Source organism: Condylostylus longicornis, unplaced genomic scaffold (assembly GCF_029603195.1).
Source record: "Condylostylus longicornis isolate FDR11 unplaced genomic scaffold, ASM2960319v2 ptg000049l, whole genome shotgun sequence".
Taxonomy (NCBI): domain Eukaryota; kingdom Metazoa; phylum Arthropoda; class Insecta; order Diptera; family Dolichopodidae; genus Condylostylus; species Condylostylus longicornis.
Window position 1 is genome coordinate 8,265,972 of NW_026578018.1, and position 72,089 is coordinate 8,338,060.

Genomic DNA, 72,089 nt, shown 5'->3' on the forward strand with positions numbered 1-72,089 from the left:
TTTTAAGCATAATTTCGAATTTCGAAATATTTTTTATGAAATGAGCAAGAGATTTTGTACAATCCTTATATCAACTATTGTTATTTATTCCATAATAATCACTATTTACTCGCAAATAATTAGATTCTTCTCTTCTTAATAAATGATAAATGTTACTGTCACCAAATACTAGCTATAATGTTTATTTGTACGCCTAAGTAGTTTTCTAAAACAAATGTAATTTTCAACGAAGTATTTTACAAAAATGGTTACTGCCTGTAATAAGGACTTAATTTAAATAAGTGTATGATGATAAGTGAGTAAAAGAGTATAATAAAAGAGATAAATGCCACTGCTCTCATAAGATCAACTTATAAGATTAGAATCATAATTCACAAAAATTTCTTCCAAGTAAAAAAGAGTAATTGATATTTTGGGAGAGGAAATAATTTAAGGTAAAGCAACTGTTAATAATAATTAGTTATCGTATACAGGTAAAATTTCAGGTATATACAATAAATGTCTGCCCAAATCCCAATAGAATTATAATTATCAGTGATATGTGATAAATAGACAACATTATATTTCAAGAAAATTGAGATCATTTTGGTATATTTTAGTTGTATAATGTATGTATACGCATTTAATATGTTTATCGTTACTTATATATTATAATATCGATATATATGTAGGTTCCTGTACATATGAACACCTTTATAAAAATATATTATACTACTTTATATAACAGCTATATTATTTGTAGTTTTTATTCCTTCACTTGCCACATCTTCCCTCACCATGAACACAGATGAAATATACTGTATAGTGTTGTGAAGTTCTTATCTTTCAATCAGTTTAAAATATGAAAACAACATGTATTTAAAAATTCTTTATATTTTTATCTTAAAACACACAGCTATACTATACACAAATGTATAATATGTGTAAAACTTGTCCAAAAACAAAAAAAAAAAATTAACAAAAAAACGATAAGTAAGAATAAAAATTGAAGGAAGAATAATATTTAAGAGGAAAAGGATATCATAAATGAAGGAACGAAATATAAAACACAATATAAAATAATGTAATATGTGAGAAGAGTTGTGTGCATATAGAAAAAGAAAAAAGAAAATATTTTAGTCCTTTATTTTTTTAACTCTTTCCTTTTCCACATTTTTTCCTTTTTGTTTTGCTTTCTTTGGTCCTTTATACATTTCTATCGTCTTAAAGTGTCTATGATTTTGTTATTGTTTTTTTTTTTATTTGGTTGAAGTTTTCTTTCAGTAGATCTTCTTAAAATTATAAGTTCTTTATAACCGACATCTGGTTTTGATACTGAAATTTTCTCTATTTAAAAACTTGAAATTTCCTTAACCATATATACCATATACATGGAGTATTATCTTTCCTGTGTATTTTATACTTAATGTAGAAATGTAATTTATTTGATATTTAAACACTTAATTGGCCGATGATGTTAAGTAGGTTTTCTGAATGAAATTTTTTGAAAATTTTATCAACCCTTTTTTTTTTTAAATACAATAAATTTAAGTTGTTCGTTCAAGGCTTATAAGTAGAAATGGTTAATGTTATTATTAATTTAATTTTCTATATTACGAAAATTTCGTTAAAATTTAATTTTAAGACTTATGAGGCATGTAAAGATTGTTGTCTTACTTAAAGAATAACATAAAATTGCGGAGCGATATTATAGAAAACCTTATGGTTCTAATTTTGCCTAAGTTTTTTGTTTTGTTTTAGAGTTTGAATCAAATAAATTGATTATAAATTATAAGCTATACTGACAAAAAAATGTTGATATTTAAAGTGGTTTTTAACCATTTCGAAGATCATATTTTTGCTTTGAAAATAAAATATTTTGATAATTCGTAATAATTTTTATTTTTATTATAAAATGTGCTAAAATTATTTCAATTACATGGATAAAATAAAACTAAATGGGATATAATGTATAGCAATTTCGTGGATTATCCAATTTTAGTATATGAATGTTGTAACAAAGCTGTTCTGGTAATAGTTCTAATTAAAAAGTTCTTTTGAGTTTCTCAAAAATTTCCCATGAAGTGTGGTTGTCGTGATTTCGGATTTAGTCTGTTCTATTTAAAGAAAAATATCTAATTTACATAACATTTTTCTCAGTGTATTCTTAACTATATACTAATATTTTTAATCACACGAATTTCATTTAAACAATATAAATTTTAAATCAAGGTTGACAAAGTGTTAAAATTTAAAATGATAGTAGTTATTTAAAAAATAATACTAAAAATAAAAAAAATATCAGTAGATTTGAAAGAAAAACATGGAAAACGCAAGATATGTAATAAGAAATTGTGCATATATATACATATATATACATATATATATATATATATGAGGAATTGTGTAAGAGTATCCTTTTGTTAAAATCTTTATTTTATTTTATGTTCCTTTCATTTTTTTTTTGAATAAAATGAAAGGATAAGCTGTATAAAACATATTTTTCATGTATTGTACTCTTTATGGTATTAAACGTAATCAAAAAAAGCAAACAAACACTTCTTAACTTTGAAATGAACAAAATAAGCGCTCTATTGTGTTTGTTTTCGCTAAGGAAAAAATTATGATAGAAAAATATTTTTGTATGTGTGTATAAATATTATTTGAAATGTAAACTATTATACAATATTAATTGCTAGAGAAACTAATAAAGAAAAACTCTAAAAGTACATTCGAATTTTTTTTTCTACAAAAAAAAATTCTACTTAATACACCCACACATTTAAAATAGGGTTTATTCAAGGGTAAGATTAAATTTTTGCTTTATGTCTGCATTGCGGACAATAATTGCAGTGCTCACTTTTTGGGATTTTGTTAAGAGGGTGACCCAACATAATATAGTAAGAAAATTTATGAAATTCTTTAAATAGATTACGAGTTTTACCAATCAAGAATATTTTTTTAATATATGGACCCGCCATTAAAAATATTATTTCATATCTGAGTTACGGATCTATCAATTTTGCAGAGATACTTAAGGAATGATGTGATAAGTTATTGTTTCTTAACTATGGTCCAAATAAAATAATGCTTATAAGTCGATATAAATACTTCTAATATTCTAAATAATATTTCATATAAATTATGTTACATATGCGTAGGCTAATACATTAGGTATTTTTACGTATACAACGGTTGATTTATTAAACATTGCAGCATATTCTATCCTTTAAATTGAGTAGTCTAATTACTAGTCTGATTTGCTAATTATTATTTTTTAACAGTTTCACAAAACTGGTTCGTGGACGCTTTTACCTCACTTCTATATCTTTTGAAAAAGAAATCTCAAATTTCATGTAGCAATAGGTGTTTACTACTGGAAACTTAATTCTGTAGAAAATTTACAGAAACGAAAAAGTAGAGGCTGGTCCCGCCTCAACATAATAACATAACTCCGCCGCGGCATAACAATATAATTAAATATTAAAAAACAATTTCGGCGTCTTATGATTCCGAAACCACAAGCTTTTTCAAATTTCTATAAATACAAAAAGTGAACGGTAAATGCTATGCCATTAAAAAATATATTTAGTTTTCTTAACAATATGGTAACGCCTCTTTCAATTTTTTTTTCATCCTAAATGTATGCAATTTTTTAAAATATTTTGGTATATGAATGAAAGTTATTTAAATAAAATAGTAGATCATTTTTAGAGCAATATTTTCACTTTTCAAAGGGAAAAGCGCTTCGTTACAAACCATTGGTTTGATGCAACTTTAATGAATATGTGTCAGTTAATATTTTTAAATAAATTCCTTAATATGTTTTGAGTATTTAAAAGATATTTTAATTTTGTTCCAGGAATGCAAATGTGATTGCTATAAGTAATAATGTTACGAAGTTCGGGTATCCATAAAATTTTTACTTTCTTAGATTACATAAGTAAATTGAATTGGAATACTATTGGAAAAATAATTCTTTGTCCTAATTTTTCTTATTGTTCAATAGCATAAAATTTTTTCCGAAAAATAATTCTTGAAAATTTTTCAAATATTCTATATTTTTTTCTCTCTATATAAAACTAGTTTTATTCACAAGTGGGATCAAAAATAATGTTATTTTTTAAGTGCAATAAATATTTTATTTTTTTGCTTATCTTAGTTAAAAATTTTAAATCGCTCAAACTCTTTTTTTTGCTTTTTTTTTTTAATTTTAATACAATTTTATAGTTTTAAATCACATTTTATCACAAAAATTCATTTATAAAATCAAAAACAACAAAAAATACAACTATATTATCTATACTGTTATACATAAAGTGATGTATGTATATTGGTATATTTGGTTAATATATAATACTATACTCACATTTATATAGATATATATATATACAAATATACTATAATAAACATTAAATGACAAGCTTTACATGTAATATATTTAAAATAAGGAGAACACAACAATAATATAGAGCAATAAATAGAAAAACAACAAAGAATATTACTAAGCCCACAGGACTTTCTAGGATTTATTTTTACTGAAAACAATAAAGTAAATAACCATTCAAGAAACAAAAAAAAAATCTATATTGTAGTGTTTTTATCATCAAACTCATAAAGAGTAAAGGGTCTATTATTATGTATAATACTGTAATTATTTTAAATATTTGAAATATTATTTGAATTGGAAGGTTATTGATTCGACTATTTAGATTAGTAGATTGATGGATTCCAAGGGAACTCAGTGAGGCAAGAGGACATATCTTACAGGGCACCGTAGCCATTCGCCATTTAATTTAGCCTCTCCACGTTCTATAATATCCGCCTATAATATCCCTGTCTCTGTTAAATCAAAAATTTATTTATTTTATGAAAATTTTTATAAAAATTTTATAAATTTAAATCCAAGAATTGTATTCTATTGCTCTTAGTTTGTGGACTAACAATATTATTTTGTGATTCCACTGTAGTAAATCAAATTTAGAATAATTTAAAATCGTACTGATTCGACAGTACGTTTTTAAATTATACAAGAAATTGGTTTAACTATGAAATTTATAAGTGATTACCGTTCTGTCAGAGTAGATTAATTTAGTTATAGATTCGAAAATTTCTGATATATCTGGAATATACCACATTGAAGAATACGATATCTAGGTTATAATTCTCTCCTATAATTCCCAAGTATTACTATCGACTCCAAAGCCGACTTAAATTTTAATATTGTTTAACCCTATTTTAAAATATATTTTATACTATAAATACATATACATATATTTTTAAATAATCTATACATAAAAATTTAAAATATATTACTAGAATAAGAGGAGAAAATAAAAAGAAAAATAAAACTTAAGAGTAATATGACAACACAGAGAAAAAAAAAATAAACCAAGAATTGTGAGAAAATCTTAAGTTTTTAAGAGATTTTTTCTTTACAATAAAATAAAAAGAAAAACGAAGGACGAAACAAAAAATAAATGAAAAATAAAGAAAAAAATTTCTTGAATTCAAAGTTAGTGATGATGGCGTTTTGAGAATAAAATTAAAGTTCTTAAAATATTCGTTCCAATTTCATTGGCAATTCTGTCTGTTTTTCTTATTCTTTGCGTACTTAACAATTTCTTTGTTAGATTGGTTGTTCTGCTCTTCTGTTATTTTTCTTTTTTCTGCGTTTTAATAAAAAAGATTACATGATTTTGTTTACGAATGAGAAGCGACAAATAATAATGATCATCAGCTCTCTTAACAAGAAAAAAAAAAACAGTTTTTATTTAATTTTTTTTTTTTTTTAAAAACTCAGATATTAAAGTACCACTAGAGAGATTTAAAATGAAATATTCAATAAATTTTTTCATTTTCATTATAAACACATGCTCCATAATATACGCACTTCATTCTTCCGATGACATTTTTATGACAACAACTTTCTGGTTTACAACCTATTTAATTTGGTTAAAATTATATTGATTGTCGATATTTTCGAAAAGTGTTCCTACTGCGTTCAATAATAAATTAAAAGATAATTTAAATCTATAAAGCAAGGACAGGTTCTGTAATAAATAGGTTTTAAGTAGAATCAAACATTTTGTGAACTATGATAAAAGTCTTGAAAATTTGTTAGGAAATTTCTAGGTGAACTTGTTACTTCGATTTTGTTATAGTTTGTTTCATTAATTTTATGTGATTTGAAAATTATTTCAAGGAAGATTCGAGTAATTTTAAGGTGATTTTCATCTTTGTAGTTTATATTTACATTCAGCTTGTATTATAATCAATATTTGTAATTCTATTTTATGTAACTTAATTTTTTTTAATTTGATGCCCCTAAATTCATGCAATTTTAAGTGAAATATTTTTGGAAATGCTCACCTATTTTTCAAAAATTGGTTAGCTGTGCTTATATAACGAAACTATTGTTATGTGATATTTATATATCAAATTACTATTATTCAATTTTATTTTAATTCATTTAATAATTTTGCGACTACTAGCCCCTGAATTTATGCAATTTTTTTTTTAAATTTCCTGTAATATTAAATTTTTCATAAAATAATCTTTAAAATCACTTTCTTTTTTTTTCTAAATTCTCATTTAAAAATTACATTGTTTAACAAAATTTTCTTTTAAAATAAATGCTCAAGAAGGTAAGCGTCAACTTAAGTCAAAGTGTATCTAATGTAAATATATTATTATTATGTATTATTATAGGAATATTATTATTATGTTAACTTAAAAAGGGAGAAATGGAATAGAATATTTTGAACATCTGCGACATAATAGTCATGAGTGTATACATTATATACTCATGAATATATATACATTTATAATAATGTATATTGTATAATTTTGCATAATGTATATAAACGAATATAATGAGTTATACATTTTTTATTTTTAACATATACTATTTTGCATGCATAATAATAATAATGTGTGTGTGCGGTTGTTTTATTTTTTTTCTCGTTTCTTGCTCTTTTTTAACATCAAAATTTCAATTTCTAAGATTGATTCATTTATTAGAGTGTTTTAAAATCCTATATAAATTTTGTATGTATTTAAATAATGTAATATATATGTATATTAGTATTTCCATATGTGTTTTAAAATTATACTAAAAATAAAAATATATTTGTATAATATAATATAATATACAGAGTGAACCTGTAACGTGATATAATCTCTCAGGGGCGGAAAAGTGGGACAATTTTATGAAAAAAATTGCTTCTCTGGGAAGGGGAGGTTGAAGGACAACAAGTCTCAGAATCGAGCATCGTACCAAAAAAATTTGTAAGAGGTAATTTAAAGACCAACTCAAAATCTTTCAAATTATGCGAAAAAAAAAAATTGAATAGAATAAATTCCTATTTTTCCTGAAAACCGTCCAGTTTATAACTAAATTATCTTGGAAATTGGGAATCGCACAAAAGAAAAAAATTCTTCAGAATTAATTTGAGTGAGTCTTGAAAGTTGAAGAGCAACTCAAAAATGTTCAAATTATGAAAAAAAAAAAATAAGGTAAATTTTTTAGTAATTGGTCACTTTATGACAAATTTGATATTTTTTTTTCTTTTTTCCTCAATAACTTTTTAAGTAATGCCTGAAATAATACACTATGTTTTCCATAAATAAAGAGCTACTTTCCAGTTTTCTAATGCATAATAACTCTTCCAAATCGGTTAAAAATTGCGGAATTTATAGCCAGGTTTAAGATGGTTTATCTTTTTTGTTAAAATCATATTCATTTGCGGCTTCCCACCACAGGTACATTTTTTTTTTTGTAAAATTGTCCCGACATTCTTCTTTCGAGAGATCATACCAAGTTACAGGTTCACCCTGTCTATTACATACATAATATAAAAATTACTACATATCAATGTTTAAGTAAATAAATTCGACTTAAAAAAAATTATAATATTTGGCTTAAGAATTTTTTCATTTAAAATTTTTGAATTTATTTTTTTTGTTATTTTTTTCGCAAAATAAATGTTAGTTGATATTTTTTTGAAATGATTGAATTAGTTTAATAGTTCCCATAAGATTAAAGAAATTTTTCATTTTCTAGATTTTTTTTTTTTTTTTTGTAGAATTTGTTATATTAATATTATTATTCGTATATATGCTTTTGATATTATTATACAAAATAGGAGTATGGTTAATACTGTTCACTTGGGGTATAATGTTTTAAATGTTGTTTACATTGCTGATTAATATAAAAATCTTTGTAATTTTAGTATATAAGAGAAATATACAAAATATTAGAGAGCATTTTATTAAAAATATAATGACATTAAATTATGTTATTAAATGGTAATGAAATTTTTTGAGTTAATACAAAATTCAAAATATCATTAAAAGTTCTGAAGTGAAGATGTTCTTTTAAAATAGGAAAATATGAATTATGTTTGAAATTAAATTAGAAGAAAATGTCAGTCTGAAACAATATTGAGAATTATAATATATTGTTCGGAGTTAATCAACATAAGGGATTTGAAAGAATTTTGAAAGATTCTAATTAAGAGCAAGTTTCAGAATTTAAAATTCTATCAGCTTTTTTTGTTGGAATTGCATACAAAATTTAGGGTTATAGCTTCTCACATGACAATTTTCTTATATTTTTCTAATATTACCTAGATTTTTGAAAGCAAAAGGAATTTTATCAGGAAATACCATCTCGTCTAATTAATTGAATTGGGATTCGTTCTAATTTGAAACTGATTACTTCAAAATATTTGGAATTGTAGTATTCAAATAATTCATTTATACGTTCTCAATCAAGTTATATACTTCCTATTTTATCCTTATATAATATTTTTATACCACAGGGTTTGATATAATATAAATCGTAAAACTGAACAGTTGCCTCGTAATTCGGGATTTTTAAAAATCAAATATGATTTTTGGTAAAAATTTTATTGACAAATTTTTCAAGAGTATAAAGAAAATGATTAATAATAATTTTACTTGTTATAGATGCCGATTCCCTCGAAAAATAGCAACTTTCAGGAAAATTCGAAAAATTCTTTTTTATTATCACTTAATTGTTTTGTATTTAAGGTAACTGCAATTTAATAATGAAATTGATAAGGCTATAATTATTCAATACAAAGCATTCAATATAAAATTTTTGAATTGAAATATTTGATTTAATACAATAATCATACTTGGTCGACATCTCTAATATTTTAGTACAGAAAAAGTAATATGAGAAAATTACAAAAAACAAAATTTTTCTAAAATTTACGATTCTAAATGTGATTTCCAACATTAATATCATTTTCCTTTCTCCTTTTTACTTTAGGTAATAATTGATATCCTTGAAACTTTTTTTTATTTTTAAATCTGTATTTGATTTCTCTAAATATAAAAATCTGAGTACATAAAGGATTACATTTGTTTGTAATTCGATATCTTAAAATGAGTGTCAGTAAAAAAAAAACACTTAACTTTTAAGTCCAGACAAATATGGTGTTTGTTTTCAATTAGAGATTTGGTTGATGTTTTTTTCTTACTTGCCATTGGATATAAATTTAAAAATATAACAGTGTTTGTGTGTTTTTTTCTTTTAAATGTATAACATTAGAATTTTATATATGAAATTTGAAATATATTGTAATAAAAATTTTAAATTAAACTATTGAAATATTCTTGACGTAACTGTAGGGTGTTTAATATTATAAAACGGTGAAAATTTTGGAAAAATTTTTGAGAAACTAGCTGAAAAACGAGCTAAACTAGAAATGATTGAGGCTAGTTATGTGTAAATTTCAGAAATCTTCAATCAGCTAACTATGATATTCTGGTTTAAGAAGGAGGTCTAGAATCATTTTCTAATAGTAGTCATTTTTTAGTAGTAAGTGTCGTTTAAATAAACCTATTTCTTACTTCGATATGATAGTGGGGATATTTCCCTGTATATTCTTAAATTTTACTGTATAAATGTATAAAAAATTGTGTTGCGATTAAAATTCAACATTCATTTAATTTAAACAGAAGTAAAGGTTAATTTTCTATTCGGACCATTAATTTTGCTTGTCTTTTGCAAATCATTTCAAATTTTTATCAAAATTTTTCTTGCCTTTTATTTTTTTTTTAATTTTTACAACTAACAAAGGAGCAATCATATACGAGTAATTGCTATAGTTTTGATTTTAAAATTAATTAGGAAAAAACAAAATGTGGTCTTAAATTTAAATAATTGTATTTGCGAGTTCACAATTTTTCCTATTTTGAAACAAAAATATTTTATTTTTAAACAAATTTTTATTCAACCATAGAATAACAATGCAATTAGCTGATAAATCTAACTCTATAACCGTGAACACCTACATGATAATCATTATCATTGTAGAAAATCATTATACAAAAACTCTTCATTTTAATGATGACGAACGACGATGTCATACGATTATTTGAAATGTGTGTCAGATCAACTAAACTACTAACTTCCAATTTATATTCTGAATTTGTTTTTTAGGTTTTTTTTTTCTTTTCTTTTCTCTATGAAATTTTTCAAACACATTTAACCTATTAGTGCAGGTCAAGAGACACGTATAACAATGATTGATTTTCCACAAAAAAATAAAATATACAAAATAGAAAAAAAAAAAACAAAAAAAAAGCAATTAATAAAAGTCAGGTGAGCATACAGCGTTACAAGCTCTAACTTACGAATTCAATTAAAAAAAATTTAAAAAAAAAGGAAAAACTACAATTCTGTTTTTTTTTTTCCTTTTGTTTAACATTTTTTGATCTTGTTGTCTTTTTGTTTTTGTTTTCGCTTTTAATTTATTTTACTTTCATATTTCTCGGTCTACAAAATGATAGTATTGCAAAACTGTTTTAAATATTAAAATTTTTTGCAGAATAAGGAGGCTCTTTAAATGGGATTCAAAATGTTAAATTGAAAAAACAAAGTGGTCAGCACATAACCGACCACAATGTGCCGGTGACCGCTACGGTCTGGTTTAGGGAAAGTTTGAAATAGAAAATTATGAATATCTTTACAATTAATCAATTCAATTAATTTTTTGCAATGTAAATTTGGGTTTTAGTAGAGCTTAGTTTTGTGTCATACGAATTCCTTGAGAAATTTCCAAATTTCGGTAACAACCAGAACTCAAATATTAATTTTAATAAAATTGGTTGATTATTCCTCTTTATATGCGGAAAAATGTAAAATCGACTTAATATGATAGAGCGACAGGCCGCCAGACTGTCATCTCTCTAGAAATACTTTATTTAAGTTTCCCTTCAACGGAGAAATGCGTTCTCACCGAAAACTGGATTACATTTAATAAATTATTACCTATACTCTCTTTAAATAAGTTTTATATAGAACTTTTGAAATATTTGTAAAAATAATTTTGAGCCCTGGGGTTTGAACTGAAAATTAAAGATGATATTATGATTTTAGAGTTGTTTGGGAACGAGTAAAAAATTCGAATTGGCCAAAAATGTCAAACGACAAAGGTACTAAGTGTCTTTATTTTCAATTTTTATAAGACCTTTGTTATTAAACTAATATGTTTGCTCAAATGCTGCTCAGAAACAATTATTTTACTTGCATATTTTACAGTTTTAAAACAGTCTGTCTAAAAAATTACCCTTAATTTTATGTACAGCCACTTATTATTTTTACTGAAAAACGTGTCGAATGTAACAATTTCACATCACCTTATCTTGTCACTTGTATTATTGTTATTGTTTTTTATTTTTATTTTTTTTGTTATTTTTAACTTTACATTTTTATTAGTGATTGCATTATGTCTTTATTTTTCGGTCGATGTCGTTCACAATATATATACATGTTTTTTTTTTCGATTCTTGTTTTTCATTCTCTACTTTTATTTTTTTGGTTTTTTTTTTACTATTTTGTGTAAATTCATTGGTTCATGTTTCCGGTTTTTGTATATGGTCTGCATTAGATTTACGTCAGCAGATAACTATTGTCCATTACGTTGTACATTTTACACATTGTGATGTTGCAGTTGTAATATGTCAACTGTATAATATGTATATATATAGGTATGTACGGTTTTTTTTTGTTATTCCTGAAATTTCGTCTCTGTTATAATTTTTGTTTTTATTTTTTTTATATTTTAACAATATATCCTTTTTAGAGGTTGTTATTTTTTTTCTTCATTTACTTTGCTTTTTTGTTGAATTTTTTTGTAACAATACACTCTGCCTAAAATTTTTACATTACCGCAATATATATATATATATTTTTGTTTTTGAAATTTTCATTGTTAAGAAAATTTATGTTAAAAAATTTTATTCGTATATTTCCATTATTTTATAAATTTGAATATTTATGTATACGAGCAAAATTGTTGATGTGCCCAAAATTAAAAAACAAAAAAATAATGGAGAAAAAGGAAGCGAAAGCGAATGATTAAAGCCTGTAACATTTTTACCTTAAAAAATTATTTTTTATTGCTAGAAATTTGGAAGTAGAATATCATTGATTTTGTACTGATTTCAAACATAACCCCCTAGAAGTATGCAATTTTTTGAAAATTTATGTAAATATTGTATATTGAAGTGTGCTTGAACAAGAATCCTATTTTATACTAAATTTATGAATACTAAATCATTTGAAATAGGAAAACTGTAAAAATTTTATATATAATCCAAAGGTATATTAAACCCAAAATCTAATGAAAATGTTATAAATATTTTAAAAATTTCACTAACCAACGGCATAAATGCTTATTGGAAATTGAATATTACTAAGAAAATCCTTAAATAAACTAAGGAATAAATTCTGGACTCGAACCCGTGTTCTAGCACTTTCTATACGGACGCTCCATCAACTGAGCTACAAAGATATTTAATTTTTTTTGTCTTGACCTTTCATTCCTTTGTTTACGTCATCCATCTATTTTACAATTGCATGATGAAATTTCCATTATTTTCTTATAAATAACATTTTATTCTTATTTAACTTTTTGCCCAGATGTTTTCCAATTTTAAAATTATTTACTTACAATTTTAATTAAGTTTTTTTTTTTTGTAAAACTTAATAGAAAATATCATAGAAATTATTTTTATTCTTTATGATTATCTATAATATTAAAGTTTTTGTTATTAATTTTCATTATTCATTTATTATTATTAAATAAAAAGAAAAAAAAACAAAAAATAAAGCGCAAAATCAAATGGAAAATTAAATAATTTTTCTTTTAAAAAAACTTTCAAAGAACATATTTTTTGTACAGGGTGTTGCTTGTTTGCAAAGTAAATGAGATGCGAATACTGAGAATATTGCTACAAGATAACTTCTTGAGGAGCTTGTTTACAAAAACTTGATGTTTGAGACGGTGTAGCCTGTGATATTATAGGATATCTGGGAAAAATTTAATTTTTATTGATTTTAGATAGATTTTTCAAAATTATCTCGGAAATTTTAAATGAAATCATTGCCAATTTTTTATTTTGTAATTAAATTTTAAGACCGATATATTGTATTACAATTTTATTATTATATTTTACGATTAATTGTAATTATTCATTCAGCTTTTCTGAAATCTTCCTGAATTCAATAATAAAACAGGGATCTTTATTTTGAATGTTTAAAATGCGCCAAAATACTAAGAAAAAAAGCTCGAACTGATCGAACTCAGTATGGTTATGAAACATTCAGTAAACATAGAAATAATTTAACATTTTATGTATTTACAAATATTTCATAAATTGTGGATGACAATTTTTTCATATAAAAAATAACGTAAAGTAAAACGTAAACCTTCTAAACGTTTTGATTTTATTTTATTATTTATTTGGTTTTCTGTGGAAAACTTTTTAGATTTTTATTTTTTTTTTAGCAGATTCTCATATTAAACTGTAATTTAAACTTCTCTATAAATGTGATTGTAAATTAAATATTTTTCAAAAAAAAAATTAACTTGGAAGAAAAAAACAACTATAAAAGTTCATAATATTTTGTTATACTTTTTAATTTGTATTCTTTTTTTTAATTGTTCTTTTCTTTAACTGTAATAGCAGTACAAGTAATTTACGATCTTTCACATATCCTTCCTTTTCAGGATAAAACATTTAATAGAAATTTTATAATAATATTTTTTTTTTCGTTTGCTTTTCTATTTCAACTTTATTTTAGGTTTTTTCTTTATTTTTTGCTAATTTTATACTTTTATATTTATTTAACAGTATTTATATAAATTAGTGTGTGGAGGAATATAGAAACCAACAAAACAAAGGATTAAGTTCGTATATGAGGTGTATTTTTGCAATTTACTCAGTTATATTATTAAACAAAAGGGAATCAATAGTGTAAATTTAATTTATTTAGAAAACGTGAGTTGTTTAATATGTGGTATAGAAAATAAAATAGAAAACCAGGTACATTATTATTTATATAGAAAAAGTAAATGTTCATATAATTTATAATATAAAAAATAAATGTAATGTAGTCGAATGGTCGTATTATTGATTTTGTACTGATTTCAAGTATAGCTCCCAGAAGTATGCAATTTTCATTTTTTTTTATTTGTAAGACTTATGTTTTTGTTATATTATTGACGTTTAGATGGTGTAATATTAACATTCTATAAAATATTATTTTATTAAGAAACTGATTAATTACACGTAAATGGTTAAAAATAACCTTTGAAATTTTAGAGTTATGGGTTCAGTGTGGCTGTGCTTTAATATTATTCACGTTTGTTCAAAATTTATTCACTTTTCTGAATATTAAAGAATATCATTAAGTCATGCGGAAATTAAATGTTCTTCAGCAATAAATTAGTAAGAATATTTTATTCGACCACCCTTTTCATTATCTCTTCTTTTTATCTGTATCTTCTTAACCTGTATCTTGAATCTCATGAAAATTTTGCATATAAGATGATTTCAGATGTCGGCGTACCTCAATATAGAATTTTGAAAATTTTGTACAAGCAATTTATAATGAAAACTAGCAACAAAAAATTAACACATTTAAATCAATATCATTTATCAAAGATTTTTGGGTATAAAAACGGGCGGAAGGATATTAAACAAAATTAAAATGATTGCATAATAAACTACAAATTTTGTCATAAATAATTTTCATTTATATTTTGTTATAATATAGGATTTTTATTATAACTAATAATTTCCGTTTTTCTATATTATTTTAACTCTACATTCCAATATTTCAATTTCAATTCTTATTTTGTTTGTTTATTTCTTTGTCCCTTACAATGACAGTGTACCGTTCTAAATCATTATTTTAAAATACAATTTATTTTAATTTTTCTTTTTACTAATACAATACACTCTATTATATTCATATAATATATTATGTATATATAGGTACATAAGTTATAATCATTAAAAACTATTAGTTAAGTTCCGGGTAAACGAAAGAATCGATGTAGTACTTGTTAAGATGAAAGCAAAAAAGAAAACCGCTGAAAAATAATAAAAATTTTAGTTAAGTTGGTACGGAAATGAGATAAAAAGAGAAGAAAACATGAAACAAAAATATCCAATAAATGTAATCATATCCAATACCACACTGTCAAGAAGAAAAATTTCTTAGGATACAAATAAAAAATTTATTATTTATTCAGGCAAGGGTAGTTCCCTTTAATATTGCAGTTTTATAGTTTTTAAAAAAAAAAAGAAATCCTGTTGAATGCACTTCAAAACATTGAAAATAAAGGGGAATATGAGAAGATTAAAAATTTTCCTAAAACAAAAAATATTTATTAATAAAGTTGGGTCAAGTAAAAAAATGGCATTTTTAGGGTAACTTTTAGAGCGAGGGAGATAGATGAAAATTTTTTTCTGCGGAAATAAGTTTCTAATAAATATCTTCAAGGGTGTAGAGGAGAAGTAATCACCAAGGATGAGCGGACGTACGAATGAACAGAGTGAAACTAATAAGCACTTTTTTAAAAAATTTGACAGTTGCAGATGACAAGTGACAGTTGACTGGAGACAGATGACAGGTGACTTTTGATAGGGGATAAGTGACAGTTGACAGGTGGCAGGTGACAGTTGGCAGTTACTAGAGCTCTCAAAAATGTTTAAAGCGTTTAAATGTCAAAAACGTATTCTCATAATTTGCTGCAACCATTCCATTAAAGTGGACAATGTACATTGCGGCCGGTTATAAGCTGTCAACATCAGATTTTTTTAATTTGAATTTAATTTTTTTTTAAGTGAACGACTTAATTTATGATCATACAAGTGTATATATGATGATTATTTAAAGAAAAAAAAAATCCTTAAAAAAGAATTCATAGAAAACCAACTAGTTTAACTTAATTTGAACATTTCATATTTTTAGGCGAATATTTGATTAGTTTGTTTCAGTCCTATTGAATTCTCATTTTGATTCATTTCTACTTTTAGATAGCTAATCCATTAACAATAAATTATTATATTTGATCCCTTAAAATATGCAAATATTTTATATAAGATTTCAGATTTCGAAAAATTGAATAAAGAGATTCCATTGCAAAATACATTATTGTTTTACCTTAAGTTGTACATAGATGTATAATTTTTTCATAAGTCCATTTTGGCAGTATTCTACTACAAGATAGTGTCGTTCATTAGTCTAAGCAAAAATATCCTTATTTCAGTTTTATAAACCAAAAATTTTCTGAAATGGTAATGTGGCAAAAATTAGTTTGCAAGCTCATATTATGAGCTGAAATAATTAAAATTCAGTTTGATATTTAAGTATTTCTTAATTAAACTTGAAATAATAATTTAAATCCAAATATTTAGAAAAAAATTGAAAAAATTTTTAAATCACAAAAATTTTTAACAATAATTTTCTTTTTTTTTATACAAAAATATTATTTGCAAATTCTTTAAATTCATTTTTCAAAACAATTTAAATATATAATATTCTATATACATAATAATATTCATATAAAAATTATTATTACCATATTCACTTTAAATTACATAATGTATATTATAATATTATATAATAAAAGAGATGACTGACATACTTACAATATAGCGAGTTATTATTTCAAAAATGAGGGTGTTAAAAAGATCATTCAAGTGAAATGAAGTGTTTTGCCGGTAATAATAATTATAATGAGATATTATAATTATATATATATATGATAATATGTTATATACACCTTTATATAAGAATCATTTATATATTATACATTATTGTTGTTTTACTTGAAATATTTTAGTGTTGTATTGATATAACAATATTAATAATAAGTTTAGATATAACAGAACGTATATAATATTTTATACATAGCTATATAGTACAATATAATTATTTTGAATAATGTGTTTAATTGTTGTAAAAAAGAGGATATCTTAAGTATTATTATATTATTATTATTATATAAAATATAAGAGGCTTATTTTCACTTCAAGTACTTAATACATTAAAATTAACTTAAAATATTTTATATTATATAATTTTAATTATATATAGGATATTTATAATAAAATAATTGCATTCTCCTTAAATAAATAAGAAAGCTATAAGTTTAAGAAAAAAATTAAATTATTTTTTAGGAAATTTTTTAAAACAGGACTGCAGGTAATTATTATATATAAGTTATATATAGGAGAATACTTTAAGGTTTTGTGTACAAATAATTTCGGAGGATTTTAGAGTGCTTTTAGGTAGTTGATAATTTTATTATTAAAGAAAGGATATTTAAGAACTCACTTATGGAGACTGAGTGAAATTTAGTTTAAGTTGAAAAGTAATATGTAAATAGTTTAAAGTTTTAAAAATTTTTCCACTAAATAATTTTGTTATTAAACAATAATAGGTAAGAATATTTTAATAATTCCCTTGGTATTGTTAATTCATAAAATTTGTAAAACTCGGACAATACTAAAAATTTTCTGTTCATCATTAATGCCTATTTCTTTTTGCCAAGAAATTTTAATGAGAATAAAGGAATTTTTTTATTGTTTTTTATTTTCATTTTTTTCTTTGTACAAATTTTTGTTCCATAATTATTCCAAAATCTTTGAATTTAAACTGTAATAGCTTTCATTTTTCTCACTATTAAATGTCTTTGTTTTTTTTTTTGGATAAAAAACTTTTTGTTTTCCCATTTTTTTTTTATTTCAATCTCAGTTTTATTTCATTTTAAAAAAAAACAAAGTTTCTTGGATTATTTTCCAAATAGTTCTTAATCTTTTCAAATAAGAACTAAGAACTTATATTTTTATAGTAAAAAAGCAATAATAAGAAATAATAACAAAATAAACAAATATTTTACGGATGTGAAAATAAGATGAAACAGAAAAAAAATCAAAATTTTTAAAGAACGTTTTCACTATAATCCTTGGTAGAATTTTTATATAAAGCAAAATGTGCTGGAAGACATAGGGACATTCAAAAAAATAAACTTCTTGCTATCAGAAGAAAGCATTCAGTTTAAAGTGCTCATAAGTAAGAAGCACTTATAATGGCCAAATTCAGATTAATTTGCAGTAGCTATTAACAAATGAGTATTGCTAATTATGCTTGAATTAAATTCATGTAGAAATTTTCCAGAGTACTGTATAGGTAAAGTGCTTATGTGTATGTAACAATAAGAATATCAAACAGTTTTATGAGTCGGTTTTAGAAGTATGGTAAGTGACAGGGATCTGGCATTTTACGGTATAAAAAAATTTCTAAAAATAATACCTTTAACTAAGATTGCTCTCCCTCATTTTTTTGCATATTAGTTACTTGTAATTTTTCATATAACTTAATCTACATTTTTACAATAGAAAAAATACATTTAAAAAATTTCAGTATAGTCAGCAATGAGTGAATGAAGTGTGAATCTAGATCATTAGAACCTGATCCGGGGACATATTCTAATTATTGGTAAATTACCTGTTTACAAAATGTTGTGAAAATTTTCATATAATTGCAAAAATTTAACAAATTTTAAGAAAAACATTTCGTACAAATTCATAAGTTTTTAATACAAATAACATTTTTGTTGTGTTAAAAACTTTCTATACAAATATTCAAAAAAAATATGAAAGTATTAAAAAAAATATTTTAATACCGTAAATTTCATTTCCTATATTATGAACTTAAATATACTACCTAGACACCTCTACTTTACAAATCTAAATGGTTTTTAATCCAAAATAAATTCCAAAAAACTGTGGCTTAAATAGTTCTTATTATAGTTTATTCGTTTTGTTTTCAAGAAATTCTTTTAACACAGATTTATAAAAAAAAAAAAAAACAAAAAGTTATTTTGATATTTTTTAACTTTGAATACTATCCGCTCGTAATAGAATGTATAGGAAAATAAAAATTAAAGAAATAAAATGTCCTTTTCAAGTCTTATATTCAAAAACAAAAAAAAAAGAAAAATATTGTCAAATCTTGAAAAGTATAAAGTTTTTAAGTCCTTGTTTTTTCTCTTCTTCTTGTTCTTTTTTTTGGTTTTTAGCTTCTCTATATAGTTGTGAATTTATTAATGTTTGTTGTTCCGCAAATTTTTTTTCTTCTCCTTTCAGGGATTAAGATGGATAAACTTCGAAATAGTGGAAAAGATAAAGAAAAAAGTTTTTAATATGTTCTAATTGTACTTAGTTGTTACGAGTATACTATATTCGAAATGAACTAATAATTATTTATTTTCTGATACATGAATTTATTTAAGATAGATATAGGATAAAAAAAAAGCTGTTCCGGTAAAACTTAAATTGCAAATAAAGTTTTTAAGTTCAGGAAGGGGTTAAGATATTATATTTTTTTTTTTTGACAATTAATAAATTAATATTTTAATAAATTTGTAATAAGTAACTTTAATATCGAAAATTCAAAGAAAATAGTGAAATATCGTAAAAAAATTGCTTAATATTTTAAAAAAAATCATTTAAGCTCGCAGTCTTTTTTGTAATACTTTTAGGAGTTAGCATTTATTTCTACTATCAGTTAGTAATAAATCACATAAGAAAAATGGCAGTATTCGAATAATTTGTTGTAAAGTACACGTTTTTTATTTCAAAGACAAAAACAAGGAAGACATTTTTTAATAGCTCTAATATTGCATACTTTTAGGGAGCAGTAAAAGTAAATCATTATAATTTTGTGATAAAATGGAAATAAACGGATGTGAAAAATGTTGTAGGAGTGAGTATGTATTCGAGAAATTATTAAATAAAATAATATAGCCAAATTTTCAATATTAAATTACAGCAATCGAATTTGAAAAGCCAAACATTTCCACACAAGTGATATTAAAGGAGTTAAGGTTTTGCAGGATTAAGCCGAGGTGGAGGATGAGATCTGCCGTTTCTGCTTGGAGAAGGCCGATATGGTGGAGCACTCATTGTGTAAATATGAGGCGGTAACACGCCTGCAATTGTGAAGCTTCGGAAGGGGCTTTGTAACCCTAATAGAATTCTCGCAGGTTCAAAATGCTGCCATACTGTAATTTGTCAGGAGTCTAGGAATAATAGAATTGTAGGTTGGTCGTATAATATAATTCTATTGGTCGACGTGAAAGAATACGGGCCTCGGTCCCCAACTGGGGCAAAGAAAAAACAGAAAAAATCCAATTTCATTAAGATCTAATTTCATTACAATAGATGAAATTTATAAAATTAATTATTAAAATATTTAGAGATTTATAAAATAATACAAAAGAAATAATTCAAATGTGACGTATTTAACAGTAAATTATTATTATGAGAGAAAATGTAAGTATAACATCAACATATGACTTAAAAATCTACATATATACACATACATATTATTATATTTAACATCTAGTAATATTAATTTTAATTTTAATAATTAAAATGCAAAATTTTCTTTTATACATTTTATAATTATTCATATATTTTGATGGTATACTTTTAATTGAAAATTCAATTCAGGATGACTGAAACTTTTAAGAAATGTTTGAAAAATTAAAGAACTTTAATATTTTAATATTGAAAAATTATTTTCTTATGTATGTTATATATAGATATAAGAAAATAATATTTTTAATAAAGAAATCAAACACATATAAAATATTAAGAAGAATTTCTAACAATTTCTTGGTAATCATATTTTACTTTCGGATTAAGAGCTTCAAATAATATATTTATAATTTAATTGAATTCATTACAGAATATAGAAATATGTGAATATAAGAATTTATGAATTTTAAAAATGTATGTACATATGTATTTATATATTATTTGAGTTCCTAAAATAAGTGTGAAAGATATGTATGTGCATATGTACATGAAATATTTTAAAAACTTTCTATTATAAATGATTTTAAAATAAAATTTTTTAATAAAAGTTTTATATAAAATTTTCTTATAATGGATTTTCAGAAATTACAAGTACACATACGACGCGAATATTAAGAAATTTCAAAATTATTTCCATTAAGTTTTGGTTTTAAAATATTTTAATCTCTTGATATTAGATATTTGTAGTACATATATTATCATTCATTTTTATTATATATTTTAATAAAACACAGGAAATATTATGGCGGCAGTGTATTGATTCATTTAATTTCATTTTAAAATAGATAAAATGAATTTTCAGAAATGTTTCACTAAAATGATATTAATTTGAAATTTAAATATTTGAGTGAAATATTTGAATATTTTAGAATTATATTTTCTCGCCATAGTAAGTAACAAATCCTTCTTAATCTAAATAATTTTCTTAATCTTTATTTGATTTCCTGCTAAACCGAGTGCTGGCTGCTATAAAAATTCTGATTTTGGCGAGCTCTATCTCAAACACTATGGCTGAAATCAAATTGACTGTAAGACAGAAAGTAAAAAGCAACTAATTGTCTGTAAAGCAAGTCTCAGATGATAACTCTATGTCGCGTGTTCCCGAAATTATAATAATTTATTTATATGTTGGAAAAATGTTGTACCTTTTTTTTACCACGCGCTCTAACTGGAAAGCGAGTATATCTGCTCCTGTTCCCAAGTTTTTTTTCTATTAACAAAATTTTATTATATTAGCAAAAAATCATTTATTTTAGTAAAAATTAACCATAAATCTTTATTATTGTTTCGGTGATCAATTTTTTTTTTCAAAGATAACACTAGGACTGTAATGAGACGCATTTCAAATATTTTATTGCCAAAGAAATGTAATTTTTTTTTATAGGGATTGCTATCACAATTTTATGAGTTTTATTAATTTCGAAAAAAATATTTTTATTTTAACTAGCTTAAAATTATTGCACAACGGATACGAAATCCAACTACATTTACTAATTATTTTCAATATACAAAATGAAATATTTCAAAAATAAACCTTTTAAATCTCAATAAATTTTGAAATTTTCAACCCCTATTTGGTAACCCTAAACATATTTTCTATTTATCCTTTATTAAATAAAAAGCAATTTAAATGAGAAATAACGACAATTTTATTCCTGTAAAATTAAATTAAATTCAATTTGTTCCTTTTAATAAATTTCTTTACATTTCCTTTCGTTTGCATTAGAAGAAAAAAAAAATTGATGTGGTCAGTACATAACCGACGACAGTGCTTCTAGTTTAGTGAAAGTGTTACAGAGGATTATGCAAATGGGCTTTAAACACATATTTACAATTTTAAGGACATTAATAAGCTTTTAATTTACATTCCTCGAAAAATGCAAATATGGCTCTTAGAGTTCCGTTTTGTGCTATTCGAATTCTCTGAAAAGCTTACCAGTTTTGGAAACAAAAGTCAAATATTAAAAGTCAAATATTAGAGGCTCTCAGAGTTCCATTTTGTGCTATTCGAATTCTCTGAAAAGCTTACCAGTTTTGGAAACAGTTAAAAGTCAAATATTAAAATTTCAAGAATATTAGTGAAATGGTAAAAAATCAAAAATCAGCCATAGATTCGTTTTCTTAGGCCTGGTCTTTCCAAAAATTTTAATTATTAAATTTTAAGGAAATTGGTTGATTATTTCTCTTCGTATGCGCAAAAATGTAAGATGGGCCCGGAAAACAGTTCAGTTCCCGAAGCCTGGGATATCCTAAAAGTTTATCAATCTGTGACATAACCAAAATAAACTCACATGTAAAATTTTAACACAAGCAGACAGACCAACATCCCGGCATCTCCTTACTAGGGAGAAGTGGGTTCCCACTGAAAACTTGACATCCGAAATTCATGGTGCCATCACATAGCCTCCTCTATTGCAATATGTAATAAATAAAATAACTAGCTATATCTTTAAAATTGAAAATTTCTAAAGTAAAAATATTCAAAGCAAGAGGGTTTTGTTTTGTAAAATCTTTTATGTATATAACTTTGACGATTCACTTTGACTTTTAATATAATATTTTAAAATTTTCAAATGTTCATGTCATAGATTGTTACTTTGTATTTTATAAACAATTAAAATATTTTTAAGAAATCAAATTTTTCAATATAAATTTTAAAATTTTATTTAGTAAAAATTAAATTTAATGTATAATTTTAATACAAAAGGATAACGATGTCTTCACCGATTGTAGCTCGCTTAACAGAAGAAAGAAAATCATGGCGAAAGAATCATCCATTTGGTTTTTTTGCTCGTCCCACAAAGAATTCGGATACTACATTGAATTTAATGATATGGGAATGTGGAATTCCTGGAAAGAAAAATACTATTTGGGAAGGTGGTTTATATAAATTAAAAATGATTTTTGGAAATAATTATCCTCAATATCCGCCATTATGTAAATTTGATCCACCATTATTTCATCCGAATATTTTTTCATCAGGAGAAATATGTTTATCATTATTGGAATTTGATTGGCATCCAACAATTACAATTAAACAAATATTATTTGGTATACAAAATTTATTGAATGAACCAAATATTGAAAGTCCAGCACAACAAGAAGCTTCTTGCATGTATTCTAAAAACATAATGGAATATAATAATCGAATAAGAGAACAGGCAAAAGAGTTTGCTCTAATAGATTAAAATTATCCGTCTTTTATGTTGTTTTTTGGAAAAAATTGTTAAATTAATTGATGAATAATTGTATTTTGTAATTATAATTGAACAATGTGTAAAATTATATTACGTAAAATAAAATTTTCAAATAAAGTTAATTGGAAACAATGTATTGGATCGTCTTAGAGTGAAGAATAAAAACATGCTTTAATATTTTATTCGGAAGCGAATTTACTCATGCATCTCTCTTTTCAAAATTCATGATAAGTTCATAATTCCTGATAGGTTCATCAAATATAAATTATCAAATTTGAACCCTTTAGTAATAACCTATAAATAAATAAGAATTAATTAAATTTTCAAGATGAAATTTGATAACCTGTTATCTAGTCATAATTAAATCCTTGTTGAACGTTAGTTCTTAATATTAACTTAGGGGTAGAAGTAGCTATCAACACTGGCTATTAATATTACACAAATATATAATAATATTCTATAAAATTTAAAGGATTTCACTGATCATTTTTCTTTTATTCATAAAATAAATCAAAATATAGAGGAATTGTTTTTATAATTATTTATAATTATTTTTAATTATATTCACGAGTTTAACATGAAATTTAATATTCAATTCATAATTACTAAATGATTTCAAATAATTTTTTTTCCACTCACTCTTTAATAATAATAATTAAGGATTCTGATTTAACAATTCTACAATAATAATATCAGTGTGTTTATATTATAAAGATATTATTAAACTTAGTTACATAATAGCATACATATAGAATATAAAATTAAAATATTGAAAGTATCGACTTTGAACTATACATTTCCATTATGGAATTTAATTAACATTTAGGACTAGAAACCTCAATATTAATTTATTATTTAGTTGCAAATATTTACTCATTATGATTCTGTACATTTGTGAATTTATTAGAAATTATCAAATCCATATATTAAAATATCAAATGAAAATTTATTCTAATTAATTATTAAAATATATTTTGAATTTATATACATATGTATATGGGGTAATATGAATAATAATTAAGTACTAGTATACTTGATAGCTATATTAATTATTATAATAATAATAATAATATTTTATATTATGAATTGAAGGTGTTTTAAAATGAAAAAAAGGTATACATACAAAAACATATACAGTGTTTCACAGAAAGTGGCGGTTAATTTCAATTTACAGTAACAAATTTTGCAGCGGGAGGATGCAAATGTACTCGTTTTTGAGCTACGGTGTGTATAGAAAAAGTATTGTAGGTACCAAATTTTTTCTGCATATTAATAAATGCTCATAACTTTGAAATTGTGCGACGTAGAGTAGCTATCGGTACGTTGTTTTATAGGCGATTAATTGCTCTTTATTTTTGGTCTTACAATTAATTAGATTTGAGCCACATTTTCCGATTTAAAGCTCGTCAAAATCAGAATTTTTGGTTTTTTGTTTAATTTTTTTTCAAGAGCTCGAAAATTTGTAAACGTGTTAAATATTAAATAGTAAAACGTGTTAAATAAACCTATAAAACAAACCTCCAATTTATATGCAAGAAAAGTCTAGTACCTTTGTTTTCAACAGGTTGTAGCTGGAAAAGAATTATAACTGCAGCGATCCCCACCCATACAATTTTTTACTGGAAATTGATAAAAGAATCGTTCATAAAATTATTTGTCACTTTATGCGGGTCACTCTGTATAATTCGTGTATTTAATCAAAAATTAACATTATTTATAGTATATAAGGATTTCTTTGCTATCGACCCCATTAAAATTCGCTTAATATTAATTTTACATAGTAGGTGATAATTTGTTAACTAATAAGTGAAATCAATATTTTATATTTGTTTTAAAAACTTGTAAAATTTTAACAATAAATTGCTTAATTTATGATATAAATAAGATCGACGTTGTAGATGTAAACGCAAAGCCTTAATCAATAAAAATATCTTGCATTAGAAGTTCGCCCCTTTGTTGCTATTTGTACGCTTAGGAAACAGAATTCCAGAATATGAAAATTGATTGGGTAATCGAACTGGGACATCAGATATCTCGTAATTTATTATTATGAAATACAATTTCCATGCAATATTATAATTAGTTTATCTAGTATTATTCAAGCTTATCTTTACTAATGTTGAATATACAAGATGTTGAAGTGGAAAAAAATGAAAATTTCCTTTGATTTAGAGAACAAATTTTCTTCTACCTTTTTTTTTATTTTAAACTTTTCCCTGTATACACTAGATAAATTATGTATTTGGTATACTTAGTTTAATCAATATAGCAAAAACAAAAAATATTGTCAACTGTATTTTATAACTTTTAATAAATCACGATCTATTAAATTTCTATATTGTAATGGAATCACAATCAATCAAATTGCAAAAAAAAAAAAAAACAATATAATGATAGAGAATAGTAGAGTTTAGCATCGAAAATTATTTTCAATTTTCACACATTTATCAAAAAAAACAACATAAAATCAAAATTGAAGGAGGAAAAAAAAAACAAGAAAATGGAAACTGAAGTGTTTGTTAAAACTTGTCAAATTTGACCTAAATTTTCAGGTCATTAACTGATTGATAGTTTATATCAAAAATCATTAATATCCATTATAATCTAATGTTATTGGAACTTATCAAATTCTAAAATATTATAAAATATCAATATTAATAGTTGAATGAAACTTAAATGATACTTTTTGTTAAATGATAAAATATTACAGTTTAATTTCTATTGTATATAGTAAGAACTTTTAGATTTGGCATGGTAGGAGGGGGGGAGGGTATAAGTTTAAAGAATATAAAATGAATTCTTAATCCCCATATTAATTTTCAATCAAAAATTTTTAAGAAAATCTCTACTGGAAATACTTTCATATTTTTGTATAACACATAGATCAGTATATGGGAATTTATTACTGAACGAAATGTATGCATTCTTATATGTACATACATACATACCATATTTTTAATTTAAATATTATTTTAAATTTCTACCTTTAGTTTTTATTCAATACTAGAGACGAATAGTAGAAATTGTAAAAATTTTCCAGGGATTTTTTTTTTTTTCTGTTTGCATATTTTAAGGAGTATTTTAATATATCTCTATATGTGTTCAATAATATATAAAAATAAAGCTATGCATTAAATATGAGTTACATATGCACAATATGTTTGAATTTTAATATGTAATTGAAAAGAATATATAGATTTAAGTGTTATACTACTCATTCATATGTATTGTAAGTCGAAAATGGAATTTAACGAGAGAACATTTTTAAAGAAAAATTTTCGGCTTATTTATCATTCGTATTTCGTGATGGTGTTTAAGATTAATAAATTTCTAATTGACGAAAATTGCAAACTTCTTTTGAATTGAGAATTGGTAGCTATATGCTTTAATATTTTAGTAATTAAAGAGTACCTAATAGAATAAAGAATTTTTCAATGAAATATTCAATTTCCTGATTGATAAGTTGTGAGGAAACTATCTTTGAGAAATATGCAATGTTGACAAGATTCACGTTTCTTATAACTTAATAATGAAAAGTAAGCTGCAACTTAAGGGGAATGTACGACATTATAATTTATGAAAATTAGATATATAAAAAATTTTCGGTATTTTTTCTACAACATAATGGTTGTGTTCGATCAAATTATTATAAATCATTATCTGATTATAGATAGAACAAATCCAATATGCCAGTTTTTCTTCATATAACAGTTAAATTAAAATTTATATATATATATATATATATATAGGTGGAATGTGGAATATTTTAATGTGGAACATTTTTAATTTTTCCTGGAAACCTTCCAGTTTACAACCGAACTATCTGCGAAACGAAGTATTGCGGAAAACCAAAAATACTTATTAAGAAGTAATTTGAAGATCAATGATTAGTGTAAACGCTTTTATTTTATACACTATCATAAATAATAATATTGGAAATATGCAGAATCATCTTTTCTAGGAGCATGTCCTCATTTATTAATAGAAGTTTCCTTTTATTGGAATTTAATTTTAAATTTTCATTATTAGCTATGTCATGTTATTTTCAAAATGGTTGTAGATTTTAGATTTTTGTTGAATTTCCTATAAACATTATATTCATGTACAAATAAAATATTATTGCATATTTTTAGGGGAAATCCACATTAAAACAAACTGTCAAATATTATAGTTATATTGACCATTTTAAACTTTTATAATTTAATAAAAAAACCAAAAAAAAAAAAAATCCCCGAAAGATTTAATAGTTTGTGAAAATTTAACTTTTAAAATAAATTTAAGTCAAAATGAAATTTTAAATGAAAAAAAAAAAATTATTGGTTTTTACTGGAAAATACAAAACAAGAAATTTAATGTGGTCATCACATAACCGACTGCACAGTGTTTATTACACAAAAATTTGGAAAGTCCCTCTTTAACACTTCTTTGAAATTTTAATAACGTGAATAAGCTTTTAGTTTACTTACCGAGAAAAATATAAATTTGACTCCCAGTAGAACTCGTATTGTGGTGCTTTCCGAATTTCTTGAAAAGTTCGTCAGTTATTTTAGGTAACAAATCCGAAATATTAAATTTCAAGAAAATTTGTCGATTAGAAGTTCAGTTGCTGGCCCCAGATTTTTTCCAAAGGTGGTTTCTTATAGTTTCATGCGAAGCTTATTCCAAAAGTAACTGCTAACGTATTCCAAAAGTTGATCAAACCATCTCATTAACAAAATAGAATAAAAATCGGTTCAGTCGAATTTGAGATACTGATCTGCATAGACAAACTGCCGGACAGATCAAAAAACCGATTGAACGACAGACCGACAGATCAACATCTCTCTAAAACTAGTTTAATTACGCTTCCCTAGCATGGAGAAATGCATTTCCGCTGAAATTTCATATGTGAAATTTGGTGCCATCACATCACTTCCCTTTTTGTATGCAATGCGGTCGGTTAAAAATAAATAAATAAAATTACAATGCTATGAAAGGGTTTTACATATCCTTTTCCTCATTTTTTTGTTTTTCTTAAATTTTTCCAGGAGTTTTTTCTGTTTTTTTTTTTTGCTTCTGGTAATAATTGTAACTTTTTGCATTAAATCAAATATAATAAAAAGAATAGCAAAAAGAAGAAGATTTACGTATACAATAAAACTATAAGAAAAAAAAAAAAATAAAAAACAAAATTAAAAATAAAAGAATGTCCTTATCGATAGCGGTATGAAAATGTAAACAGAAAATTTATATTATGTGTTATTGAAACAAAAAACAAGAAAAAAAAAACAGAAAACCAAATGGGGTCAAAAGGATGTGGGTTGTATTTACAATTCACATATTTTTTCATGTGTAAAAATAAAAACATAAAAAAAAATGTAAACTTCAATTAAAAAAACTAAAAAAAAAAATAATGTCCTTTAATTTTTTTTCATGTTAGCTGTTAACAATTTTACAGTTAATTTTAAAATGAATTGAGTTTTTATTTTATTTAATTTTGTTTTCTGATATACGCGGTAGTAATTAAATAATGTATGTATATATTTCGATTTTTTTCTGCTTTCATTTAATAAAATGATATTGGATTCCATTCGATATCCGTTTCTGTTATTTATTAAATAATCCTGATCAGTAGGATTACAAAAATAACATACGATCGGTTTACAAAAATGTAAAAATTAACTTGAGGTAAAATAATAAAAATTATAGCCTGGCATATGCTATGTGTGTATGTTATACAATATTGTAATGTGCATGTGCTTGAATATTCTTATTACGGTGGGCATTCAAAGCTACATAAGTCCATTTTTGGTAAATAATAAACAAAATACGTGCTCTGTGTTCTATAAAAATATTATAAATCAATTCCGTTTGGAGCCCATTTAAAAATTAATTGATAAAATTAATAAAACTGAAATTGCGTTCCTTCTATTTCAAATTGGGACTTGTACTCAATTAACCACTAAGATTTCTTTTAGAATCACACATAACATGTGCAAAAAAAATATGTTAGAACAAAAATTCCATATTATTGTTAGAAATTATTATTAACCAACTGCATCGCATACAACAAGGATATGTGCAGATCAGTATCTCGAGTTTGACTTCTTTCAAAAAAAATAATCAGCAGATCAGTAGAAATTGCTAGTATTTAGTAGTTTGATTAAATTAATACAAGTTACAATGACTGATACATAAAGGAAAATTAATCTTCATTTTTTTTTATTTTTAAATTGATAAATCTTTAGAATCTGGTGTTTAAAAACATTAATCTTCTGTATGAATTGGTGCAGAACATATGCAACACATACAAATTCTATTCAGCATTTTCTTCCTTTTGAAAATTTCAGTTTTTGGACTTATATACTCTTTTTCGATGAGCGATCAAAATAATTTTTTATGTTTGTAAATGGAATTGGTTAAAAACAATATTGTTCGATTTCTTAGAACCATTTAACTTTTAATTTAACAGAAACGACACATAAAGGGAAGAAAAAAGACTTGCTTTGCTATAAATGGGAAACAGAAAGTAAATAAACAAGGGGTTAGAAGAAAAAAATATAAATTATAAAAAAAAAAATTTTATATCCTTCCTTTTCTAGATAGCATTTTGGATGAACCTTTACTTAATACTATCACCACGGTTCTACTTATTTATTGAAATGGTGAATAATTAGGAAATTTGTTATACTAGCAAAGTTATTGGAAGTGACATCCAATTTAAATTCACGAATGCTAATTGAAAAGATTTTCAAATATGGTTATCCTTAATTGATGGAAATTTATATTTAAAGCTTTCATCGTATACGTAATACGATTCCAGATCTTTTTAACGAATTCTTCCATAAGAATGATATAGAAACATTATTACAATGCCTCGTAATATTATAATAGATTCATACTGTATTCCCCATTACTACACTTAATTTTGTGATCACTCTTGTCAACTCATGCATTATTATTTTTTTATTCATGGTCTTGTCCCTATGCCATACGCATGAATTTATCAATGCAGACGAAAATATTTTTGAAAAAAAAAATTATTATCCTTTTTTATATTTAAAATTTAAAAAGTTTTTCATTTGTCATAACTATTATATAATTTATATTTATGTTATGTCTTATGACTTTATAGTTAAAAAAATTATGAATTTTTTTATAAAAAATTTTCAAGAATTAAAAATTTTCTTCATATTATAAAGTTTTCATTCATTTTGAGGTTTTTAATTTTAAAATCTGTTTTACGGTAGAAAATATAAGAGTTAACTCAAATATATAAGAGTTTTCATTTCTTATAATATTTTTTTTTTGTTGAATTTTCTCTTAAGATAAAAATTTTCATTATTTTTTTTTTTTTGATAGCAGACTTGAAGAAAATTAAAAAACTTTTTTAAATCCAGAATAAAATTTTGATATTTGCTTAGAGTATTTTTCACTCTTATATAGCTAAAAAAAAAAAAATTATAATCTCTGAACAAACGCCAGTTCCAAAAAAAAAACAGAAATTCAAGAATAATTTTTTTGAATATTTTTGTTTGTTTTGTTTAAAACACACCGGAGTAAAAAGAGGTGTCCCATTTCGAATAAAAAGAAAAAACAAAAACAACAAAAAAAAAGAAACTTAATTAGTTAAGTTGAAAGTTGAATTTTAAAATTCATAGTCCATCGTTATATACTTTTGATATGTATGTATTTTGAAGTTATTATAAAATTTTACACCACATACGCAATATAAAGTTTTTATCATCCTTGTCTGCCTTTATCATAGTAAAATGTTCAAATATTTTTAATATAAACGTAATATTGTTTCCACATATCATAGTGCAATGTACCTGTAATTCAGACAAGGTGTTCGAAAAAATTGTATATTAAAATTCTATTGTGAAAACTGTTCTAATTTTTGCAATTATTTAAAATTTATTTAAAGTTTAATGTCCATTTGCATAATCTACGACAGAGTAGGTTTTAGATTTGATGCAACACTTCGCCTTAAACAGTAGTGTGTTTTATTATTCCAATGTACTATTCCAATGAATATCCAGCAGTGTACTTTATTATGTTATAACGAGGAGTCCAAAAGGTAATTTTTTGTTTTGGGCAGGAGAATTTTCAATAGTTAATAGTTCTTAAAGCCACCTAAATTTCAGTTTCAGTATTAAATGGTGAGAAATAATAATTAAATTATTAAAATCATTCCAACTTTGTCAATTTCTCAAAATTTATTATAGAGCTGGTATTGGATCTTTTGCTATATTTTTAACTTTAAACATATTATTTTCTATCCACATAAATATCTATGGATAGAAAATATGTCTAAGTTGTTCAACTATATTGCACTGTGTTAATTTCTTTTTCAGTACACAACTTCATTTTCAGTACTCAATACTTCTTAAAGTTACTTAATTATTGAAGTGTGATTCTCTCTTGTTTACAGTTATATTTAAAGGATCCAGCAATCCGGGGTACGCAGTCTTATGATTATTTCGAATTCTTTTTGGAAAATTAGAAATAATTACAAATTCATTATAAATATACCATTGTGAATTTTTCCAATCTTGCCTCCACTATAAGAGAAAACGATTGTCACTATTACGAGCTACGTCAGTTTTTTGATTTACCTTTGAAAATGACTATTTAAATCGCACATCATGAGAATATTATCAGTTTATAATTATTCATATGCCGGTTGAAATTTATACAAGGAGGCAACACTGTTAAGATTTCCTATAAATGCATAAAGCAATCAATAGAACAGCTCACTGAATAGTTCTCATTTAAAACTATAAAAAATGAGAACAATTAATTGAAATTTCTTTATATTTTTTGTACTCAACAATTTTTAGCCATAAATTTCGTATTTTTACATAAAAATAAAATTAGCCAACTCACAATAGGTTTCAAAAATCCATACATTCTCAGGTATCAGCCAACACTCTGTATACAATTCCATTTAGACAAAATTTCATATATGACTTTAAAAAACAAGGAAACTATAAATTAAAAAAAAAAAATTAAAATGGAATATTTTTTAAGAGTTAGAATATTGTTGCAGTAAATTTAGCATTTATACATATTAAAGTTTTAAACTTTAACAAAATATAAAAATAATAAGAATAAGAAAAAAAAATTCTAAAGTTACATAAACTTTTTAAACAAATAAGGAAAGTAAGCGGTAAAAGTTTTTAATAAAATGATGTGACAGGGAATTTTCTCTGTATATACCGGAAATTAATGGAAATATGCTGCATATATTAAAATGTTATATGTATTACAATATAAACCATATATGGGAAACGAAAATATCTTATATAACAAAATCTTTAAATTCAAAAAAAATTTTATCAAATGAGTTAATTTAAGTTACTTTTTCGTTGGATTATGAAGGACATTTTTAAGAAAAACAATAAGGAAAAATGAAAACAAAAAAAAAAACGCAAAATGAAAAATTAAAATGAAAAATTTGGGCAAAATTTTATACACTCCTTAATTTTCTTTATAAATTTTTTATATTCTTTTTTTACTAGAACATTGCTCATAAAATTTTTGTTGAAAAAAACTTAAGTTTTTGGAGTTCTTGACATAATATACTTGGCATTTTTAACACATTTTTTAAAAGTTATGGAAAATTTTATATTTATTTGTTTATTTGTTCTTCTTCTATTTGGGTAGTTCATTACACTTTCGTCGGAAATTCATAATATTTAGTTCTATAACTGAATAATTAGTTGCATATCTGGCTTCAGAATTCATAATTAGAAGTATAGTGTTCCATGTAGCAAATTGTACAGGAAATATGTTTAATATGTTAAACATAGAACTTCAAAAATTGGGTTCGTATCAGTTATAGACAGGTAGTTGTTGTCTCCTTTTCAAAAAAATCACAAGGAAAACCAGATAAAGAATTAATTTTGAAATTAAGAATAAAGGAGCACATGCGAATTACATTGAAATTTTCATAGTCTTCCTCGATTGACTGACCTGCTGGAGCTATAATAATATTAATAGAGAAATTTAGATATTAGCAGGAGATGGAAAAATATTCACGATTCTAATATGAAAAAATCATTGGAGGAATAATCACATAAGGAGAAGAAGGATTGCCTTATTAAGACCTTTCTTAATATTATTTCTTTTTTTTCCTGAGCAGTGGTTATTTACGCACTTGCTTACGCAAAGTTAGGAGTACGGTACATTCAAACTAATTCAAAACAGAGATTAAATAGCATGGTTGGCCATATTTTTTCGAATGAACTACTGGAGAAAAGTAGTGAAATTTTATGAGGAAGCAGCAATTATCGCTGAAATTATATTTACAGAACAAAGATTAGTCGAATGTTGATCTGGAATGTATAAGCACAGGCGGTGTTATGTAATGAATAAAAAATGTTAAAATATCTAGAATTGAATTAAAGAAGAAGAAAAATCTCGTGATTAATACAACGGTCCCATAACAAACTTCATAAAGGACTCCAATTACTTATTCACGTGGGCACAAATTATTTTTCTTATTTTAAATTACATAAACATTTATAAAGAATTTTTTACAAAAAAATTAATTTTTTTCTCTAAAAAAAAAATAAAATTACGCGGTTTTTCTTCTTATTATTAAAATTGGGTCACAAATCTATATCACATTTCGAATCAGTGTTTTTGTATCTGGAAATTTGGTTAATTTTCCTGGAATTCTCAAAATATGAAGCTATTTCCTTAATATGTTTCCGTAAAATGAAAAATACTTAATTAAAATATTGGAATTTTGGCACGTGAATGACATGCTGAGTTTCTAAATTAAAATTATTCTAGATATTTTTATTAAGGAAATATACAAATTACGCACCATACACAGTAATATTATTAATTTAGTTAAAAAATTTCTATATTCGCCGAATGTTATTGACAGGATTGAATAAAATTATTAATGCTTAATTTACAAAAAAATTGTAAAATATTTGAAGTTCTTATGAATTTGTTTTTTTAGAATTTATTTGTAAATTTAATGTTATTAAAATTTGTAAGTGTAAGGATATTTGTTTCAAATCTTTAACAAAATTAAAAATGAATTTGAGAATTTTTGTTCATGCTAATGTAAAGGCCCAAGTAATATTTAGGAAGAAATAATGGTCTGAGATATAGGCATGTATCGTCTAAAGCCTTGACTTCAGAGTCGATCTAACCATGTCTGTGCGTTTTATTACAGAAATTATTGAAGCTATAATATCAAAATTTCTCATAAGCAAATACATAATTGCGACTGGTATGTAAGATAAAAAAATTGTTAAAATTTCTTGACTTCCTTGTGGTATCTGCCAGACAACTTGAATATTTCAACAGTTATTTAATTTATTGGATCATATCTAAAAAATTATAGTGAAGTTTTGTATAAACATGTTGTGGTAACATAGCAACCATTTTCAGTAAAAAGCTGTTGAGGTAATATTATGAGCATTTACAATAGCTGTCATACAATTTCGAAAGTTATTTGGCATTATCTCAGAAATTTTTGAAACTATCATATAGAAATTTCGCACAAACAAGCTGTTATATTTGATAAAATTATAGTTGAATAAAACTCTTCATTTAACGTACGACTATCACAGTGGTGGCAGGTTCAACACTACCTATTCCAACTCAATTTAATTTAATTTGTAATATTTTTTCATTATTAAGTTTATGAGATTATATTATAGAAATCTAAGTACCTAAACAAAGTATTGCAATATATTTGAAAAGAAAATTATTCTCGTTCTTGTTTAAAACAAAAAAAACCAAAAAGGAAAATTAATGCATTGAGTGCTTTCGATTCAATTCAATTTAAAAGAAAAATATTTAAATATATTAAATAAGAAATTCTTAAATGCTTACATAATATTGAATAAAATATCAAGTTAAAATTTTATAAATGCGAGTTTTGTATTTTGCATTTTTTTAATATTGCAAATATTTTTTCTTGTGTAGTTCAAGAAATATTGTAATTTCTTTTATATTTTTTGTTGTTATTCCCCTTAATTTATGCAATATCATCTTTTTCGCTATTTCTAGAAGGAAGAACAAAAAATGGTAGAAATCAAATCAAGGAGTATAACATCAGTTGAATAATAAGTAGTTTTGTGCGGTTTTATAAGTGAACCAGGAAGTTTTTAAATTTTTTTTATTTGATTATTTTTTTTTACTATTATATAGTTTTATTTTTATATAATTAAAGGCTCCTTAACGTATACTTTAAAGGAAATGTTCTTTAAAAAGATGTAAGAAATAGAGTTGCCATAGGAGACTACAAAAATTATAATACAACGAGTTTAATACGAAATCGACGAAAAATATATTTCCAATATGGTCAATACTTGAAACGAGTGGAAGTGAAAATTAAGTTTAAATACCTTCAACTATAGAATTGTCCTTTTAAAAGATATCCCATCCAACTCAATGAAAATCATATATTTTTAAGTAAAAAGTTTCATTTAGGCAGTATTGATTTCCATTTACTATAATACTTTGAGCATGTTTCCATAAATCCACGTTGGGGTGTTAATCACAGTTATATAATAGAATAGAGTTTTTTAGATTTTTTTTGGGTTAAACTCATTCTGCTCATTGACCAAGACGTAAAAGTAAAAATAGGTTTTATCACAAAAAAATATACTATAGTTCAAGGAAAAGATAACATGAAAGGGTTCCGGGAATCGGTTCTAGGAATTAAATAAAAAATTTAGATAATTCAGTTGTGTTTTTCAGATCTAAGACTATTTATAATAATTTTTCAAAGCCCACTGATCGAAAAAATTAAAAAAATGAATGCAGTTATAAAATTTATTCAAGAATATTAACGTTTTAGGAAATAAGTATTTTTGACCAAATAAAAAGTACCCTTTGTTCAATTAAAACCAGTTCAAATTTGGTGATTACAAGTATCAAGTGACTACAGTTTATATATTGACTCAAAATATTAATAAAAGTTAACAAGTTTTAATGTAAATAGAAAATTAAGAAATTTAGAGAAAATAATAGTAAAACTTTAAACTGAGAACGTAGAAACATAAGTAATTTTGCACAAAATTTTCCAGGAGAGTATGTTTTTTCTTTTAAATAACTGAATTCAATGTTATGGGTTAGAAAAGCCGGGTGATTTTTATTTTATTTTATCACATTTTTCTCCAACTATAATATAAAATTCTAAATTTAAAATAATAAATGAATTTCTTGGAATAATTGATTAAGGTTCTTAAGTGGAACTATTCATAATCATATTATTATGGATGATTATTATAAGAAAAATTTTTCAAACATAATAATGCAATCGTTACGAATATTATTGGGATTATAGTTATGAATTTGCAGCAATATGGAATGCCTTATCTCGACAGTTAAGTTTCTCTTTATTGTAGTCACTGAATTGATAACAAACTATTGAGGTTTGCTTATGTTGCTAACACTTACTGTACATTTGAGAAATTTTCTATTTTGGATAATGTAGAAATAGTTTTTGAGTAATATGGAGGAATTTAATTAATTTCAATTGAATTATTTTAAGTTTTTGATAATTCCAGTTGAAAATATTTTGTAATGATTTTTCCATAATTAATTTTTTAATTTAAATTTCACTTTAATTGCATTGTTTCTAAAAATAATTTCAATATTTTCAATGTAATCGCAGATATTTTTTTTCCCTCAACCATTAATATGATTGATTTTTTTATGGTTAAAATATATATATACAAGAATTTTAAATAAAATACAAAACAACACTTTAAAAAATAACTTTAAAAATATTTTATTTTGAAAATATTTTAATGTATGTATAAATAGGTAAAAAAAAAACAACATTTTGTTTTTCCAAAAAAATTAAATAAAAATTTACAAAAATATTAAATTCTACAGAGCACATGTAAAGTTTTGTAAATTTTTTTTTTTTTTTGGATTTTTGATTATAACGAGGAAAAAATATTTAACAAAATTGCAAATTTATTTAAAAAGTTTGTAAACAAAAACCAAGAGAAACAAAAAAACACAAGTTTTTTTTAGCTTGTATGCGTTTCCTTTTTGTTGTTATTGTTGTTTTTATTATTTAAAATGGTTTAAGAAAACTTTGATATTACGAGTACACCTTTAAAATATTAAGTAGAACGGAAGTCGCTTACATTTTTTGTTTCCAGTTTAATATTTATAAGGCGGGGGAGGGTGGGCGAGGAGGAAGAGATTAAAAAAAGTATATTTCGTTTAAAAATATCCTAGTAAAAGAATAAAAATTCAGCAAAAAATAAGTAAATAGGTAAGAGATGCAGAGTAAAAAACAAAAAGAAAAAAGAAGGAAGCAAAGCATATTTGAAGAAAAATTTTCTTCAAAGAAGTGTTTTCATGGAAAATTACTAAAAAATTATATATGAAAAGAGAAACTACTCCTTATTATAAAAGAATTTGAATAAAAGTAAAGAAGTTTTTTTGGTTTTCTATTATTTTTGAAAACAATTTGCGTAATTGTTTTTTTATGTATTTTAGAATTTTACAAAAAAATTAAAAATAAAAAATAATGAAACTATTTTAGTTCTATACAGAATATATAGTTGGGGTGTAAGAGCATGTAACTAGAGAAGTATAACTAAAATGGTTTTAAAAATGAAAACTTTTAAAGTTAAAAATCTTGGATTCATAGACGAAAGCAGAAAAACAAAGTACTGAATCGATAAGACAGTAAAAATAAGGCAGAACAAACAGGTATATAAGTTGAATTAGCACATTTAAATTTATAACCAAATTGAAAATTTGATTTAATTCGAAAAATTCGAAAAATTGGTTGAATTGAATTGAGAAACACACCACTGAGAAATTCCGAACAAAAATTTCTTTGGAATTTGACCAATTTTAATTTGGTTTACCGTATTCTATTCTTATTATGAGAGATTTCGTTTTGCCTTTTCAGAACTGAAAGTAAAGAAAGTGAGTAAATTCACCGCATTTTGGTTATACTAATGGAGTGATGCCATTTGTGGGATATATTTCTCTTTTCATAATCTATTGCAATTTTTCTTAATGCTGTCACCATTCTATATCAAATAGGAACGCATCTGTTTTCAACAACAACAGTTGTTTACAACAGCGAAAAATATTTCAACTCTAAGAAAAATCCATTTAAAGTTGAAAAATTTTTGATATGTGATGTTTTAGATCAATTTAAAAATATTTTTGCCTTTTAGTTAAAGATTGCAAAAAATTGTTTTAAAATAGACTTGATTTTTTCTTGTTAAGTCAAAATTTTTGAAATTTTCTTTTTTTCAAAATATGCGTTGTTTTTTTCGCTGTTCGATCTAATTTAGTTTAAAACTCCATGGTACTCTTCTTAGTGACTAGAATTTTATCTAAAAAATTAAATATTTCCATTTGGAATTTACGGTATACACGTTGTTATTTTTTCACACAGAAAAAAATAATTTGCGCTAGAAAATAAGATATGAAATTATATGAGATTAAGGATTTCTTATTGCCCCTAATAGTTTTATTAAATAAAATATTTTGAAACAAAAAATAAGAGAAAAAAAAATTAAAACAGAAATAAAATTAATTTCTTATTTATGTATAGTGTTAAGAAGACGAAGTGATATTATGAAAACTGTAATAATAAGGATAATAAGAAAAAGGAAAACCTACCACAACAGGTTTTACAATGCTTTAAGCAACTTCAAATATTTTATTAGGCATTCTTATTTTTTATCTTTTTATAATTTTGTTGTCAATAAATTTTTATTTCTTTTCTTTATACATTTTAATTTTGATCATTTTCTCCTTCTCTCTCTTTTTTTCTTTCCTCCTTTCTGTCTTATTATATTGTACATTATGTGTATAGGGAAACATTTTGGATTTTTTGTTTCATTTAGGTGATGGTGTTAATAAGTAACTTTAATTTAATAAAATGTTTCATCTAAAGATTAAATCAGGCTTTCTATAATTTTTAATGGTATTATAAGAGCGATCAGATATGGAAGAGAATGGTTATACTTCTCCTAATTAATTTTTTTATAAATATTGATATATTCTTGTTTGAGTTCCTTCGACATCAAATTTTTATTGTGATTTAGAATATCGATATGGTTATCCTTTGAAATCTTATATGTCTAAATAATTGTTTGTTGAAATATTTCGGAACGGAAATAAAATCTAATACAAAAACGAATACAAATTTGAAATTTAATAAGATTGGATAAGCTTCAAAAAGCCTGGATTTTCTTAATGAACTCCTTTAAAGGAAAATTTAATTTATATATTATGAGAAAAATCAACTATAAGAGTATATTATATGGAGAATGGAGACTTCAACAGATAAGTGAATTTTAAAGGAGGGGTACATTTATTTTAGTTTTGTTTATTGGACGTTAATTTTTCCACTGTGCTCCTTTGGGAATTTTTCAATAAATTGTTATAAACCCATAATTCCCCTCTTTAATATTTAATTCTCATTTTCTTCAAATCTTAATTTTTCCCATATTTGTAATATTAAAAATAGGAAATATTCTCTTTTTGAGTAAATCTTATTTGTATTCCCCTTTAAACAATAATATTGATAATAGATTTATTCTTGGGGCTTTAATAAAGTAGGGGAATTATGAATTGATTAGAAAAAAGAATAATTTATTATGAGTGGAATAATATTCTCATTATTTGTAACTGGGTTAACTCATTTTATAATGTATAATAAAATAATAAAAGAGAAGAAAATTTTGGAGAATTTTTACTCTATCAAAAGAACTTATTTCACCCCATATATACTATTGTATTATACATAAAATATAAAAGTTATTACTTGCAAAACACCTACACATATCTTACGGAACAATAATACTTTCGAATGTTTTAATAAATTGTGAATGTGTTCTGGTTTAATTTAATATTAAACACGTGCTTTTTGTAGATTTTCAATATCAGCTGATTTTTTAATGTAATTTTATTTTGTAGGTGGGAATATTAATGTGTTCTTTAAGTTTTTTATTTAGGAATGTAGATTTTATGTGAACTTTAGAATATTAATAAAGCCTCTATGAAAATTTTATATTTCATTCTTTTAGATTTTTCATCATATAATTTAAATCCTTTCTCCCTCAACAGTTTTTATACCAATTCGAAATTATTTTTTGGGATGTGTTCTAAAAGAAATTTAATATCTTAGAAATATAAGTATTATTAACTGTTTTTGAAAATTATACTATAGAAATTTATAAATTAAAAATTTTCATATTTAAATAATATTCAATGTAAAAATAGGAAACTCTTATAATAATTCACAGAAATTCTCCAAAAAGTTTTGCTAAAAAATACACAAATTCTAAAATATGTTTTACGCACGTACAGCATTTAATTAAAAAAAATATCCTTGATATTTTTATTCCTACATATAAGGAAAATTAAACTAGCAAAATTTTGCTCTCTGATTATATGCCAAAATTTCGAAAAATCAATTTTTTTCTCCACATTCAGTATGTGTTTAATATTCCTTGCAAAAAGCGCTCTTTTTATTTAATTCCGAAAAAAAAATATTTTCATTTTCGGATATGATAACTTTGATAAATAAGATTTTTTTCTGTCCTTACAGCAACTATAAAGAGTAAAGAGTTTCAGAGAGTAAAATATAAAAAAATAAACAAAATTTTTCCAGTTTCTTTATGTATTCAAATAATTTACTCATTGAGAGAATTTATTTACTATAAAGTACATATAAAAGTAACTCAATCATGTTTCATTTTTCATTTACAACAATTTTTTTATGTATCTGTAATCTTTAGTATATAACAAATAAATATTTTGAAAGCCAAATAACTCAAATAGTTTTGGAGAAAGAAAAATTATTACAATTTCACTTTCCGGGTTAGGTCTCCAAAAAAATATTGGAGAGAATCAAAAAATTGACAAATATATAATTTTATAAAAACTAATTAAACAAAATGTAATACGCAAGTAACTTATAATTTGTATATACACAAAAAACACACATTTAATATTAGGAGAGTAAAAGAATACGATTTGTCTCGTTTCCGAATTCATTTCATTGTTTGTCTAGATATTAACGTATAATAATATTGAGAGAAAAAATGTCAAAAATATTTTTCAAAACAATGAGAAGAAAATTCAATTTGTTTTGATGCGTATATGAGTAGAAATTATTATGACATTACTTTTGAGTGAAATTTAAATTAGAGAATAAAATGGAAAAAACAAAACAAGAATGAAATAAAATGAATATTAAGAAAAGAGATTCGAAATAAAAATAAAATTCGAATTATATAGCTATTATGTGTATATGTACAAAATAATATTATACAAGATAATTACAAAAATTGCGAATAACTCATTTTCGTATTTCATATGAGAGTAAAAATATTTTATTTCATATTTTTGTTTAGTATAACACAATAAATGTATGTATGTATTTATACGTAGGTAGATGAAATGTCAAAAAAATATCATGTGTAGGTATTTAAATAATAATGAGAGCGAGAAAGGCAAATATTGTAGTAATGGAAAAATTGAAAAAGGAAGAAAATAATACAAAATCATATGAAACGAAAAATCATTGAGTGGAAAATTGAAAAATGATAACATTCTCAATTTTTTTTTTATTTGTTTTTGTTTTTTTTCATGTTTTTCGGCAAAAAATTTTCATCTTTTACTTGTCATTCGTATAACTTCAGTATTCAACGATTTCATTTTTTTTTTATTTTCTTCTTTTTGTTTTGTTTTTGGTTTTTTCTGTTCGAAAAAAACATACTAAAAATACTACAAAAAATAGTTATGTTTCTGAAAGCGTTCTCTACATAACAGCATAACGGTTAAAGGAAAAAAAACAAAAAGGATGAGTTTTATTTCTTAAAGAAAAATAATAAAAAAAAATTCCTATAAATTTTTTACGCAATTCTTGTTTTTCAAAGAAAAACAAACAAAAAAAAAAAATAATAAAAATAGAAAAATAAGAATAAAAAAAAAATTGTTTTCTTCCATGTTTTCTCGCATTTTCTAACACGTTTTCTGAGATTAGCACAGAGTCAAGGAAAACAAAAACAAAAACGAGTTATTTTGTGAATTTTTCCGTGACGGATAGCAAAAAAATTCAATAAGGAATTTTTTTTCATTTCCCAGTTATTTTCAACCTTCAAGAAATCCTTATTAATTTCTTGGTTTAACAAGAAATAAAAAATTGAATAATTAAAATCAAGAACAAAGCAGAAGTGAAAAATAATAAAAAAAGAAAATAAAATGTAAATTTGCTGTTATTGTGGTTATCGTGAATATTTTTTTTAATAATTAAAATAAATATTTTTTTTTTGTGCGTGAATTTTTTTTTATATACGCACAACATCTTATATACTGGTTGATACCTACACAATGAGCATGAATTCACAATATGGTCTAAGGAAATGAAAAAAAATTATTTAAGAAGAATTTCATATTTTCTTATTTGTGGGGAGGCAAAATACGAAAAATATAGTATTAAAAAATAAAATATTAATATTATAAAATAATAATAAAAAAAAACATAATATTAAAAGTAAATAAATGGAAAATAAAAATATCCTTAAGGATATATAAAATAAAATTTGTCCGAATTTCTCGAATTTAAATTTTAAATAACAAGAATATTTATTTATTATTATTATTTTTATGTGTGAATAAGAAAGAAGAGAAGATTATATTATATCAAACGAAATATAAATGGTGTATATTAAATAATTATTTATTAATATAAACTTGAATTTAACTTGAATTTAATTTTTACAAAAAAAAAATATTATCATAAAAATCATATGGACTTTCTTAAAAATATTCAATTCAAAAATTATTACCCTATATATAAAGTATATATATAAGATATTTGGTATATATATATGGATGGTGCGTGAGAAATAAGTAAAATAATATATATATACCCAGAAAATTAAAATTTTAACATAGAAAATTTTATATATATAAAATTGTATATCAAGTATATTAAAATGGAAACAATTATATCTGGATTTTAAGGAATTAAAATTTATATAAAAATTTTGTATGACATACGAAAATCATTTATAAAATCTTTGTAATTATTTATACTTAACCTTGTGAGAAGAAGAAAAAGAAAAGATTTAAATACGTATACATACATATATACAATATTATTGTGTACACATTTTTATAGTCATTTATTATTAAGAAAATATAATATATATTATATTGTTATATATATATTAATTACATGGATATATACAAGATTAAAATAATTTTAAACATTTATTATTATAAAATATAAAAATTTTGAATTCTATTATTTAAATTGGAAAAAAAAATTCAATATAATATTTTTTAAAAAATAAAATTTAAATTTTCATATAATATAAAAATATATGAAAAATAATAAAATATATTTTATAATCATAACAAGTGTGTGTATGTGTATAATATAATAATATACAAATAATATTTAAATGTCAATATTATTATTATTATTGTGTCTATAAGTAGCTACCGGTGAATTAAGAATTCAAAAAAAAAATATATATATATATATATATATATATAAAATATTTATTATTGTTTATATATATATGTGTGTTTGTTGTATTGTGTACATAGAATAAATATTTAAAGAAAAGAATAATATTTAATTTTGAAAAGTTAAGAATATAATTATAGAAAATAATCAAATAAGGATTATTATTATTATTGTATAGCTATATAAGGATATTGCTATATTTTATACCCTATATATATAGGTATATTATTACATATTATATTATAAGGTTTGTATTGTATAAATATTAAGATTATTGTAAAATTAATTTTTTATAATATGAAAATTTTTATATTTTTATTTCTGCACTGAAAAAAATTCATATCGTAATTGGCCATAAAACATTTCCAAAGGTATATTTCTACTTTATAAATAAAATATTTATTAATTTTTATCTTTATTAACATGTTTCAATACTTTTTATAGTAATTAAAATAATTATAGTATGTTTGCAATATATTAAAATAATTATAGTACAATTGCGGGAACAATTTGTTCCAAAAATGCTGTCCGTAAATCGAAATTCTGTAAATCGAATCTTTTTATTTACATTACTTTACAGCTACATAATTTTTTTTAACTAAACTTATATAGGTACATATATTTCTTGTTAATTTTGCAAATAATATAGCAGGATTTTATTATTATTACAATATTAGACAACAAGAATCACAACATAGACAACAAGAGACTTTGGTTTAATTTTTAAATTTCGTAAAATCGAAATTCGTTATATCGAGTTTCCGTTGGATGGGACTCAAGCGAGAGATGATTTTATATGCATAAAATAAGACTTAAAGGGATATAATTTATAGCAATTTCGTAGATAGTCCAATTTGGATATGTGAATGTTATCAAAGGCTATTTTACCAAAAGGGCTATTTATATACCTTATAAAATATTGTTATCAAAAATATATAAATAGCCCTTTTGGTAATAGCTCTTTTGTATTTTTGAAATTAAAATGTAGTTGAATAAAAAATATTTTGATTGGTACAAGTTTATCGGTATTCAAATAAAATCATTCCCGAATGAGAAATAATTTATTTGTAGTATAACCATAAATATTTCTCAATTCCTTGAAAAATATTTTGAATTAGTCTGCAAAATAGCTATACACAAAATTATTACAGCCATATTCAGAAATTTCTTTTATTCGAACTAGATAATTTATTTTCATAAACGGCTAAATAGTATAATTAATTTGAAAATAGTATATTTCAAATTAAATTATTCAAGATAGTAGAAATAAATGGGTAAAAAATACATTTTACATGACTGCGTGATAAATTCATGGTTATCTTGATTTTGAATAAAGTTTGTGTCTGTTCTGTTTATAAAAAATATTCACCTTAGATCAAATTTTTCTCAGTATATATTTATTTTAAATATTAAGTTGAAAATAATTATTTATTTATGTAGTTTTCATATTTCATGTACAATATAATATTTGAAAAAAAATATTTGATACTCGTATTAGTGAATGAATTTTTTAAAATTTCTTGTTTCTATTTATTTTTTAAATTTTAAAATTTGAGATTTGAGGAGTAGATACACTAAAATATAAATCTAAGTCAATTCAATTCCAAATCTTCTTTTATCTTTAAAAAATTTTGATGTTATATACTATGCATAGGTTTTCTTAATATTTCATTTTTGTAGTATTGTGGTAAATTTTATTTTAATAATGAATAAATAAATAATAAAATGAGTATGAAAATTGTTGATTTATTTAAAAATTTAATAAAGTTTTAAATAAAATATGAATTAGGAAAAGTTATAATAGGTCAGAAGAAGGGTGGATAATAGAGAAAGAAGAATATTTTTCAGGTTACTGGACTGATAGTATTTACTTTGGTATCTAAAATGATAAAAATTTTTAAATAAATATATTTTTTTTCTTGCATTTAGTTCAAATTAGTTTGTACTCAAAGTATAAGTCTATTACACCAACAGATCTTCATAATTAAAATTCTTTATTCTTGAACATATTCAATTGTTTGGGTTCTAGAAAATTAGTTAAGTCGTAAAATTGTATTTTGAGTAGATTAAAGTTAAAAGTAACTTAAGTACCTAAAATTGAAGAATAATTTTTAATAAGTTCTAGTTTCGGTTATAGTTGTAAGTTCTTCTACATTTTCCAGTAATCTCTGCAATATTGCTGGCCAATAATTTTTAGATATATCATATTTTAAAATTAAAAAGAAGTCAAATTGGAATTAATTTTTTTTTTTCAAAATTTTCCAAGTCGAATTTAGTAAATTAGCCTGTATTAAATTTAGTAAATTTATAGGTGCAATCAAAATAACAATGTAAATTTCCAGTAATTTTCGGCAATTTTCGTCATAACACCCGAATTTATTCAAGACATTTTAATCAAATTTGAACAATATTTCCATTATACTAAAGAAAGAAATGAAATTTGAAATAAATTCAAAAAGTAGCGAAATTGGATTAAGACGGTTTTTGCTTACAATAACATAATTTCCTGGTTTAATATAGTACTTTAGTTGGACATTAATAAATTTTGAAGGAGTAAATTATTTATTTAGTTTCTTGAGAAAATTTCCCAAAAATTCAAAAATTGCATTTTTGGCCGATTTCTGTTAAAAAAATAAATATAAATTGAATCAACACTGAAAATAAAGTAGATTCACAAGTGCTAAAGATTTAAAATTTTTCAAATTTTCACACTGAAAATTAAAATTTGGGATTTTGATAAATTTCCACAGAATTGAACTTTCTCTAATTATAATAATATATTATTAATTGCTGCACATTCTCTCTCAAATGCGGGAGAGAATGTAAGATAACTAGTGTACTCACATACAGATCCCTTGCGAATGCCCAACATTAACTTGATGCATCTATGATTATATTCAAAACTTAGTTAGTAATTAAATTATTTTAGGGATTTCTGTTGACGCTCTCATAAATATATTCATATAAATTGCAAGAATAAGAATTCAATGAGTGTTGTATTTGAGTAAATATTCATTTTACATTCAACTTGTTGAAAGTCTTATCACTTGTATATACTATTATACTTAGTTCCGACAAATTGAAAAAATATTTTTTTTTTTATTATTTTAATTATTCTATTATACAACTTGTTGCAAAGAATTTTTAAAATATGAAATTCTTAATAAAAATTTAAAAATACTTATACCGAATTATTATTAAAATTCTATTTTTAAGAAAAATATTTTTTAATTGTGTACCACTGTAAATATTACGCCATTAAAATTATTTTTTCCTTTCCTTTGATTTAATATACCGTAGGTAGAATAAACAAACAAATCAATTAAGTATTCAACATTTAATCTAAAATAATATTTCCAGCAACGAAACAATTTTCAAAGGTAAATGATCACGTATTGCATGGGAATTTTCCATTTATAAAAGCATTTTGCCTCTAAATATAAATGAAGGTGTAAATTATTAGATAAAGTGTTTTAATTGAAGTTAATTAAAATTAAATGAAAAAATAAAATTGATTAAAAATATAACACTCAAATCTATATTTTTTTCCAGTCAATTACTTAATCAAAGTACAAAATTACTTAGAAAAATTCTATTTCAAAATTTTTCAAATCTTGTATCGAAAATTTTAAAGGTTAAAATAAAAATATAAAGCTTCATCCCTATAGTAATATGTGAAAATGTATGTATATTTTGTTTTGGGCGTTTCAAGGTAAAAAATTAATTAGTTGAAAAAATAAAAAAATATTATTTTAGTGTATAAATTTATAATAAATAGTGTATATGTAAAAAGGACTCATAATATGTAAAAATTGAATTAAAAATGAAAATTATTCAGAATGTTTATGTGGTAAAAACGTGAAATTTTTATGAAATATAACAAAAATTACTTTGAAATTTATTTTTATGAATAATTTCTACCGATTGTATTGTAAACAATAAGGTTGGCATTGTGATGATAGTAAATTTTACATGTCGATTTTCTATTACAACGCTAACAAAACTTCTTTGTTGAGATATTTGGATTACCAGGTGCATGTATGCCTGTGAAATTTTGCATTTTAATTTCAACTCAATTGATTAACGTGAATATTGATATTGGACTTTATTTTGGAGGTATAGGATAAGTTACATTTTCCGCGAATTCAAGTTTTGTTACCTATTAGTTCCTTACATGTATGTCTATTATATTATAAACCTTTACTATGGATCGATTTTGCTTGTCCATTTTTAATAATTAAAAATTTCAGATTTTCTTTTGAAATTTTGTTACTTGACAATCTTGTGCATCCATATATAATAAGTTTTTCAGAAAAATCAAGTACAATTAAATTAATTTTTACGATGGGCCAATTTTTTGTATTATTCTTCATTGTACAAGAATTTAATTAACAGATTTGCTCAAAATAATTAAATAATTATTTCATTAAAAACATTCTCACTGCTACGACATTTTTAAGCCTCTTTGCAGTTAAATAGGCTTTTTTCAGTTAAAAATACCTGACAGAAATATTCTAAAAAATTGCTTTGGCAGACACTTCGACCTGGCAAAGAGTAGTTCGGAAATTGTCTTGTTAGTCACTTTTGCAATAAAATTATATTAATTATTTTGAGATACTGACAGTCATTATAAATAAATGAAGAAAAATTTTGACGGTGATAGCGGTGGCAGGAACCATTTTAATAATTTTCTTATTAGCCGCTGTTGACAGTAACGTCTCAGGATTTTTCAACTGACGTGGTATTGGAATTGTTACAAAATTTTATTGTGACTTCTAAGAACCACTTTTCCAATTTTAGGTAGATGAGTTCAGATTTTTAAAAGATCTTGAACTTTTCGGAAAAAATTGATCAGCAGGAAGTGAGCATCTAATAAGAATTTAGTAGGTCCATTATGTAGTTGGAGCTATTTAAATAACATAGGACTATACTTTGTTAATTTCTCAGAAATCGAGTTCAAAAGTTTTAGTTTATGTTATCTAGAAAATATACAATACTGTGGTGGTCTGTTGTATGCTGACCATAACTGGATTTTTTTGTTGTTGTCTCAACAATTTCTCTTTTGTATTTTACCTTAAAGGAAAATAATGTTTTAATTATAAAGATTTCGTTATAGCTGTATACTATAAAAAAATTATTTTTAAATGTGAATGAATGTAACGATTTGACCTTGGCTTTCTTTTATTATTTCTTTTATGGAAATTAATTTTTTGCCTGATATTAGGGTTGTTGTTCTTATATAGTATTAATTGTTATTAATACAAAGGGAAATATAAAAATATTTGTACCCTCAATTGAAGATTGGAATAATCATAAAAATATTTAAGTGTTGGAATGTGTTTAAATAAAATTTTTATTATGAAATGTGAAGGTTTAGATTCAAATGGATAAATTTTCAAAAATGACTTTCAACTTGCAATAGAATAAGATATTTTAAATTCAGAGATGAATTTTAGGTGGATTTGATATTTGGAAGAATTTAATAGATTTGTATTTGGATTTTAATTATTATCGCTATTAAGCTCGTTCAAATATTCACAATTATATCACATAAATTTAAGGGTTTTATTCAAAATGTGTGGTATTCAATGAAATACTCGTTCTTACTCTTTAAAATCCTAAGATTTTTTAAGTATTACAAAAGTATTTTATAATAATTTCGAATATTTTCACTTATCATATATATTTTTATTTAATTTATAATATTGTAATTTTATTTATTACATTAAATATGATAATAAAAATTCTCAAATATTTTTTTTTCCAAATGAGATTTTATGAAATTCATAAGGTTTCCATTTTCTTTTTTTTTTAATATTAAAAACTTTTCAAATTAAGAAAAATTTTTTTTTGTTTTCTTTATCCATTCTTATTTTTCTTTTTTCTCTCTTATCGCCATTATGCGAAATGGATTTCCAAAAAAAAAAGACTATCTAGCTATCAAAATTTCATTTCAGAAAATTTCAAATTAAAGAAAAAAATTAAAAAGGATTTTGAAAAATTTCCCGAAAATTCACCATATGGTGATTTTATTTTTAGAGATATTAAAATGTATTTTCCAAAAAAATGTATCGATTTTATTATAATATGTGTATGTATAAATGTATGATTTTTTAATGTTGAATATTGTAATCTAAAGTATAACACAAATGTGGTAGTTTTTATGTTATCATTCTTTTATATAATATAGAATTTACGTATATGCGTGTGTGTCAAATGAATATTAGACTATAATACTAAAGTATTCTTCCGAAGGTTAGCTGTAGGGAAAACCTTATACTTTATTTGATCGTTATAATAATATTAATAATAATAATCAGGTGTAAAATTATTGCCCGATTTCCGTCATTATAATATTATAGGATATTCTAGTTTTACAAAATTATAAATTTTGATTTGAGGAAAATACGTGACTACCTATATTACATTCAAATGAAAATCCAATAAAATTTTATATTTTAAATAATATTGCTGATTATTCGATTATATCGCAAAAATATTGAAAAATAAAATAATATTAATAAATAAGAAATGGTTTGTAAAGTAGCAAATTTTCCTAAGAAAAATTGAAAGAATTTACATTACTTTCCAACTATCACAATTGCATATATTTAGGGGAATTGAACATAAAAGAAGAGAAGTATTATAAAAAATAATTGTAAAATAAATTATATAATTTGGAAACAAAGGATGATATAATAATGCAAGTGCATAATCAAGCAATTTTCGGATATGAAAAAAATTTGGTCAGTTTTGTCGGACATGAAAAAATTGATGAACATGATCTGCCTCCATAAAAAATGAAATGAACATGATCTGCCTCCATAAAAAGAATAAAATTTTTGCAAACTTTGAAACAAATTAGTAGCATGTTGCTGTTTTATTAGAAGGAAGTCACTTACTGGATTCTCTGTAACACTTATACGATAAGTTTTAATGATTTTGTTATAATGATTTAGTTTCATCTCCACTATAAAGCAATTTGTAGTGCTTATTTACTTCAAAGATTTTTTCAATAACATTTAATTCTGCTTAAAATCAAAAAATCTTGGAGCACGTTAATTGATAAACAGAACTTTTGGAATACCATTCCAAATTATTTAAAAAATTAAATATTTTTCTATTTAGTAAAATTTAACAAAAAAATTCTAATAATTTGATCTATTTGTCTATGAAGTACGTAACCCAGAAACAATATATACTCACTATAAATTTTTGAAAAATTATTCCGAATCTTTTTATATAAACAAGTTCACACAAACGATTTTAACTTCATTATGTACGAAAGTATTTTCGATTCGCTCTAATGCACAACTAATCCGAGAAGATCAGTGCAAACATGCTCCCTCTTGTTCTCTAGCATTATGTAGCTATAAAATTTGTTTCGTGTGTGAGTGCTAATGCTACCATAATACATTTACAAATAAAAAGTGTCATGGAAGTAGACAATTTGTAAATGTCTTATAATTGTAAAATATCCAGACTTTTATGATTTATTTTCAAATTTACTAAAAATTTGGACAAGAAACGAATTCAAAATAAAAGTTAATTTGAAAAATTGTTGGACTGTAGTAACCATCTTTTTGTGTTGCTGAAATTTTACTCCCTGCATGCGGGAATAATACTTTTGTATTTCTTGCTGGAATAATACTCCTTGGGTATCTTGCTGGGGCTAGGTAAATAAAAATATTAATAATCCAAGTCAATTTTAGATTGGATGTTTTTATCAACATTTTATTATTACTGTAATACGAATCAATTTATTCTACAATTCCAATTTATTTCGTAAATTAATTCGCTTTGTTTTCAAAATTATGCAAAATTTTATCCCACACTTCCATACTTTCATAGTTCCATAGTAAATACAACTTAATTTTAAATAAAATGTTAAAAAATTTTTCACTTTTCAAGTTTCATCAATATTATTTTAATTTTTTTAAATTTTTATTACTTTTCTCAATTGGGAATTCATTCGGTTTCTACTTATACTATGAATTCAAAATGATTAATTCAATTGTTTCAGAAATTTAGTTGCTCAGTTTTTTCTAGATTGCAGATACCAAAAAATAATTTTCATATTTTTTACAATTATTATTAACATTTTGAATTTCTAATTAAATAAAAGGCAAAAAACTAAGAAAAATCATAACTTTTATGAAAAAAGCAAAAAAAAAAATTAATTATTATGCAAAAAGTCTGATATTTAAAATTTCCAGATTAACGTTAAAAATTTTTATTTTTTCTAATTTTTTTGTAGATTTTCTGAAATTATTTGGAAGAAAAAAAATTGAAAAGAAAACTTTATAATGAAATGCAATTTTTAATAAAAGCAAAATTTTATTTTCATTTTAATTTTTCTTTTTCATCATTTTCTTTGGTCTTTGATCCTCCTTCATAAATAGTATGAGGAGTCATTGGAAAATAAACTATAGAAAATTTCTTATAAATGAAATTTTTTTTGCGTTAGACGAAACTTTTTAATTATGTAAATAATTGTTTTTTTTTTTATTTTCGTTTCTATATAGCTAGATCAATGAAAGTTTAATTTTCAAAAATTTACTTGCATAAAATTTAAAATTGTTTCGTAATAATTTTTAGATGATTAGCTATATATGAGATCATAATGGTTGGAAAGAGAATTGTGATTATTAAGATGCAGCGAGATCTTACTTATCGTAATTTGTTGATTACATTATCCATTTCGTTTTAACATCAGTAAGATGTAAATAAATTTATGTTATTTTCTGCGATTTTTCAATTCTATGCGAAATAAAGAGCTTTATTCTCTTAAAATAGTCAGTCTTGTTATAGTGAGCGACTTGAAGTATTCTTCAATTTCAAAAATTTATATACTCGTATATCGATAAATATTTTATTTAATTTCGGTAACATTGCTGTCTAATCTCCTCCTACTTCTAATCTATGAGCGCCAATTTTCGGTCCCTTATTTCTTCGCTAATTCTCTTGTATCTTAAAAGTTAGTACTATTATATCTTAACTAATTAATTAACTAGCATTATGAATGAGAATTTTTATGGTAAATTAGGTTTTTTTTTATAATTATTATTCTAATATTCATCCCAAATGTATGGAATATTGTACGATGGAAGTGTCTTAGAAAATCATTTAGGAAAAAAAGTTTTTTCTTATTTTTGTGACTAAGAGTTTTATCCAATACTTTGAATGTGTGACATTACGAATTAAAAAAAAATTGGGTAAAATATGAAGTCAAATATAATTTCATATTCTGCGCATAATACAGAATTTATTAATAAATTATTATTAATTCTCATAAATTGAATTTATTTTAAAATAGAATAGAAATTTCCGCAGAAAACAACACTTAAACTACAACACAAATTTATTTAGGTTCAAATAGATTGCTGCTTCAAATCAAATTTACTGTAAGTCCAATTTTAAGAAAATGATCAATTTTAATGAAAAAAAGTAAATTTTCCTAACGTAATGGCGTGTTGGCCTGTATCAATTAAAACAAATTAACTTATAAATCAATGGTACAAATACTAAGAGTGTGAATCATAATCTTCTTCAATTAATCACTATGAGTACCAATAAAGTAAACATTCAATCAGTCAATCAAAATAAGTTTTCTGTAATATTATCAAAATAAGACTTAGAATAATACTAATTCCTAGTACAACGTGCGGTTGGTTTATTTTTAATTATTATTTTTTACAAAAATAACTAATAGAAATTTCGTCATAAAACTGCAAAAAAGATGGATTACGTAATCCTAGGAACGAGTCAAGGCAGAAAAATTAAAAAAAACAATTTTCTTCTTGAATTGGACTCGAACCAGTAACCTGCCGCTTTCTAGGCAGACTGTCTACCAACTAAGCTAGAGAGGCATGAAGAAATTACTGGAAAATTGTTCTCCACATTACTTATAAAGTAAGCATCATAATTACAAAGTATTGTTGCGATCTAAAATCGTCATTTTTGAATTAGAACAATTTTTATTGAAAGCAATTTTATTCTGTATATAAGACAATTCAATTATACGTATATATATTATGAATGTGTAAATCGATTGAAATGATAAAATGAAAACACTTGAATTGAAATAAAATGAAAATTTCTTTTATGGTACAGAATATTGTACTTGATAATAAATTGGAAAAATATTCTTAAATATTTAATTGAAAAAAATATTCAGATTACATCCATATTATAATATCAAATTACAATAATACATATACATACAAAAATTTATTGTGTTTGTAATACATCATCATATATTTCTAATGTATATATGTATATTAACACATCATAAAATATTTTAATAAAGAAAGCAAAAATATTTAACCCTTTTGAATCCTAAGTTTAATAATTTTTGCATTGAACAAATAATAATTTCGAATAAATAAAAAATTTGAATAATCTCGAATGAAGTTCGTCAAAAAATCAAAATTTTTAATTTTTGCTCAAAATTATTCACAAATTTCATAAATGGAATTGAAATTCACATAAATGGAATTGAAAATATTGATTTTGGAATTCTTCTAATTCTTGGTATATTTTAAGTAATTAACTATTGTAAATAAAATAATTAGCCAGTTTCCAAAATAAGTACTTAAATTTTAAGATTATTTTTGCAATTTAGTTTTCTTGTTTCAATCCTGTATTTTTATATTATGAGAAAAGCTATGCAAATTAATGTTCTTGAGATAAAAAAGTTCTAAGGTAAGAACAAAAGGTGAAACTTCTAAAATATCATAATACAATTTTATTTTGTAAAATTGCATAAATTCAGGGGCAATTTATTTAAATCAGCGATAATAATGTTCATTATATGTAATAATTGGCTTCAGGCATAAAAGACGCTGATGTTATGAGAAAAAGCCATACCTAATACACTAATAACCAGACTTAACAAAATTACACTAACAAAAGGGAACATATTGGCAAAAATTGCATAATTATAGGGGAAAGTAATTTCAAATATAAGATGATACCGTTAAATTAATTATTAATTATAATGAAATCAAATTAAAACTTTAAATTAATATTTTATTGCTTTAATTTCTATTAATTAAATTGCTAGATGATGTAAAAAAAATTTTTATTGAGAATATTATTAAAGTTTCATATTAAAAAAAAAAAAATAAAATATTTCAGAGAGTTAAAAGAAAATCAGAATGAGAGAGAGAGAAAAAATGAGAAATCAAATATGCATCCAAAAGTAAAGTTAAAGTGGTTTTATTTTTATTAATTTATTAGATTTTTTTTTTTGCCTTTGTTATTTACTCTTTTTGATATGTTTGTTAGTTTGTTTGCTTTTTATGTAATTTGAGAATTTTCTCAAATTGATTTTTGATTATAAACTCTTTATATTACACATGTACAACTTTATTATGTATAATTTGTTTTTTTTTTTTTGTTATTGTTGTTTGGTTTTCTTTTTGTCTGGTAATTTTTTATAAAAGTTTCTTTTACACATACATTAACATAAGTTGTTACATATACAGGGTGTTTTGTATAAGGTAGCTAATAATTATAGCGATGATTCTTTGATATATTTCCAGAAAAAAATTATATAGGGGAACGGGTGAGCTGCATTTATACTCATTTTCGAGCGACAGCCTGTTAAAGAAAAAATGTACCAGATTTTAACTGCATACAAATAAATACTTGTAACTTCGGAACCGTGCAACATATAGCAACCATCGGGTGTTTCATAAACGGCAATCAATTGCCTCGTTTTACATTCGATTGATTACTGTTTATTTTCGGCTTTGCAAATAATTTGTTTTGAGCCATAATTTTTGAGATAGAGCTCAAGAAAAGTCAGAATTTTTTTTTTTCGAAATTTTAATTACATAAATAACTTGAAATTTTAATTAAATAACTCTTTCATATGAAAGTTATGCGAAACACCCTGTGTATGTATATACCAAGATTGCCATGTGTACATGTTTATTTAAAGTAAAAATTCAAACTGTGCATATAATAAAGTTTTTTTTTTTTGCAAGTTTCAGTTTTGTAAATTGTACATCCTTTTTAATATTAAAAATCTATATACTTATTTTTTTATATATAAAAAAAATAATTTTATTCCAATGTTTTTAGGATATTGTTCTATAGAATTATATCTGTGTATGGGTATTTAAAACTGAAATAAGAAAAAAAACAAAGAGAATATAAAAATTGAAATGAATGTTTTTGAAATGGATAACTTTTTTCTTTTTTTCTAATTGATTTGATATTCAAGATCAAACAGAATGAAAAATAATTTTTATTTTATAAGAGCTAATATACAAGAAAAAAGAGTAAAAAAAAAATTATGAAAATGAAAAAGCGAAAAAGCATAAAGATTTTAATTTTAGCATAGTAAAACTATTAAAAAAAAAATTAAAATAAAATTAATTTGAAAATTAAATAAAAATCAATATCAAATAAAAAAAATAGAATCTATAAATTTAAAAGGACTTGTGTTGATTTTTCCTGTTATTTTATTAAATAAATAAATTTCATCTAGTTTTTTTTCTATATTATATTCTAGTTACAAGTTAATAAATTTTACAATTAATAAAATTCAGTAATTTTAAATGTAATGTTAACAGTTTGAGATCTGAAAAGGATCTGAAGAGAAGAAAGATACTATATTTTATTAAGAACATGAAATAAATCGCGGACATCTGGCCAATTAAAACAATGTAAGAGTTAAAGTTTCATAGATTACAACCTAAATCGAATAGCCTTGTTAACAATAATTGAACACTTAGAGAACAAATCAGAAGCAAAAATAAATCAAATTATTGCAAGATTTTGTAAAATATTAAAAAACTTGCCCACTCCGTTCTCATAACACTATCAAGGAACCCAAAACTTTAGAGTGTCATTTTGAAAATGAAAAGATAATTAGCAGATTTTGACTAAGTGAAGTGTGAAGTAAGTGAGTAAGAGCAAAATTCTTATTTGAAAGTGAATAAGACGTAAGTTGATTAAAAAAGCGAAGTGCATGATCAGGCTAATAATCTTATGTTGTGGCAGTTATTTTTAATTAAAACAACTATTTTACGCCTATATTAGTGCAACCGATTCTAGGAATTCAATTTGTTTTTTAAAGTATACGTGAAGAGATTAAAATTTTAGAAAAAAATAGTGATACAATATATTCTTCAGTTGTATTTTACGGATTATTTTTAAATGGTTTTCCGCATTAAACCGTAATTTGGTTTATTAATATGCACTTTAATAAAATTTCAATAAAAGTATTGTTAAATTTTCCAAAATGTGCTCAATAAATATTACTATGTGGGAACATTACGTATCCTAAATATCCTCTGGGTCAAATTATAGGCATATATTGTAAGATTGAATTTAAATTTCGAATGCAAATAAGAATCACGATAAATTTATATAGCAAAATTGTAACAAAGAATCGAAAACCTTATAAAAATGATTTGAAATTTTAACATGAAATTTATTCCTCCAAAAATTTTGTATTTTAAAATTTTCCAAACCGATTCAATATTATTTTAAATATTCAATTTCACGTTCTTTTTCCTCATTAATCCTTTTTACATAAAATCTAGACTTTAATATATTTTTTTTCAGTTTTGACATAATTTGTATTTTATTTTGGTTTTATTTTACATTTTCTCTATAATATCTTATTAATTTTCATTATATTTGATTGGAGTAATAAATTAATTTGAAAAACATTATTACAGAGGGAAAAAAAATAAATAACACTTAATTTATAATTAAAATCAATTGGAATAAGAGATTACAAATTAATATAAGAGTAAAAATAAAAAAATATTGAAAATTCCAGAAAAGAAAGAACAAAATGTAACTTAATTTTTTTTTCCAATATTATCAAAATAGCGCGTAGGTATTTTCCATTTATTATAAAAGTAAATAAAATGAATAGAGTAAAGTGGGTGTAGGGTGTTGAGTGTTGGGTGAAAATATTCTTCTATACATATATTTTTATTACTATTGTAATAATGAAGGAATTGACTTAACATGAATTTAATTTAAGGCAACATAAATTTTAACCAAAAAAAAAAAGAAAAGGAATACAAGAGAAAAAAAATTTTAATCCTTAAAGCAAGAAAAGCAAATATCAAAAAAAAAAAAAAGAAAATGAAAAGTGTTTCTATAAGTGAACATTCAAATATAAAATAGATTCCATACGAAAAATTTCAAGGACAGAAAACAGTAGGATATTTTCTTTTCCTTACGTTGCGGGGGAAAATGAATTTATTTTACAAGAGTGTTTAATAATTTAATAATAATTTCGTTTTTTTCCGTGGTTTAGGTAGACAAAAATTGTCATTTAAAATTAATAATGTGATTATTTTCGTAATTTTTAATTTAAAGTAAAATTTTTAAGAAAATGTTTGATTTCTATAAAGTTGGTTGTTCGTGCAAGGATTTTATTTTAATATTTATTATAAAATTGAGTATAGTTGTATATTGTGAAAATTTTTCATGTAAAATTTGAGAAATTTTCTAAAAAATCTGGGAAATTTAATGGCAGTAAAAACAAACCTAAACAAGAATAAAATAATGCTATATTATTGAGAATTGCAAAAGAATCCAGAGAAGGGAAATATAAACTTTCAGTTGAAAAAGAAATATTACTTCATTTGCCATATTTTTGCATGCCTCCTAGTGATAAAAGTTGGTCGAAATTGGGATAGCTCGAAAACAAATAAAAAAATACTTTCGGCCATGTTTTATTGCACTGCGTTCTTAACATTAGTTGCTACTTTTTCCATCTATTGCTTCTAAAATGTCGTTTTAATTACTCAGAGCCATATTTTTATTGCCGATGTAGCATAAAATTTTATTGTCTTCGCAATTATTTATTTTATTCAAAACTATGTAATTTGACTTAATTATTCTTTTCCCAGATAAATTGATCAAATGGGTCAGAATTTAGCTATTAGAGCAATGTTTTTTTACTGCATAAATAAAAATCACTACAGTGAGAGTTGTAAGTAAATATGTTCTACTACAGAAACAGTTATAATATTTAACAAAATTTTCAACATTACACAGTAATTTTAGAAATGTTTTGTTTTTTGTCATGTACACATGAAAAGTCTCATAAAATCTAGTAATATTTTGTATGTCACAAATTTGCAATGATATACTAGAAGATAAATTTGTATTCAATATGGTGACAGAAATATTTCTAATTTTGTACAGAACTTTAAGATGAAATCCCCGGAACATACATGTATAGTGTAAGGATAGGATTAATTATATTTAAGTCAAATTTAAGTTAAGAGCTTAATAAAAATGGAGTGCATTTTTTATTTTTATAATAAAATTAAAATACATTTTGCATACTTGCCGGCGAGAAAATAAATAGTATAAAACTCTTTTAGAGATTCGCTTTTTTAATAATAATTTTCAACATTAATTAGATTTTGCCTCATATATAATCATGTAAAATACCCTTAAGTTAACCGAGCCTATAACTATAGTATAGGGTTTCTCTCACTTTTTATACATATATATATTTTATTATTAAGATCTTGTCGTTTTGTTCTCGCTTAATTTTTCTTCTTATTTTTTTACTAAATATTCTAAAGAAAGCAACAAAAATGAAAGAATAAAAGAAAAATTTAATTATGGTTATAACGCTTTAAGGTCCTTGGATGTATAATGTCCTTCTCTATTTTTGAATTCATTATTAAAAATTATAATTTTTGTTCTTCGTTTTTTTGTTTTTATTATTTTTTTTTTTTTTTGTACTATTTTTTCATTTTTTATTGTCATATTGCTGTTGCTTCATTTAATTGAAGGTTTGATGAAAATAAAAAAAAAAATTACATTTAGTGTTGTCGATGTTATAAGTATTGTGATGCTGTTATTGTTTTTGTTGTTAATGTAGGATAAATGATGAATATTCGGAAAAATTCGCGAGCTAGAACAACGAAACCATCAGGAAAAATGGAAGTAAGAAGCCTAAATTAATTTTGTATTTTTTTGTTTTCTGTGTATTGTAATTTTCTCCTTCTCTCTCTCCCTCTCACTCATTCTCTTTCTTTTTCTCTCTCTCTCTCTCTCTCACTCTCTGTTACTTTCATTATAATGTTATGTACATATTTTAATTAATACTTTAGGGAATGATTATTATTCAGGATAATAAAAAAATTTTTTTTTTCTAAAATTTGACAAAGGATATTTTGTTTTTTTTTTTTTTTTTACATTTACTTTTTGCTATTAAATTATATTTACATATATATTGTAATCATAGCAATAAATTAAGTAATAAGAAAAATTTTTTTTTTTTTGTTTATTAAATTTTAAGAAGGATTTTGTTTTTTTATTGCTTTTTTTTTCGTGTACTACTCAAATTTACTACCAGAATATTAAAGAAAAAAAAAATTTATTCTCTACACGATTTTCAATTAAGTTTTTTTTTGTGTTTCTTAATTTTTTTTTTATTAAGGATTAAGATTATTATAAAAAGTAATCTTATTTGAAGATGGCCTTTGATAATTTTGAAACAAAAAAGGAAAGGAGATGAAGAAAAAAAGTTTGTAGAAAAATATTTTTTTTTTTCTTTTCTTTTATTAAAAATTTTAATCCATGAAATTTGATTTTATACTGTAAAGATTTTAATTGAAAGTAAGGCAAGTATCTTAAACACCATGAAAAAATTAATTTCAATTTGATCGGGGTGCAAAATTTTGGATTAGTAAGTTAATTTTTGTGACAATTTCTCAAAAATTTAAAATGTCCTTATTTTATAAGATATACACAGAAAATTTAAACATAAAAAGCGAAAAAATATTTATTTAAGAATACTAAAATAAAAATTAGCTCAATAGAGGAAAGATTTTGATCTCACCTTAATAAATGAATGGGAATTTGCTTGGCTAGCTGCATGACATCTGGAATTAGACTTCATGAATAAACGTTACTGGATCCAAAAGTAGAATATACTCAATTGTTTTTCTTTTCAGACAATTAAAAGTAGAATGTTTTCATACTGTGAAAAAAGCCAAAGTTACAGACAGTTTGAGTAAAAAGAGTTAGGGATTATAGGATTTAAGTTACTGCATTTGTTGTCATAAAAATATTTGTGAAATATTTAATTAATAATTTATTTGAAAATTGAATAAAATTGGGTGAATATTGAAAATTAATATTATATAGCCAGATTCTCTCTCGAAAAAGTGTGGAATTTTCTGCACCAATTCAAGGTATATCGAACGCATTTCTGACAATCCCAAAATGTATTAATCGTTAATTTTCGTTAAAATTTTTGATAAAATCAAATAGTAAGCTTTAAAACGAACCACATTTCATATTAAACTTAGTTTACTAATTATAACAGGGCTATTCTGGTAATCTATTGCTTATTATAACTGCTGCCGAAAATTTAAAAGGGTGAAACCTATAATAATAATCCTCGGAAGCCCCTTACTATTAATTTATTGATGAATTAGTTTATAAATTAATTGTTTTTTACAAAATAATATTATTTTTCTTTCTTTAAAGAAGTAAAAAAGAAAATGGTTTTCCGAATTTTCTTGAATTTTTTTGGGCTATTTGTAGAATATCTTTTACTTTCTCTAATTTATGATTTCAACTGAATTTTTGTCCTTTTATTTTTTTTTCATAAATTTTTCCTATTCAAAATATTTTTATTTCTAACTATTAATAATATTGTAATATAGATGCAAATTATATATCTGTGTTTGTGCACTCATACTTTTAGCATTTTGAAATTAATGTTAAAATATAAATCCATCTTTTTTATCTAATGGTATCCTGAGTAGACTTTTCATATATTCTACTGTTTTCTGTCATTGTTATTATCATTATTTATAATATGTATTTTGTTTTTCATTTTATTTTCTTCTTATTATTTTCTATTTTAATATTGTCTCTTCCTAATAGCAACTTTTATATTATTTATATGTATAACAAAAAATAATAATAAAAATGAATAATATACTTATATACTTGTATATGTATATGAAACCGTATATTTAATAACCAATGTAAAACAATGTAAAGCGAGAAATTAAGATGAAAAATATATGAATAGAAAATATAGAGAAAAAAAAAATAAAATAAAAGAAAAAATGTCCTTTTAAAACTTCATTCGTTAAAATGACAAAATAAAATTTATATTTACAAATTTGAGTGTTATATGTGGATAAATTGAACTAACTGCGTTAAAATACTCTGAATAGAAACTTGTATATACATAATATTATACTTTATTTATGTATATGTATAATAATATAAGTATTGTTATTATAAAAATAATCATAAGGATAATTTCCCATACTCTTCTATAATATCAACATAATAATTGTATGGAATTCAAATTTTTTATGTTTTCTATATAAGTGCACCTACAGAGTTCAAAAGTGACAAAAAGATAAAATAACAACACAAAGAAAAAGAATATAACACATTAATATTCACATGATATAAAAGATTAACGTATATTTCATAAGAAATGCATGATGTCAGTGCGTAGACAATTACGTGTTTGATTTTATAGTATGTTTGTTTATGTATTCATATATAGGAGAATGAAAAAATAATTCTGAATAAATGACATTTAAAAGAAAATTCAAATATTTTTTTTTTTATTGTTGTTATTATGGTTTTTATATATTCAATTTAATTATTTATGCGGTTTGATTTTATGATAATTTTTGTGTTATTTATGGTTTGATTTTAAATAAATGTGTTTTTTATTCTTATAAAGAATTCAATATGTAAGTTTAGTTTCTGGTCTTGTTTAAGTATTTTATCACATTGCTGGGATGCCAATTTCCTGAGTGACTAAGATTTAAATATTTGCGATTGCTCCACGTTAAGAAGGCTCATTAAAATTCCAAGAAATCACAAAATTATCTTTTGTGACTTTAGATATACTTCTATATTACCATTTTTGATTTGAATAAGTCTAAGTTTTTCAGAAAGCAATTAAGATCCTTGGTGTATGCATTTAGGTAGGAAGCCACGTAACATGTACAATGAAAATTACTCTGCTGCCTACACGAAAGAGTATGAAATGCTTCTAGGCAGAGGAATTCGTAGTCTTATACTCATTCTATTGGTATTCTAGCTCGTTCTAGTGGTATACTCGCTATCTATATAATATACCGTTATAATACTTGTTCTATCTGTGATAACCGTTATAGTGTCTGCACTGTTACAATACCTGAACCAATATCTCTCTATTTGAAAAAGATCTTGGTTGGTGTTGCTTTTGCAAAATTGCGTGGTAATGCACTCTCAGGTTTGTGCTATTTCGAGATCGTTATTTCCGATTAGAGTATGAAGGAATGTTCGGTGTCGTCTAAACTATTTTTTTTTACTGAATCCACTATGTCCCGGAACTTAGATAAAATTAATGTTGAACTGTGCCCGTATTTAAAAATAACTTAGTTTTTTGGAATAGGACTGATTCTATTCAAGCTTAAGTTTAAAGCCTCACCACGTTCTATTTAACATTTTAGTACCAAACATTACAAAATAAAAAATTTAAAGAATTCAAAGTAATTTCAATTTACACCATTTTTCTTTAAAAATGAAAAAATATATTTTTATTTAATTTCCTTTGAAATTGATTAACTTCTTTAAGGAAAATTGTCAAATGTAAAATCGGCATATGTCACAAATGAATATTCCATTTACTATTTCTATACATACACATATTGTACATATATTTTCTATATTAAGATCTGAAATAATGTTCTAAAGCACAATATGAAAATAAATCAGTGAAAGAAAAAAAAAATGAGAAAAAAAAAAGAAAAAAATTAAAAGTGAATATAAAAACTGGATGACAAAAGAAGTAATAAAAATTATGGAAAAAGAAAAATAATATAAAAACAAAACAAATAAAAACCATTAAAGTTAAAAGCTGTAGTATAAGGAGAAAAGAAAATGAGTATGATAGAGCTATAAAGAAAATACAAAATAATAAACAAGAAGAACAACAATAATAATATTAAGCTAGAACAAAACAATTTAGAGAGCAAGAGAGTGAGAGAGAAGAGAGAATGAAATAAATAATAATGTTATAAACGATAAGTTGGCAAAAAAAAAAAGGTAGGTAAGGTAATGGCGTATGCGTGTGTACATCTATAGTTAAATCAGCGGGATGGAAAACAACAAAACAATAAATAATAGCAAAATTAAAGCTGAAATGTGATACAATTGAAATACAGAGTGTTGTTTATTTCAGTGCATACATTTAGGCGTTATAATAAATTTTAATATCTTTTATGGTTCAATTACAAGGACTTTTATACCAGTCTAATAAAAAAGAGCAACCAACTTGCAATATAGCTTCCAATTTCTACTTAGAAATAAAAAATTTAAAAAATTCACATAATTCTGTCGAAATTTTAAAATCCGATATCTTTAAAATTCTAATTTTTCAGTATTACTATTTGAAATTTTGAAAAAGAATGTTAAATTTTTATGTAATTTTTATCAAGGAGTAATAAATATTATTAGCTTGCCTTGTCAGAATAATTATTTTATAATTCGATCTTCATTTCCATGCTGAACTGAAAATAATCAAAAGTACGTCCGGTTTTTTACTAATTTCCAACATCAATTCAAAATTTACTCAAAGGAATCATTCCGTATCCTGCAAAAGATTTTTGTTATACTCTCGTATACTAGTATATAATACATACTTTTATACAATACCTATATAAAATTATAAGTAATAAAAAAGGTAAAAAAAAAAAAAATTTATTTCTTTTGAAGTTTTTTATCACATTGTTGTTAAAAATTTTTATTAAATTTTCCTGTTATATTATTTATTGAATTTTATGATGTGTCCTTTTAAATAATTAATTAATAAGGTAAGTATAGTATACATATTATATATTCATTTTTACAATAATAAAAATGTATATTTATATAAGAATAATTTTACTGTATTGAAAAATTTTTTTTGTTAAACAATTTTATTGTTATATAGAAAGAATTCAAAAGAATTCAATTCTTTCTCCTTTGTAATATTTACGTATGTGAATGTAAAAGAAATATTGACGATTCCCTTATAATGGTAATATAATTTTTTTTTTTTAAAAACAGGAGATATATTGTAGTTTAAATTGAATTTATACACTTTTTTTTTGTATACAATAAAATTAATTAGTAAATATAAAATAATAATACTCATCCAATTAATATTGACAATTTTATTATGTATTATGCTTTAAGGCGAATTGATTACAATGGAAAATATGTAATATCAAAAAATCTGATGTGGTCAGCACATAACCGACCGCAATGTGTATTGTCTAGGTAAGTGAAAGTGTTACAGAATATTATAAAAATGTCTGTTAAATACTTCTTTCCAACTTTTAGGACATTAGTAAGCTTATAGTTAGCATACCTAGAAAAATGTAAATTTGGCTCTTAGTAGAGTTTCGCTTTGTGCTACCCGAATTCCCTGAAATGCTCGCCAGTTAGTTTCGGTAACAACCAGAACTCAAATATCAAATTTCAAGGAACTCTACAATTTGTTCCGTAGATATGGTGAAAAATGTAAAATCGGCCCGCAGATCAGTTTTCGAGCCCTGATCTTTCAAAAAAATTTACATGTTCATTGTTTTAATACAAGCAATTCAAATATTAAATTTCAATGAAATCGGTTGATTATTTCTCTTTATATACACAAAAGTGTATGTTTGGCCCGTAGTAAACGTCTAGTTGCCGATGCCTGATCTTTCCAAAAAATTTACATGTTCATTGTTTTAATACGAGGAACTCAAATATTAAATTTCAATGAAATCGGTTGATTATTTCTCTTTATTTACACAAAAATGTATATTTGGCCCGTAGTAAACGTCCAGTTGCCGATACCTGATTTGTTCCAAAAGCTAGGAATTTTCACGGACAGTCAAACAAAGCTCATATATGAAATTTCAAGTAAATCGGTTGAATATTTTCTTCAAAATGGTGAAAAATGTAAAATCGGCCCGCAAATCAGTTTTCGAGCCCTGATCTTTCCAAAAAATTTATATGTTCATAGTTTTCATACGAGGAATTTATGTATTAAATTTCAATGAAATCGGTTGATTATTTCTCTTTATATACACAAAAATGTATATTTGGCCCGTAGTAAACGTCCAGTTGCTGACGCCTGATTTCTTCCAAAAGTTAGGAGGTTTCATCGCCGATAGAGCAAGACTTATATATGAAATTTCAAGTAAATCGGTTGAATATGTTCTTCAATATGCTCAAAAATGCAAAATAGGCCCGCTAAAAAGTGCAGTTCCCGAGGCTTGATATATATCAAAAGTTGATCGATCCGTGCCGTGGTGGAAATAAACTTACATATAAAATTTCATCAAAATCGGTTCAGCCGAACTTGAGATACACGCGTGCACACACAGACCGACAGACGGACAGACGGACAGACCGACAGACCGACAGACCGACAGACCGACAGACCGACAGACCGACAGACCGACAGACCGACAGACCGACAGGTTGCTAAAAATAGTTTATTTACACTTCCCTACTATGGAGAAGCACGTTCCCACCAAAAACTCGATATGCAAAATTTGTTGCCATCACATAACCTACCTATTGTTTACACAATACGGTCGGTAAAAAGGAATTGAAGTATTATTGTTTTTTGTTTTTTTGGATAAGGATGTTTAAAATAATGGAATGCTGTCTTTTGTATTACTCGTATTTTGAATAATAATAAAAATTTCATAATTTAAAACTTATTTATTAAAGTATAGTGTATAGCAGATAGTTTTTCCCATTTGTCTCACGGTTGTTGTCTCAGCTCTTCTAGGTTTAGAATTGCCGGAAGAAAAAATGAGGCAGTTAAATATTTTTTATAAGAGAACGGAAGGACCGAAGGGAAAATTAAAATCGTATAGGTGCGAGTTATTTATTTTAAATAGAAAAATTCTTAAATCCGCCCTAACAGCAGATTTTTGCATATAGAGAGCTTTAATTTCCATAATATAGTAATGCAACTCAATTCAATTGATAAATTTATATTCAAGCTGAATTCAGTATTATTCATACATAAGCTTATTCGAATTCAAAAGCGATAATATTTTTATTTGGAATTCAGGGAAATTGTTGTATCATTTTAAAATTTTAATTAATAAATTTACTTAAAATATTCAATTGTATTGAAAAATTATAAAAGGTTATAAGAACTCCTAGTATAGTTGAGTAGTAGAGTTGATTAAAATTTAGTATTTGACTGATCATTTCCATTATTTTATTGTTAGAAATAATTATAACAAATAAAAGGTGTTATGGCATTTTTTTTTTTCAAAAAATTTTTATTACTGCTTATTAGTTTTATTCTGCCTGTCCGTCCGTCCGTCAAAAAAGGCGTTATAGGAACGTAAAACTTTAAACTAACCGTGTCACCCTTAAACTCTAAAAATATGATTTAGAGTATTCTGTTAATTGCTGCCAATTTTAGTACTCAACAGTATTATTTCGGTAGAATTATTCTCGTAATAAGTAAAGAATAGAAAATTTTATATACTTTGCATGTTTAACCATATTAATCAAGGGTACTTTTTTTAGAATTACAATGGATGATGATTTTATTTTATTAGGTGTGGTAATATTATAATTCATTTAACATTATTATTAAAAATCTTTGATAAAATTAAGTAATTATTTTATTAAATTGTTAACAAAATTTTATTTTAAGAGCAAAATATTTATCAACCAAACTTTTTATAAAAATGAAATCTAATTATAATTTTAATATAATTATATACTAATTATTATTCAATAAATAATTTACTAATTTTTAATATAAGTGTATATACAAAAAAAATAAAAATAATTGTGTATTATTGTACATTATTTATTTAGTGTCATTCTGAAAATTTGTGGTAATTATTATCAAAGCATTATACATAATATAAAACAATCAGAAATATAGAAATTTTAATAATCTGTAAAATTAGATTATAAAATAATAAAAATATTTGTATTTATGTACTAAATCTATTTTCGGGGAGAAAAACGCATACACAGTAAAAAATTTTCTAATTTATGGTACATAATTGGAATAAGTAAGAGTAATGTTAATAAAATACTTTAGATGAATTTCGTTTAGTTCAATTTATTTTAATGAATTTTAATACTAGCTATATAAAGATTTGATTATGGTTATTTTATTCAGGACATCTCTAAGAAATCAGCACGATATTTGAATGATTTCAATTTGGAAGAATTATCAAAAAAAAAATGTTTCATGCTCCTAGTTTTCGACATAAGAGTGAAAAATTATTGTGCAAATTAAGTTGTTAAACGATTGCATACTTCTAGGACGATCGAAAAAATTTTGAAAAAGCATTAAATTAATGGTTGAATTGGATGGTTAGCAAGTGATTTAAGAAAATAATTATATTTTTTCATGTCATAACATTTCCCGTTATCGTTCTGTATTCATAGAAATTTAGAAATGTTTATAGTATCGGAATAATATAGGGTGTCAAAAATGCGAATTTTATATATTTCGAAAGGCAATAATTTGAGAGAAGGTACAGGTGGATAAAAATTTTCTTCTACCGAGATAAAGTATTTATCAATGTCTAAAACCGTAATATCAGAGTCGATATCAAAAATTTGGCAAAAAACGGATTTTAGATAACAGCAAATTTTAAAAGCCATTTAGTTTTTCATATTTTTTCAAGGGGCAGAAGAAGCTAACCACCATTTGTTTGCGTTTGCAAAATTTGAAAAGTGCTAATAATTAGTTGAAAAATAGCATTTTAAAATTTCAGCTTTGTCTTTTCAAACGAGTATTGTAAACATGCCCACGGACGGTCCGACAGGCAAACGGACGAACGAATTTCACTCCGTATAAACACTTTTTTTTTAAAGTTTTGTGGAAAGTGCTAAAATGGAACTATTCATCCTTTTTAAAAATTTTTGAAAAAATTTAAACAATTTTTTTTTCTGTGTACCTATGTGAGAATATTTACTGTGCTATTATTTTCAATAATTCAGAAAATTATTTTCCATTGTTGTCTTTTTAAGTAGATAAAATTGTGAAAAAATTTCTCATTTTACAAAATTTTAAAAATTTTTATTGTAAATTTTTGAGATTATTGCAAATATAATAGTTTCACTTCGTATTTATTGTTTGTTTTTTTTTCCATATTAAAAACAGCCAAACTTTAAACCGCAACATAATAAAATGGTAAGTGAAATTCCATTGCAAAAATAAATAAACAAAATATATTTATTTTTAAAAAAATTAATAATACAAAATTTTCAACGATGTAATAACATAATGTACACACTACATAAATATTATGTGTTTATTATTAACCATACACTTAAAATGAAAAAAAAATGGTTGCTCTTTAAAACAATGTTATTTTATTTTAATTTTTTTTTTGTTTTCAATTTAAATATTTAATTTTTAAATAAATAATACAAGATTTTTTTTTTTAATTTTGGTATTTCATTAAAAATAACAAAATAAAATTTTCAATAGCATTTTTAATATGCGCAACCTTTCAAAATAGCAATTTGGCCAAGATGTCCAAAATATTATGTGTATGATTATTTTGTGAAATTTAATTAAGAGTTGACCACTTAAAATAATATAATTGAAAAATGGGTGTCGATTCTGGAGTAATAATTGTATATAGACTTTGTATTTGGTTTATACAACTTGTATACAAGGAAATGGGAAAAATAACTGAGCAGCAATTTTTCCAAAGAAAAAATTATTTTTATTAATTTTACCTCTTCACTTACCTGCTGAACCAAATAAGCTGCATAGTAGCTACATTTAATGTTATTAATTAATTTTTTGTTTTCTAGATTTTCCAAATGAATGCCTTAAATAGTGCGCTATGCCTTTTTGAAAAAAGTATGCACGAAAACAATCATATTTAGTTTTGTAATTGCAAATAGATGATTCCTTACTCGAGAAGTATGACTTAAATAACTATTACCCGGACATGAAATAGCTTGTTTTCCTAATGAGAAATAATTTACAAATTTGTTCGAATTCAAAATATGTAAAAGATCAATAGCAAATAATTTATAACAAACTTAAATATATATTCAGCTTATAAAAAGTACGTACAGTTATAATGAATTTGTTCAGTTTATATTTAATTTTATAGTTATATAAGTGAAGTGCTAGCTGAATTCAATATAGTTTAATCTATATATAAAATAATATTAAAGTAAATATATTCAAATAATATATTCGTAAATTCCTAGATTCCAAGGGAATGAAATGCAGCAAAACGACATATTTTGTAGACCATCGCAGCCTTTCTTGATTACAATACATCCTACCACACTCCAGCTTATAATATTCATGTATAAAGGTGGAGATATACACAAAGGAATTAGACCGCAGTTCCCGAATGTTCAGAAAACTCTGCCCAAAATAATTAAGAACAAAATGACGGGAAGCCAGTACTGGGCAGCCGCAAAAAATTTGAACTTACATTTCGTTATCGCCTTCATAAAATCTGCAAAAGGGGGAGTCCGATTTATTTGAATTGAACCCTATATTAATATTAATTAATTTGAAATAATTCTTTATTTAATATCATTAAAAATACATTTTTTATATTACAACAAAAAAAAAATATAATCCCACAAAACAGTAATCCACAAAAAAATAAAGCAAGTATAACAAAAGAAAAATAAAGTTAAAAAATTGGTGTTAAAATGGTATTAAGCAACAATTACCACAGGCTGATGAATAAAAAAATTTTTTTTTAAGTGAAAAACTTATCAGATTTCAATTTTAAACTTAATGAATTTGATATTATGTTAAAGCAAAGCAAAAAAAAAAAACCGGGAATTTATTATAAAAATTGTTTTAATAAATAATTTATTTAATTTTAAATTAAAGTTGTTTTTGGCATAGCCTTAATATTAAATAATTTTGAAAAATATTTTAATTTTTACTCCTAAAAGTATACATTTTTTTTTTGAAATACATAAATAGCTACTGCTGGATATGTTAAGAATGTGGGTGATTTAAATTAATTCTATGATAATAGAGAAGTACGGGTATGTATATAAGTCAAAAATATGCATTTTCCAGGAGAAGGTGAAAAACTTTAAAATAACTGTTTCGTCTATGTTTTTTCGCCATTATGTTTTTTATATGCCTATTTTGCGACATATAAAAAACATAATGGCTTGCAGTTTTTTTTATTACGCTCAGTAAAAATAAATATTTCTACTCTTTCGATTATTTTAGTAAATATGACGGATTTCAAGGTATTTTAGACTTAAGATATTTTTATCAAACATCTATTTTGATTTCCTTGATGCATCGGCATATTTATCTCATTTTTAAAAAATTTTGACTTATATTCGTTTTCTCCATTATCGTTAGATTTTTATTTTAAAATTGAAAAATAATTAAAAAAAATTATCTATGGGTCCCTAAAAGTATGCAATTTTTTTTTTTAAATACTCTTGATATTAAGAGCGTTGATTTTAAAATATTTTTTTTTAATTGAAATTTTTGCTGTACTTTGTAATTTTTTTGTAAATAAATCAGTAATAATTCATTAATAAATTGTTTTAATTTTAAAATGGAATGAGACTGAAGTTTGAAATCGATAAATATTATACTTTTAATGGTTGTTTAGCACTTTAAACCTTAAAGTACATTGTTGTTATTACTAGAGATAGTTCAGTTTGCACTATCTTACTTTTAATATTGAAAATAT

At 23.7% G+C, this 72,089-nt stretch overlaps 1 protein-coding gene across 1 annotated transcript; it reads left to right on the forward strand.

Annotated features, from left to right (window-relative positions):
• Positions 1-23,414: 23,414 nt before the first annotated feature.
• Positions 23,415-23,888, forward strand: LOC129611487 (SUMO-conjugating enzyme UBC9-like). The gene has a single exon (XM_055524665.1). It carries the CDS (start codon positions 23,415-23,417, stop codon positions 23,886-23,888), a length of 474 nt encoding a protein of 157 aa, XP_055380640.1.
• Positions 23,889-72,089: the final 48,201 nt, after the last annotated feature.

Coding starts and splice junctions, on each gene's coding strand:
- LOC129611487 (XM_055524665.1), top strand. CDS start 23,415: ATGTCTTCACCGATTGTAGCTCGCTTAACAGAAGAAAGAAAATCATGG.